This window comes from Vicugna pacos, chromosome 11, assembly GCF_048564905.1.
Source record: "Vicugna pacos chromosome 11, VicPac4, whole genome shotgun sequence".
Taxonomy (NCBI): domain Eukaryota; kingdom Metazoa; phylum Chordata; class Mammalia; order Artiodactyla; family Camelidae; genus Vicugna; species Vicugna pacos.
The window spans coordinates 17,180,564-17,252,652 of NC_132997.1; the positions used below are offsets into that span (position 1 = coordinate 17,180,564).

At 44.0% G+C, this 72,089-nt stretch overlaps 1 long non-coding RNA gene across 4 annotated transcripts; it reads left to right on the top strand.

The window, feature by feature from the left end:
• The first annotated feature begins 11,884 nt into the window (after positions 1 to 11,884).
• Positions 11,885 to 57,723, top strand: LOC140699172 (uncharacterized). Of its 4 annotated transcripts, none has more exons than XR_012077178.1 (3): positions 11,885 to 11,983; positions 55,965 to 56,219; positions 56,576 to 57,723. It is a non-coding gene; the product is annotated as an uncharacterized lncRNA (long non-coding RNA). The 4 variants fall into 4 exon arrangements; XR_012077177.1 differs by lacking the exon at positions 11,885 to 11,983 and adding an exon at positions 12,007 to 12,112; XR_012077179.1 differs by lacking the exon at positions 11,885 to 11,983 and adding an exon at positions 43,599 to 43,717.
• The last annotated feature ends 14,366 nt before the right edge of the window (positions 57,724 to 72,089 follow it).

The window sequence follows — 72,089 nt, forward strand, 5'->3', positions numbered from 1 at the left end:
ATGTCCATTAAATCTGATCCAGTAATTGTAATTGTAATAATCTATATTAAGGAAATAATCAGAAATATAGTGAAAAAAAGGCTATCAATAAGGATGTTTAACAAAATATTTCTTAAGAGCAGGGAAAATTGGAGTCTAATTTCTTACCAGAATCTAATGACTTACTAAATTACAGCACAATCATAAGATGGATAATTATCAAACCATCTTAAACAGTTCTTGAATTATAGTAAATGACATAGGAAATTCTCATGGTATAACTTTCAGTGGGAAAACATATATAAAAGTGAATAAAGATGTCCAGTCAAATGGAATGATGAATTCATAGGCTGAGCATTTCTTCTGCTGAAAACACATAGCAATGAATGGAAACATAAAAGAGAAAATCAAACCAACACAATGTGCTTTAGAAAAAACATGTTAATGTCTCTTTGGACCAGAAACAGCAGAGAAGCCTAAGTTAATAAATAATGTGGGGGTGAGATGTCACGGGATTGTGCACATGGAGGAGAAGGTAAAGATCTTGGCTTACATGGAAACTGGTGGGGAGAGAGGTCACACAGCAAGGAATGGAACTGGTCTCACCACTGGAAACCCAGAGCTGTGACGGGGCTCTAGACCCATGAAAGGAGGGTGAAAAGAGCTATGGTCCATACACAGCTGTGTGTCTAGGGCAGCAACAGTAGACAGATACAGCTTTCCAGGCATGACCTGAGCCAAGTCATTCACTAGCTTGATGACCGAATCTTGAATAACTAAACATGTCCACATGGCAGGACTCCCAGGCAGACTAAGTCAAAATAGTTGAAAAAATTAAGAGAGTGCAGATGTGTTGGGTCAGGGGACGGGAGAGAGCAAGGGACAAACAGGTTGACAGACAGTTTCTGTCAGAACTCCTCAACTCTTCAGTTGTAACACAAAAGCAATGATAGATAATTCATAAATGATTGGATGTATAAGGCTATGTTCCAATTGAATTTTATTTACAAAAAGCCTACAGGCTGTAAACTTCTGACATCTTCTGACACCTGTTTTAAATCAACATTCTAATATCTTAAAGAAAACTAATGAGTAGAAACAAAGCATACAGCTATTAACAAATTAAAGATAAACAAAAACTATAGGAAATCCAAACAGAATTTTAATATATTTTTACAAGCATCAAAGAGATAAAGGAAAGATAATATTCAAAATAAGAACAAAAAATTATTTTAAAAGTAATCATAGATATGGTAAAAAATATTATAAATCTTAATAAACAAAAAATTATTATGATTTTAAGATAATTGCGTTGAAAATATAAACATCAGTTTGGACAGAGTCATAGAGAGAGTTAATGAACTGGAAGACATTGTTGAGAAATACAAGACGGTTATAGCAAAAGGAGTAGTGTAGGTTTTAAAAATATAAAAGACAAGTTAGGAGACAGAGTGTTGGACCAAATGGCTCCAATACCCATCTAAGAGGAAATTCAGGAAAAGAGGAGAAACTGATCAATATATGAAAAGGTAATTGTCAAGAATTCTTGAAACATTAAGGTACACATCAGTCTTTAGAATAAAAGTTCTAAGTACAGGGAAAGATAATAAATAAACAAACAAACAAACAAAAAAAAACAAATAAAGTCATACTATATATATTAAAACAAAGCCAAACATGATTAAGGATGAGAAAATTACAAAAGTCAACAATAATAAAAGTCATTATCTACAAAAGCATGACAGATTGAAAACAGATTTATCAGTGATAAGAGATGGCAGAGGAAAAAAAGTATCTTCAAAATATTGATGAAAATGTGTCAATCTACAATTCTATGTCCAGCAGACTAATCATTCAAAAATAAGAAAGAAAATTTTATGCAGTCATTTCCAGACTCAGAACTTAACACCCACCAAGCCTCACTGAGCAAACAACCAAATGAGAAGGGAAAAATGGGATGCAAAAGTGATGGCAGAGTGATTAAATATGTTGGTAAATGTTATTATTTAAGGATTATAAAATATCAGCAATTTTTAAAAAGAAAAATGATAGTAGTTAAAGTCTAGAAAAACATTAGAAGAAAGAAAAAAGTAGTTAATTATTAGTCAGAATGTTCTTAAAGTTTCATCTTTTTTGGGAAGGTAAATATATTGAGTAAATTTATGGCATGTATTAAAACTATATACATTAAGAAAATATGTTCATAATTAAGATCAGCCAACAAATTAATAGTAATACTGTCTATAGCTTTCAAAATGTATTGCAGGAGTCAGGGAGAGAATGTTGACAAAATTTTAAGACAATAGAAAGCCAGAAAAAAGACATAATGCAAACATAAATATATTATCCACTTTTAGAGCAGAGAATGTAAGAATGGATTAAAATTACAAAAGCTGTATGCATCATGCTGTTGATGGAATAATTTGTGCATGTACAACATATACACACACTAGATAAATACATGCCAAAATATTAACCTTGTATTATTGGACTACAGGATGACAGATGATGGAGGAAATTTTCACATGCTGAGATATGGATAAGTCATTCTGGCTTACACATGATTTGGTTTAAAGTTTATGCTAGCTACAACAGACTGTTTTGGGGCTTTCAAACATGCACTGTACATCTGCTTTAACTATTAAAGGAAAGAATGCATTAAAGAATCAAAATGGATCAGTACCATACTGTTTTAATTACTATAGCTTTGTAGTATACTCTGAAGTCCAGGAGCATGTTTCCCTTACTACTGTTTCTATTTCTTAAGATTGTTTTGGTTATTTGGATTTGTGTTTCCACACAAATTTTAATAATTTATTCTAGGTCTGTGAAAAATGCCCTTGGTATTTTGATAGGTATTGCATTGAATCTGTAGACCACCTTGGGTAATATGTTCTTTTTAACAATACTAATTCTTCCAAACCCAGAACATGGTATACCTTTCCATCTGTTTGTGTTGTCATTATAGATACGTTCCTATATTACCAAAAACTTGAATTTTCTGCACTGTAGCAAACTCAAGGACACCACCAGTCATTCTCAGAACAATATCTGCTAGTAGTTGTTAGCTGTTACCTCATGGTCTAAAGGTCTCCCCTTGTAATGATGCAACCATTTTGGACCAATCTTTATGTAACAAACACCCTTACCCCTTGCCAGCTCCAATTCTAATTCTTGACAAACAACATATGTAATTTTGCAGTTTTTGCCTGTATAAGCCTTCCCCGTTATGTGGTTCAGCAGGATACAATCCAAGTGCTTCCTGACTCTGTCTCCCAGGCTATAATCCTCAGATTGGCTCAAATAAAACTGTTCTCTATTCCTACTGTAATTGTTTATTGATTATTTCCATTGATAAAAATAAATATATTTTCTTCTCTACATTTTTCAATGTTGTCTGATGTTCCATACTAAAATGTTACTCATTCTAAAATCATAATAAGAAGTAACTTTTAAAAAGCTGCTGGGTTGCATTTGAATTAAGTTTATAACATCATTTTTTCATTTCTCAAACAAAAATAAAATCACACATCTACAATTATTCATGTAAGTGTTCTAAACAAATATAAATCAATACAAATAAGTCTATGAGCTGATTTTTCCTGTATATGTCTGGACAGAGACATTATTTCAGCTTGAAGTTATAGGTAATGAATTTGAAATACTTTGAAGTCAGATGCTGAAGGTGGGGGAGGGCAGGAGGTTCAGAGAAGAATGTGCATAAGAACATGCTTGCCGAGTTCCAGGAACTTAGTTACTCAGTGCTCTGTTCATGCTAAGTCAGGTGGCAAGTGGAACCATTTCTACCCAAGAAAGGCACGGGAACAGAAGCCACAGTGGGGCACGATGGCATCAAGAAGAGCTGCTCACAGTCAGAAGAGGCACAAGCTGACCAGGCTGGTAAACCAACTACACGTCACTGGGTTCGGAAAGCCAGGGAGCTCCCAGGGGAGCTGGAGAAAGCGTGGGAACAATATAGATACCAAACACAGCGGATGCTCTTATAAAGTGCTAAAATGAGATTCAGTTGTCTTACTATAAGTGCCTGAGCCATAACACATTATTTCTCGGTCTTTCTTTAGAAACAAAAATTAAGTCTGGAAGCAGAAACAGTGACAGAGCCAGAAGATGGGTGACTTAGGGCTGACAGTTTATCTGTCTTCATCAAACTAATCACACTGTTTATTCTATTTTCCTTATTATAAATAGCCAATGTCTTTGAGATAGTTATTATATGGAAAATATTGGGACAGATTCTCTACATATATCATCTAATTTTCTGTCTTCTTTAAAAATGTTGCTTTTGAAAAAAAGTGGACAGACCATTGAATCTTCTGAAATGAATTATCTAATTTGGTCACTTAAAAGAGGTCATTATTAGGGTACATTTATCAACATATCTATTAATTTAAAGTAATTGTGTCCAAAATAACCTCCTATTTGACTCCTATTTAGTCAAATCAATGTATATTTTTACCCATCTCATTCCGTAAAGGGACATGAGGCAGCTTTATTCTACGCCTCGTTGATATGGAATGCTGCCTTCATGCTAGATCCTTTCTAGAAATGGAATTTAAATTCCAGATCACAAGATTTCCTTCCTTGTGTCACAAAACATCTCATTTTTATGGAAAAAAAGAGCATTTTGGAAAAGCAAAAAATAAGAGGCATAATTTGTTCCAATTTTTGTCAGTTTTTCAAAAGATCCCTCAGAGTTTGACAGCCTTGTCAACAGCCATTCAAGCTGATCTCATTTTACAAGAACAGTAACATGTAATGAGACTATTTCATGACCTAGTTTCATTTCCCCACCTTTACTGTAAGCCCCTCTGAGGCACACACCATGCTTCTGTTACTCACAGGGCAGCAGGCCTGCATTTCCTGAAGTGAGTTCCTCCGACTACAGCACCTACCAGACACACTGGGAAAAGTGCCCTATGGTCAAGTGGGCTGGGAACTGCTGCCGCCCTTTGTCCAGAAGGCCCTGGAAATGCCTTCAAGCTTATCTTAGCCCAGCAATTCTCATACTCATTTATCCATGAAATCCCCCATTTCTAGGGCACCAAATTGTAACAGCCTATGGACAAACTTGAGAAATGTGGTGCTGGGTACATGCAACAGGGACTAGTTCAGGGAACGGACCATTCAGAAAAGTTCTTCTTATCCCAATATAAAGTATAAACCCTTGGGGCTAAGATCGTCACCTTCTTAACCCTCTGAGGCACTCAGAAATTGCTAAGATGCTCCTTCAATAAGCGATCATTGCTCGAGAAGACAGACGTGCAGGAGGAAGTAGCTCTCATCAGTGCTGCCTACCCGCCCTTTCCAAATCTTTTTCCCAGTGGCTGTTAGTTCTTCCTTTTTTGTTCTGAGTCTTGAGAGTTAGAAATGTGAGCATTTTCATGACCTTTTGTAACTATAGTAAGAAAGCACGTATATATGAAAAGTAATTGAGATTACATTCCAAAGTGAAGCATCAACCAAATTAAACATAAATTGCCTGTTAATGAGCTCACCACAACACTTCTTTATAAGATCTTTTGTAAATTATGAAATCCTGCTTTGCAAGACTGAATTGGTTAAAGTGTTAAATATTCTTCAGATACCCCAGAAATGTCCAGCACTACTTCAGAGGTGACAGTGGGGGAAGAGAGAGAGAGGGAGAGAGAGAGAGGAATTTCAGAAGCAAATCATGATAACTGGCAAAATTTTGAAGTGTGATAAATACTATACATGAATAGTCTGGGTTTTATATTGCTTTAAGAAATCATACTTAAATGCATAGTAATGTAGCATTACATAAAGAAAACACAGTTTTAATTGTTTCTAAAAAACAAGGCAATCAATCCTGGACTCAGTCAATGAGCACTCATATTAGAGGCTCTAAGGTGGAGCATCTTAAAGACAAGTCTTCACCCTCCCTGGACAGTTGACTGTAACTTTGCTAGGGTTACAGGATCTGGTAGGGTTACAGGCGTCTGCTAGGTTTACAGGCATGTGCTAGGATAGACACCTAGCAGATGCCTATCCTGCATCAGGCCCATAATAAATGCTTAGTGTTTAAGAACTACAAGTAAACTATATAATGTTACTATTTTGATTTAAATCCATATAAAATCATCTGTAACTGGAATATAACAACTCCATAAATTTGATTATAGATCAATATCTTTGGATAAATACTTTAGCAGTGAGACTGAATCTCTTAAAATTTTTTATCATCCTTTTGGTTTCTGGGCAGCAGTAACCATGCCTCTTCTTCTCATCTAGTGAGACATGAAATGAAAATCTCATATAAACTTATTCACTCCCTGTCTGTACTTAAAGTTAGAAAGAGGCTTAAATAGATAGGTGAGGTGTCTCAACTCAATAACAAGAAGAAGCCTCATGAAAAGAAGATAAAAGGGATGAGTGAGAAAAGTGAAGGGAATTAAGAGGTACAAGCTGTCAGTTATAAAATAAATAAGTCACAGGGGTGTAAGGCACAACATAGGGAATATAGAAAATAATATTATAATAACTTTGTATGGTACATAATATAAAAAAATGAATCATTAAGTTGTGCACCTGAAACTAATATAATACTATAAGCCAACTGTACTTCATCAAAAGCAGAGAGGGGAGGAAAGGGATTTTATTCACCAAAAAAAAAATTATAAACAATTTGCTTTTATATATTACTCTGAATTTACAAATTCAAAGAATTTCAAACTCTCTTCAAAATGATTTGATATAAGGTTTCTCAACTAATAATAAAGCATTACACACGTGTGTGTTTTTTGACCAAATATGTGAAAGAAAATATTTTCTTCTCAGGCAAGTTCACAAGCCACTAGTTCCTCGGCAGGTGCACCAAGGGCGGGGTGGGGGGAATACTTATCTTTTAACAACGATGTGACAGAAGTCTGTCCTCTCACTGAAAAAGCATAAATATCAATCATGATTTGCTTTAAGACTTTACATTACCTCTCAGGTCTCTCTTTAGTTTTCTGAGGTCTTTTGGAAAATCTTCAAACTTCATCTGTGAGGTCTGAAGGAGGTCCTGGGGCTCAGGCAGTGGAAACACATACTGTTCCTTTCCAGCATCCTAATCAGTGAGAAGCACATGATGTTCAATTGATTGAGAAGAATACAACAGCAGCAGTGACAAAACAATGACACACACTGTCAAATCGCTATCCAGTGAAGAACAACACGACTCTCTAAAAACCATCTGACCTCATCAAAATTGCACAGATAATAGGAAACAATGTACAACAAAAGGCTTCTGCTATTGTCCTAGGCAGAAAGACCAAAGTAAGTAAGAATAGATTTTGCAAATTATTACATATACAGTGTCAAATAAAATTAATTCCAGTAAATCCACGTATTTAGATGAGAATATTTAGAATGAAAGGTGAAATTCTGTTTCATGTTACTTTAGCTTAATAGCACAGAAGACCTTCTGTTCCCCACTGTTCCAACCTAATCTCCCAGTGGAAGCACAGCGGTTTCAGGGTGGAGTCTCAACTGTGTACACTTTCCTGTTTTCACCCTCCTAGACCTGAAAATTAGCTCATTAATTTTTATGATTTATTATTACAAGTATAACTACCATCTAAACTGAAAAGGCAAAGTCTCTCCAGCATTTCTGCACAGCTGGACCAACAGTGCCACTCCCACAGTGAGTCTGACCGAGGCTTGTTAGTATGTGGATTAAGAAAATTTTTAAGTTAAGTATTATTTCAAGTAAGCTGGAGCTTTAAAAAATGCAAAGACATATTATAAATCATGTTAGCAATTGAGATGTAGAAATTAACATCCAGGTAGCTATAAATAATGCATAATGTGTGTAGTTCTAAAGAAAAAAGTAAAATTGTTTCATATCTAACAAAGAAGAAGCTGTTCACCTTCTTTCTGGCACAGTTAGAGACATTAATTTTATTTTATTGCTGAAAATCTGGATGTGTGAAACCTAATACATATTTTTAAAACACCCTCTGTAATACAAGCTTTGTTTTCTATAATATTCAATCAGCCAGGACTATCTCCCCCATGGATAAAAAGAGCAACATGGTTTTATAATCAAGTTTGACATGACATGATAATATATCTATTAGATTACCCATATAGTAATATATTCTGTACTACTAACATATCTGTATACAATATATGTACAGCTATGGTAATAAAAGTGATATATATTTAAGAAACTGGATTGTTTGTAAAATGATTTAAGCAACTTGACTTCCTTTGTCTTTCCTAACTTGCACATCAGTGAAATGATTAGCAATACCTGAATCAATTAACAAAACATGTATTAAATGCCTGCTGATAGGCACGCTGAGCAAAAATTAATTCCGAGTGATTGGAGTAACAGCTCCATCCACGTGGGTCTACCAATAGTACAAACTATATACATATATAACTATATAAATATAGTTACATGTGTTTTATAGAAAAAGAATGAAATCAGAAAGACTTTGCATAGCTGTTGTGAAAGTATACAAAAATCTTGCTTCTTGCTTCATTACTTTTTATTCAGATTACTTCTTAATTATTTAAATTAATGAAATTTAACTTATTGGAGGATTGAATAAGAGATATTTACCAATACAAAAGAATCCTTTATTCATATACAGTTATGATTCTCAGACTCTGTTTCAGATCCATTTTTATGAGTAACATTTACAAAAACTACTTGTTTCAATTCAAAAATCAGTGTTAAAAACTATTCAAGGGCTAGCATATGTTTAGAAGAAAGTTTTTGTTTTTAAAGAAATGTGATTTATCAGGTTGACAAAGTGGAGATTCGTATGAAACTGTGTATCATACAGATAAACAGCATTTGAACAAATATAACCATAAAAAATCACAAAAATTACATGCTCTTGGTGTCCTAAGCAAGGATGATGTCTTCCCCAATTTTGGGAAAGCACAGTGTGTGGCATTACATAGAAGCCCGATGTAAGCCAAGTTAAGAGGTAAAAGACAATGCACAAAACACGTTTATCCTCACATTATTCATGACACGTGTGCACAGAAGATACTGCATTTTCCAAATGGAAAGAGCCCACCCATAGCCTGGATGCCATCTACAGGGTCCTATGATGCGCTCACTGCTCAGGTTCGTCCAGAGACTTGTCATTTTCCCTGTCTGGAGGACCGGCCATGCTTTTCTATTTTTTCCAGTTCATCTGATTGTGCTCTGAGGAAAAACAAAAGCCAAGTGGTTGTTAGATAATCACGATTTTAAATACAGGAAAACTCTGTGTATTTTGGTATTTTCAGCATCTATTTGAGGTAAAGCTTGACTTAATTCATGACACATTTTAAAATGTTTAAATATGTTTAATGCAAACCAGATCATCTCCAAATCTTCTAAATGCTATTCGCTATTAGTCATGCACCAAAAAAAAAAAAAATAAATAAATATTTTTATTTATTCCAGCATGCTTTAAAACAGTACAGTTTTCCTCCCTTGTTTTTAGGTATTTATAATGCTCTCTGGAATGCAAGACTTTTATTTCAAACTGGTATTTCTCTCAGAAAGTAATCAAGTTAAATTTGTAAGTAATTTGATCCTAAAGGTGTTATAACTTTTTTAAAGAAATAAATAAGTATTTAACTATTGCAATCATTGTTTCTGCCTCTTTGTTTTGGAAAAAGAAAAGTACAATTTAATTATTAAGTCATGGAACAAAAATAGAAGATTTTGATTATTTCAAATTTTTTCATCACAAAAATGCTCCAGGCTTCTTTTCTTTCTAACTGTCCTCTTTCACCCTTTAAAACCCAAGCTAAAAATTTGTTGCTCTAAGTTTGGTTCTTTATAGGAGAGGATCGTCTGCATTTTAACATAAGGCAGAATATTTTACAGGTTTGAACAACACAAAATTTATTCTTAATACAGAATTTAGATGATTTTTATTTTCAGTCTTATCTCTATAATTCGCAAAGATGTTTCAAAACAGTCAAAATCCTACATTTTCTAAGTGCATTAAGAAGTCTGAGTCAACCACCATATCTTGGGTTTGAGTCTAGTCCTCACAAGTAAAAATCCCTTCAACATTTTCTGTTGTTTAAACATAAGGCAGCTCAGCCATAAAGTGCTGTAAATGATAGAAGCTGAGAGATTTCTAATAAAGCTATTTTGTGTTTTGTGTTCGCTGACTGATTTGAAATGCAGGCTTTTCTGTTGATGGGATTACCCAGCAAAGACTAGCTCCTCAAAGGAAGCTTCTCTCAGCAGGGAAAGAAGATTTGATGACAGATCAATAGATCTTCTGAGGGCTTGACCCATTTGGCTTTTGGAATGTAATGCAACAAAAGATACATAGAAGTAAATGAGATGGTTTGGCTTCAATATAACCTTCACTAAAAAGCCTGCCTTGCCCACCTTGATCCTCTTTATAACAAGTCTCTGTCCACAATAACACAGAACCTTATATTTGTTCTGTTCTGTGCTTACTACAATGTCTTACTGGTGCTACACATGGATGTCTACTTCTTCTACTGACTGGAGCTTATTGGCAAGAAGGACTATGTCCTGTGTATCTCTGTGGTCCTAGTGACCAGTATGATTCATGGTACAGTCAGTCCTCTTTATCCGTGGGGTCTGCATTTGTGGATTCAACCGAACACAGATCCAAAATACTCAGGGCAAAAAATTTCATAAAGTTCCAAAAAGCAAACTTGAATTTGTTGTGCTCCAGCTACAATTTACATAGCATTTATGTTGTATTAGAAATTATAAGTAATCAAGAGGTGATTTCAAGTATACAGGAGGATGTGTGTGGGTTATATGCAAACTACAAACAATTTTATTTAAGGGATTGAGCATCTGGGGATTTGAGTAGCAATTCCCTGCAGATACCAAGGGATGACTGTATGTAGTTAGAAGTCAGTAATTTTTTTAAAGACAGAAAAATTAGATCACTAATTGAATAGGAAAAAAGAAAGCCTCCATGTCCTGGGAGAAGAGAGAGGTTAAAGGAGGAAAGTTAATGACAAGACAATCAAAATAAGAAATATCGAGGACATAATGATATACAGATAATGCCAAGTGTTTACCATCATCCTAGAGTAAAATGAGGGTCCTTATGAGGTAATTTGAATCCCAAATAGATACTTAGGCATGCCTGAGACAGAGCTGGTCATGTCAAACATGAGGATACAAATAGATAGATTAAGAAATAAGAAGGCTGCGTCCAGCAAAGTTACATGTGAATTCACTCATCTATACGTTCACTCAACAAAACCTCTCGTGTGCATGTCATTCATCTCTTATGCGGGAATACATATGTGTAGGAAGTTACAAAAATAGAACTAAAACTTAATGTTAATCACGTCTGCAATATTCTGCTATTCATTGCTACAGCAAGACCAACTGTTTCTTCTTGCCTGACATCTTGGCTTTCTCCTTGCAAGACATGTGGGATCAAGCAAAAGTCAGTAATTTTCTACCTGTTAAAAACCCATTTCTCACTCTTATCAGCAACTATCAACTATGTAAAACGAGTGCTACAAATTCATGCCAGAACTTAGAGGTCATCTGGATAATTTTGGCTTTGTTTGACCTCCAAATTAAATATAGTCTCAAGTGTTCTCCTCTGGTTTTTCTTTTAAAAAAATGAATTTTAGGGATTATTTATTCATCCACCCATTCAATCAAAAGCCCCACCCCCAGACCACAGGAGCCAATCCGCGCGCTCGCTGCCAGGACAGGCCCCGCCCCAGAGCCCTCTCGGCCTCGCCCCTCCTTCCGCCTACCGGCCCGCCAGTTGGCAGGCGGCAGTTGGTGTGAGCGGCCATCGTTTCAGAAGCTCCGCGGCTCCCCTGGGGCGGCGGCGGCTGCGGCGGCGGCGGCGGCGGCGCGGTCCCTCCGGGAGGAGCGGCATGGGCCGAGCGGCGGCCGCGGAGCGGTAAGCCCAGCGCGGCGGCGGCGGCGGCGGCGGCGGCGGCGGCGGCGGCAGCGCGGTCCCTCCGGGAGGAGCGGCATGGGCCGAGCGGCGGCCGCGGAGCGGTAAGCCCAGCGCGGCGGCGGCGGCGGCGGCGGCGGCGGCGGCCGCCCCGAGCTGGTCGGCCCGCAGGTCTTAGGCGTGGGGCCGCGCTCCAGCAGTCTCATCCGCGAAGGCTCCTACCGCGTGGTGTGGTGAGTGTCCGCGCCCCGCGTGCCGGCCGCGCCCGCCCGGCCTCCCGCTCCGCCTCGTTGGCTGCGGCAGTGGCGTCGTGCCCGACCCGCGACCCCGACCCTGGCCGGACCGCAGCCGGGCTGCCCGCCGTCCGCGCGCCGGGGGTCTCGGGCGGGGCCGGGCCGCTCGGGCCGGGTCGTTATTCGCGGTGCTTCCCGGGCGGTCCTCGATGGCGCGCAGAGTAGGGGAGCGGCGCGGGGGTCGGAGGCCGGGACCCGGGACCCCCGGGACGGGAACTGCCCTCAGCCCTAGGGTACTTGACTAGCGGCCTTCCCTTGACGTCCCCATAGTGAAGCCGCGAAGTACTTAAGATGCTTGAGGAGGCGGCTGCGGTCTGGACAGCGGTTCTCAGTGGCGCGTGTGCACAACCCCGAAGTCATCGTCTTGTTTTCCCCCCTCCCCTGCCTTTTCCGTGGTCGGCTTTGGTTCAGCATCTTCCGTGGTGCCAGGAGTGCTCCCCTGCGCAGGCTTTCTAACAGGCATGAAGTGGCACCAGTGTGGGTGTGGAATGTCTCCATCTTCAAGTGTTTAAATGGGTTTGGGCATGGTACTGTTCGCGTTTCAGGAAGGGTAAGTCAGCATCGCTGTTGTGACTTATTTAAGGAGTCTCTTGGAGTTGGGCCTAATTTGACTTGTCCCCCCTTTTACCGGGCGTGAGCTCTTGTACTGGCATAAAGGTTTCCAGAGGTTTTAGCATAATGACTGTGGACTTTCCCTGTTGAAGCTTTAGTGGTCTGTGTGTGTGCCGCCCTGATGGAGTTCTTGCAGAGCCACATGCAGGCGCCCTTGTCTGGCTCGAGATCCCTCAGAAGTGTTCGTGGGATGGGGTTGATGGTGATTTTTCTTTGTTTTTTGTTGTTAGAACCAACTACCTGTGATATTTTGTGCTCATGCAGATTTGTGGTGTAGGCTTCCTTATGCCTAAACCTTCATGTGTGTCTTTTGTGTTGTGTGAAGGAAGCAGACTATTTATGATCACTTCATGTCAGGTACTGTGCTATGTACCTTATCTCATGTTACCTGAACAGCCAGCTGCAGAGAGGGAAGGGCAGTGCTAGCTCTATTTCAGATGAGAAAGTGTTTTGAGGTGAAGCCGGTTCTGAATGTCCCACAACTAAAGAGTCAGACTTCAGATTGTACCTGAGATCCTGTTTCAGTTGCCAGAGCTCTTTTCATTACTCCCTATTTTCCTTAATTAGTATTATTAATAAATTTGAAATTTTAGCATATTTTACTCTTACAAGCAAATTTATTTCAGAAACGTTCAAATTTGAACGGTAATAATTATAGAAATACACAGAGGGAATATTTTACCACGTATGTTAGCTAAGTACAAAGACTAGTTAAAATTCTTTAAAAAAATACTTGAATATTTGCATTCTCTTCAGGAGCAGAGTGCTTCACAGTACACAGCTGTGAAGATTCACGTGAACTCAGTAGGCTGGGATCCATAAGAGGAATTAAATTAGGTCAGGCCTAAAAGAAATAAGGTCCTAGAAGGTAACAGAAAGACAGTACTGCCCACAACATCACTTACCTGGAGTAGGTCTGATTGCTGTGCACCTGCTGGTATGTGTGCTAGTCACCAGGTCTCGTTGTGAGAGGCTCGGAATTGCCCGTCACATCATTGGGCCCTTAGAAAAAATTAACGCTTAAATGTGTACTGAAAAAGTCTAATTTTATGACATCTCAGTCAAAAATTTTTTTTTAATCTGATGAGAATTTTTCCTAGCTTGATGATGGTTTAGATCTGGTAACTTTCTATCTCGGCTGTGGACTTACATGACTTAAGTCTCTATTAGGTGAAATGTCAAGTCCACTTACTATATATATTTTCCTTTCTTAAGAAAGATCCAAGTACAAATAATATTGGAATTAGAATCCTGGGACCAGATTATAACTTTTTACCTTCAGGTTGATTGTATTTCATATAAGAGTTTAATTCACATTGTGCATTATTAGTATTTAGTAAATGTTGGTTAACGATGCTGGGTTTTTGAAGGATTTCTCGATTGAAATATTAATAATATTTGAAGAACTGACATTTTAAAAAGCTTAATGTTTCCAGAAGGACTTAAAATTTTAAGGAAGAATTTTTTTTTTATTTTCTGAATCTGTTCATTAGGAATTTTGCCTTTTCCATGAAAAGTCCTTCCCTAAACATTACATAGGGGATATAAAGAGTGGAGTTTGAACTGAGCCTTTCTGAGTGGTGTGATTTTGATAGAAAGATAATAGGTGTAAGGGACAATCTAAGCTATGGAATCCAATCCTGCAAAAGGACTTAGGTGGCAAATTGTGGAGGACTCTGTAGGCAGAATAGAGTTAGATTTTATGTTTGTGCAATGGAGAAGGATCAAAGTTTTTGAAAAGAGGCAGGCACATGATCAGTTTTGAAATTTTGGGAGAATCTAGATCGACACTGGTGGAAATGACAGGAGAAAATTAAGGTAGGGATTCAACTAGGCTAGTGGCCTTCTAAAGGTGAAGTGAGGTAGCGGTGTGGAGGATGGAGATGTTAGAGTCAATAATGGGCTCTTCATGGCAGGTATGGGATGCAAAGGATGATGAGGTCTTACAGGGTAAGAGTTACGGTGGTGCCGTCATTAGAGGAGGAATACTGTAGGCAGAGGTTTGTTAAGGAAAAATAGTGAGTTCTGGTTTGGACTTGTTAAGTTTATGATGCAAGTAGGTCCTTTAGGTTGTATCCACAAGGCATCCTGAAAATAAGAGGGACATAGAATCTGGAGATGGAAATTTGTGTAAGTTGTAGTCTGGTGTACAGGAGCACAGATCCTTATTTGAGATCATTGGTTAGGTGAAATCGCATACATATATTCTGTGTGTTTATCTTTTTAGTAAACAATCCATATCATTCAGTATATTTTCAAAGGGTTCATTATCCCAGCGAAGTTAAGAACCAGTGAGACAGAACAGAAAGACCAAAGAAGAAGCCTTGGCAATCAAGTAGTTCTAAGAGGTGGGAAAGGAAGAGGAAGCTTAGGACTGGTGAGATGTACAAGACCGGAGAAAAGGGGGAAAAAATGGTATGAAAGAGAGAAATTGAAGGTGTATGCTTCATTATCTAATTAAGATAACCATCTGTTTTGGGTAAATTCAGCTTGAAACATTTTCTGAGTGTAACTGAGAGGTCGTGGGATCATCTCCATAGATGATAATTGAAGGCTTGAGAGAGGACAAGATGAGAAAAAATGTGTGAGCTGAGCCGAAGGAATGCCTGACTTTAGGTGTCCTTAGTGGGCAGCTACAGAAGAGGAGGAGGAGGTGTGGTCAGAGGCCAGAGACCTGGGAGTCCACATTGTCGGAGGAGCCGGGGACATAGTGGTCACTAGGGATCGGTACAGAGGACCGTAGAGAGCAGGGTGCAGCTGGAAGACAAGCTGTTGGATTTGTTGACTTTCAGCTCTCCTGAAAAAACATAGTTTTAACAAAAATTTTGTCGTGCTCATATTCCTGATGGTGCAGTATCTGGTCCTGTTAATGTTTCTGTGATCACAGCAGGCTGGTAAGAACTACCATTTAGTCAATGTTTTCTGTTATTTTTTAATTGGCATCATTAAAGCATATATTCATTAGTCCTCTTAACCACACTGCAGGGGTGGTTCCTTTCCTTAAGTGGGAGTCTGAGACACAGCGAGGTTGCTTAATTTGCCCACAGATGCCCAACTAGGAAGTGGTAGAGCATCTGTGTCTGCTTCCTAAGTGATACTCAGCCAAAGAGTAGAGTTGAGAAAATGCATGCTTTCAGTAGCAGAAAATATCTATCGTCTACTTTTCCCATGGTTTGCTTTTTAGCCTTTTAAAAACCTTTCATGCAAGGTCATTCACTTAGAATTCATTCAGCACCAGTTCTCTGCAAGGACTTACATGGCGCCTGCCCTTCAGTAGCTGTTGTTCCAGACAATGGGGTGCAGTTGGGCGGGAACACAGAAGCCCCTGTAGAGTGCTGTGGGTGACAAAGTCCTGAGTGGCGTGTGGCTGTCCGTGTCTGGCTTCGCAAACCTTCGCGCTGGGTGTTGGTGTCTGACTGGGAGTTGGCCGTGAGACGTGCACTCCGGGTAGAGGAGAGTGCGCACGCTGAGGCACAGCAGTCTGAACAGGTCACAGCCGGTCAGGAAAAGCAGGAGTTGTCTGAGAAGTGAGGCTGTGGGTGGGTGCCTTGGGGAGAAAGCTGGAGTGGAGGCAGCTGGGATGGGTGGGGCCGAGTTCTGAAGGGCTTTGTTTTCAAAGGAGTTGGGACTTGATTTGGTCGGTGAAGGTCCCTGAAGGATGCCCTTTTTCTGCTGGTTCCTCATCCAATTTTGTGTTTCCCTCTGTCTCTCGTTGACTTTCTAATCGCTGCGCTTGTCTCTTCTGTTTACTTACTTAGGGCTACTCAGTGGGTGTGATTTTTATCCAGTCTACAGGGGCATTGAAATGTATGTGGGTTTTGTTTTACTTTTTGTTGTTGCATTGATTGGAGGTGTTATTGGCCTTTGGTGTGTATGAGGTGGAGGCCAACATGCCAAACGACCTGCATGCAGTTTGCATGCAGCACATTCAGTCCCTGCACCAGAGAAGCCTCCTGTTTAGATGCCAGTGCTGTTTCCCTCCAGCCCATCATGAAGAAGGGCTGGGTCCTAGTCAGGTCCTGCCTTCCTCTGAGATTGATCTCCTCCAACAACTTGTCCTTATTACTTTCAGCTCTAGCCCTCCCTCCATCCCTCCCTGGGACTTTGCTGGGTATTGGTACCACCTGTTTGAAAGGCAGGACCAGCAGTGGTATAAATCATGTACAGAGGTTCCAGATCAGATTCCTAGTTGTGCTGGTTTAGCTGTTAATTTGACTTTTAAAAAAGAAGTCTCTTGTCTGGTTTTCAGAGCTCAGAGATGGGACGAGACCATTTTACATAAGCAACAGAAAATCCAGAGTTTCTGAGCAGTTTTGTGTGCAAGTAAAATGCAAACAAAATTCATTTTGATATTAGTAACATCCCAAATAATGTGCTCCTGGTGATTAGCTGTAATATATATGCCATTCTGATGAATTGAATTTGTATGTTCTCAATTCTCAAGTATTAATAAAAATTCTTTAATGAAAAGCATCCTAGTTGAGTTTTCCAGGAACTATGTATAGTTTATTCCTCACCTTGCTGGCAGTAATGTACCTACTAAGTAAAAATCAAGCGATTCCCCCCAAAACATCTCAAGCTACCCCACCATCCATCCAGCCTGCTCTGCCCACCCACCTGCCTGACCCTGAGATACTGTTTCTTCCTTTTGGCTTCTCTTTTGTCTTTCACTTCTTGAGGCTCCCATACGTTGGAAAGCCAACAGGTTTGATGTTCTCCAGGGTCTCTCAGATGCGCAGTCTTAAGGCAGGCTCTGGGCTCTGAGCCCATCCGTGGCTGGTAGGAGCTGGGGGTGGGGTGTAGGCGTGAGGTCTGCAGGACTTCACCATCACCAGCTGACTAACATTACTTGCAAGCTTGCCTTAGGTGCTGTGGTTTGAAAGTCATTTTCATCCTCACCTTTGAGTTATTTTTTTTTCACTGTACAGATGAGGAAACCAGGTCTTAGGTAACATGTCCAGGGTTCACAGCCAGTAAATATCCAGCAGAACTGAGATTTGTCTAGACCTCAAAACCTGTCATTATTATTATTATTTTTTTTTACTAAACTACTGTAGACTTTCCTCTGTTGTGGTGAGTTACCTGGAAACCTTCTTCTTCCAGCCTGGGTTCCTGAATGTGTTGTCACCAAAGTATAAAATGATGATTGTCATGGCAAACTTGGGCCTGTTGTGGAGATGGAAGAAGGAGGAAGCAGAAACTTGGAAGGGGTGAGGAAGGTAGGGTCAAAGCAGCTTCATTGTTATCAGAAGGGTGTTTATCAGTGTTGATCCTTCTCCTCCTACGTACCCCCACCAGTTTCTTGATGTTCACTGATTTAGTAATGATACTGAGCATGTACCTGACCTGTGTATTAAGCAGTATGATCGAAGTGGTTTTTACTGTTTGGTGATTACAGTCTTAACAGGGAAGTAATCACATTTACTGAAAATGATGAGGTGCAGAGTGCTACCCTTTATACCCCTAAAAAGTGGAGCAAAGCTCTGAGGAGTAGTCCGGGCCAGTTTCCTGGAGGAAGTGCTGTTTAAGCTGGGACCTGGAGAATGACTTAGAGCTAGCTGAGTGAAAGATAGGGAAGGGTGCTAAAGTGTTTGAGGCACTACTTGTGGGAAATGGATGGTAAGAAGGTAGGAACTAAAAACTAGATCAAAGCATCTACTCCCCACCCTTTGTACATTTAGAAAATCTTCTTGTATCCTGCATCTCTGCATAGCTGTTTTTGTTTGTTTCTTCTCTTTTCACTTTTACCGCATCCCATGCAGTTGGCAGAAGAGAGCTGACCCTCACTCCCCAGAGATATGTGTCTTCAGAGCAGTCTGATTCCTGGGGGAGAGAATCTGATCCAGCTTGGGCTAATGTCCACCACTGGTCTGGACAGCTGAGGCCCAGGTGGAGTCATCTGATAAGGCTGAACGTCTCTAAGGTGGCGCAGTGAGGTGGGGGTGGTCATGAGATGTCTCCCGCTGACCTCTGACACTTACCATGGTAGCTCTTGGTGCTGCTTACCTACCTGTTGTGCTGGGCCGAGGCCTGCTGATGGGGGCTGGTGGGGAGGAGAAGAGGGGAGGGCAAAGTCATTTAGGCAAGAGAGGGGCTTTGGGCTGATTTTAGGGTGCTTGTGGTTTCGTCTTTGGCAGTATCGGGGTGGCAGCCAAACTGGGTGGTGTTCTTTACAATGTATTTAATATTTGATATGTATCTAACATGAGAGTTATGCAGCCTAACAATAAACACCCAAGAACCCACCACCCACTGACTGACTTCACACCAGATTGTCAGAGGCCCATGTTCTAATCTCTGGCTGGGAGTCTGTACAGTAGAGCAGGAAATAGTGTGGGCTCTGAACACCTGTATGTGAACTGAGCTTGTTTTTCTCTTCTGTAGAGAAAGGGTAGTGATACCCACCTCAGGGTTGGGAGGATTGAATGAAACACATCGGTGAGTGCTGAGCCCGTGGCCTCGGGTTAGTGCTCTAGTTGTTACTCCCTGGAAGTGAGCAGGCCTGGTGAGACCAGTGTCCTCCCTCCCCTCAGTCTCTTGGACATCATCCTGGAGTGTGAAGCAGAGTCTATGGAAGTGAGACTGTCAGACTTGGGTCACAGGGTTGTGTGGTCTCGGGCAACATCCTCTCCTGGTGAGATTTATCAGTTAGAGCATCTTCTCTGCTTGGCCCTGGTCCATGTTCCCACCCACCCTAAGGAATGCTGCAGGTGGTGTAGGAGACAGACTGATAAGGAAATAGATTACTGTGTCACTTGGTGAAAACACTGATATGAGAGAATTCTGAACAGAACCACTAACTCCTCCTGGGCTTCCCAGTTTCTAATTAATTCATCAAGTGGTGTCGGTATGCACTAGGACACGTAGTAGTTGTTCAGCTACTTCAGTGAATAAAACACCTAGTCCCCAGCAGCTCATAGATGGTGGATGCCTGGCTTAGAGTGAGCCCATTCCATAGGTTGTTGTTTGGTTTTGCTTATGTTTTCCTCTGCTGTGCAAAAGCTTGTAAGTTTAATTAGATCCCATTTGTTTGTTTTTGCTTTTATTTCTGTTTCTTGAATAGACTGCCCGAGGAGAACATTGACGAGATATATGTGAGATAATGTTTTGCCTATGTTTTCTTCTCGGATTTTTATTGTGTCTTGTCTTATGTTTAAGTCTTTAATCGATTTTGAGTTTAGTTTTGTACATGATGTGAGGGAGTATTCTTGCTTTATTGATTTACATTGCTGCTGTTCAGTTTTCCCAAAACCATTTGCTGAAGAGACTGTCTTTATTCCATTGTATGTTCTTGCCTCCTTTGTCGAAGATTAATTGACCAAAACCTTATGGGTTCATTTCTGTGCTCTCTATTCTGTTCCATTGTTCCGTAGGTCTATTTTTGTGCCAATGCCATGCTGTTTTGATGACTGTATCTCTGTAGTATTGTCTGCAGTCTGGGAGGATTATTTCTCCAGGCTCATTCTTTTTCTTCAGCAGTGCTATGGCAATTCTGGGTCTTTTGTGATTCCATATAAATGTTATTATTATTATTTGTTCTAGTTCTGTGAAATATGCCCTGGGTAATTTAATAGAGGTTACATTAAATCTGTATGTTGCCTTGGGCAGAATGACCATTTTAACAATATTGATTCTTCCAATACATGAGCATGGGATATCTTTCCATTTTGTTAAGTCTTCTTTAATTTCCTTAGTCGATGTTTTCTAGTTCTCTATGTATAAGTCTTTCACCTCCTTGGCTAGATTTATTCCTAGGTATTTTATTACTTTGGGTGGTGTTTAAAAAGGGACTGTTTCTTTACTTTCTTTTCCTATTGATTCATTGTTAGTGTAAATAAATGCAACTGATTTTTGTACATTAATCTTGTATCCTGCTAACTTGCTGAATTCTTTGATTAGTTCTGGTAGTTTTGTGTGGCACTTTTAGGTTTTTCTATCTATAGTATCATGTCATCTGCATATAGTGACAATTTTACCTCTTGTTTTCCAATTTGGATCCCTTTTATTTCTTTTTCCTTGCCTGATTGCTGTGGCTAGTACTTCAAGACTCTGTTGAATAGGAGTGGTGAGAGTGGACGACTTTGTTGGCCCGGATTTTAGTGGGAAAGTTTTTAGTTTTTCACCATTGAGTACTAAGCTGGCTATAGGTTTGTCATAAATAGTTTTTATCATGTTGATATATGTTCCCTCTATACCCACTGTGTTGAGAGTCTTTATCATAAATGGGTGTTGAATTTTATCAAATTCTTTTCCTGCATCTATTGAGATGATCATGTGTTTTTTGTCCATTCTCTCTTGATGTGGTGTATTATATTGATTGATTTGCTAATGTTGAGCCATCCTTGTGTTCCTGGAATGAGTCCAACTTGATCATGGTTTGTGAACTGTTTTATGTGCTGCTGGATTCTGTTTGCTAATATTTTGTTGAGGATTTTTGCATCTATTTTAATCAGTGATACTGGCCTATAATTCTCTGTTTTGGTAGTGTCTTTGCCTGGTTTTGGCATCAGGGTGATGATGGCTTCATAGAATGAGTTTGGGAGTACTCCCTCTTTTTCAGTCTTCTGGAAGAGTTTGAGTAGAACTAGTTTGAGTTCTTTTTGTATGGTTGGTAGAATTCCCCAGTGAAGCCATCTGGTCATGGACTTTTATCTGTAGGGAGGTTTTTTATTGCTAATTAGGTTTCATGTCTAGTGATCGGTTTGTTCAAGAGATCAGTTTCTTCTTGATTCCATCTTGGTGGACTGTATATTTCCAGAAACTTGTCCATTTCTTCTAGGTTTTTCACTTTGTTTCTATGTAGTTGTTCATAGTATCTCGTATGATATTTTGTATTTCTGTGATATTGGTGGTCCTGGATTTTTGTTTGTAGGAAGTTCCAAAATTTACTGATTCTTACTAGTTACCAGTCTGCTTTGGAGCTCTCTGGGCTTCCTGTAATTGGGTGTCTGTTTCCTTATCCAGGTTAGGAAAAGTTTCAGAGCTCGTTTCTTTGCATATATTTTCTGCCCCCTTTTCTCTTCTCCTTCTGAAGCTCCTATAATGAGAATGTTATTGTGCTTGATGTTGTGCCATTAGTCTTGTAAGCTGCCTTCACTTTTTTTTTCCCTTCCTGTCCATTTTTGCTTCTATGCTTGAGGGGGTTCCCCTCACCTGTCCTTGAGTTCACTGATTTTTTTTTTTGTGCTTCATCTGGTGTATTTTTAAGTTCAATTATTGTATTCTTTAGTTCTGTGACTTCTGTTAGGAACTTTCTTATGTTTTCTGACTCTTTGTTGAAGTTCTCACTGTCTTCATCCATTATTCTGAGTTCAGTGGGCTTTATATGAGTGAACTTTGAATTCTTCATCAGGCTAATTACTTTTCTTCATTTCATTGTTTTTTTTTCCTGGGGTTTTATCTTGTTCTCTCATTTGGAACATTGTCCACAGTTTTCTGTGTTTTCACTTCACTTGACTCTCTTTGTTGGTTTCTATGCATTAAGTAAAACAGCCACCTCTCCCAGTCTTGAAGAGTGTGTGGGAGATGAACTTTGTCAGTTAGCCCTGCCTACTCTTGGTTGTCAATGAAACTGTGATTATCCAAGCAGCTAATTTTATTTTGACAGCTCTCAGCAGTTGAGGGTGTGCCAAGACCAGTCAGTATCTCAAAGGTGAGGATCTCAACACAAAAGTTCAGACTGATTGGACTCCATACCCCCCAGTAATAGCTTTTGAAGAATATAAATATCTTGAGGCTTGGGACTGCTAATGTAGTCCCTGCTGGCCCCTAGAGCTAGGAAGTCTGGAGGTGTCCCCTGGAGAACAGTCACAAAGAACAGGGCTTCAGATAAGTATACAAGCTCCTTTCTGGGAAATGTCAGTGAGCTGCAGCAAGGCAGGCTAAGAGTGTAATGGTGGCACCCCCAGCCTACCTTCCCTGAGAGCACCTCAGTTGCCTCCTGATGTGTGCCAAACCTGAAGCCTGCCTCCAAGTCCAAAGCTCTTAGACTAGAAAAGGAGGCCTTTTTTCACAGAAAGGCTGGGGATGTGTCTCAGTCTAATGTGCAAGGCCTGAAAGTGGTAGCCTGCCAGTAAGTGTCTCTCCAACATATTACAGATCCATGGGAGTGAGACATGCAGTCGGTCCTGGCCTCCAGAGCCAGGTGGTCAAGGAGCATGCTCTGAGTGGAAGCCACAAAACCTGGGTCACCAGTGTGTAGACATTCCCTGCTTGGAGATACTCTCACTCTGCTGCCTATCAGAGGGAGAGTGCAAATATGACTGGAGTGAGGCAGTGGGAGTGCAAAGATGACACCTTCTGAATAAAGAGGAGCAGAAGAAATGGGAAAAGATGAAGTAAGAAATACAGCAAGACAGAGGGAGAGCAGGAGGATGGCACCCACCACCAGCCTCAGCCCCTGGAGAGTTTCCCAGCAGCCCCTGCCCCTCAGACCAATGCTTTAACTTTTGGAAATGAGTCTCTTTCACATAAACTGTGGGTGATTTTCAAAGGGCCACTTCTGCACTTGGCCCTGGACCAAAAGCACAGGCCCTTTAAGAGTGGTTCCTGAATTCACCACAGCCCAGTGGGTCTCACAGCCATGTGTCCTGAGGGTCTTCTAATTCAGATGCTTTGGGGGTTTCTCTCTCAGTTGTCAGTCTTCAAAGTTTGAGTCCCCAGTGCGGGGGTACAAACTGTTCACACCGCAGGTAGAAGTTCCCTGCTGTGAGTTCTCTCCTGAGTGTGTCTGTGCACACCAGGGGTGGGGTTTCTGGTGAAACTGTGTCTCAGCCTTTCCCACCTGCTTTGATGTGGTTTCGCTCTGGTTTGCCTGATGTGAAGGGGTTGCTCCACCGTTTCTCAGGCTTTTCCAGAGGAAATTGTTCCACATGTAGCTGTAGATTTGGTGTGTTTGTGGGAGGAGGTGAATTCAGGATGGTTCCATGGCGCCATCTTGAATTCAAACCTATTATATATGTTTTAAACTTTGGTTTTCAATTGCTCAGGTCACTGCTAGTGTATGGAAGTATGATTAATGCTGTGTATTCATGTTTATGTATGGATCTCATATTCTGGGATCTTTCTAAAGCTATTTATTATAATTTATTATGAGTTTTCTTACAGATTCCTTGCAGTTTCTCCATAGGCAATGATGTCATCTGTAAATAATGACAATTATATTTCTTCTTTTCTAGTCGGTGTGCCTTCATTTCCTTTCTTGCCGCACTGCACTGACTAGAACCTGTACTAAAGTTGCACACTGACAGAAGAGAGCAGACATTCTAACGTTGTTTTCAAACCAAGAAAAGCGTCCATTCTTTCACCATTATGATGTGGGATATGGGTGTTTTGCGGATGTTCTTTGTTAGGTTGAGGTAGTGCCCTTCTACTCCTAGTTTCTGAGCATTTTTTATATGAATGGGTGTTGAATTTTGTTTAATGCTTTTTCTGTATTAATTGATGTGACTGCATGGGTTCTTTTCTTTAGACTCTTCATAGGGTAGGTCACAGTGTTGATTTGTGACTATTGAACCAGGCTTGCATTCCTGGAATAAATTCCAGTTGGTGATTGTCTTATTCATGTGGATGCTTATGGCAGGTGTTCTTGTGGATTTCTTACTGTAGGCTAAATTATGTTTCCCCAAAGGGGTCCATGTCTAATCACTTCTATGACAATGTGTGAGTGTTACCTTGTATGCAAAAGGGAGTTTGTAGAAGTAACTATGTTAAAAATCTTGAGATGGGTTTATCATACATTTTCTGGCTTTACTTAATATAAAAGGAAGGACACAGGAACTGAGTCAGAGAGACCATAAGATGGTAGAAGCAGAGACTAATGTGATACACTTTGAAGATGGGCAAACTGCAAGGATGACAGGCATCCTCTGGATGCCAGAAAGGGAAAGGGAACAGAGTCTCCTGTGAGGCATCAAAAGGAATCAGCCCTGCTGACACCTTGACTGACATCAGACTACTGACCTGCAAAACATTACTATAATAAATTTGAGATATTTTAAGCTAGTAAATAGTAATTTGTAATTTAATGATACAGTTGGTAATCTGTAATACTTTATAATAATTTGTCATAACAGCCAGAGAAAATGAACACACTTACATTTTGTTGAGAATTTGGGTGTGTATCCTGGGGATATTTGTCAGAAATTTTCTTTTTTGTGCTGTCATTGTCAGGTTTTGGTGTTACGTTATGCTGGCCTTTTAAAATAAGTTGGGACATAATCACTTTGCTTCTACTTGCTGGAACAGATTTTGTGTAATTCATATTATTCTTTATAAATGTTTGTGGTTTTCAAGGAATTTACCCACTTCATGTTTCTTCTCCCTGCGTTTGTGTGTGTGTGTGTGTGTGTGTGTGTGTGTGTGTATAACTTTTTTTTTGAAGTGTAGTCGGTTTACAATGTTGTGTCAATTTCTGGTGTGCAGTATAACGCTTTAGTCATAAATGAACATACATATATTTGGTTTCATATTCTATTTCATTAAAGGTTACTGCAAGATGTTGAATCTATTTCGCTGTGCTTTACAGTATAAATCTGTTGTTTATCTATTTTATGTATTGTAGTTAGTATCTGCAAATCTCGAGCTCTCAATTTACCCGTTCCCACTCCCTTCACCTCTGATAACAATAGTTTGTTCGCTCTGTCTGTGAGTCTGTTTCTATTTTGCAGATAAGTCCATTTGCTTCTTCTCCTTTATATTCCACATTTAAGTGATATCATATGGTATTTATATTTCACTTTCTGGCTAATTTCACTTAGAATGCCCATCTCCAAGTCTACCTATGTGTTGCAAATGGCATTATTTTATTCTTGTTTATGCCTTAAGTTGTATTCCACTGTGTAAATGTACCACAACTTATTTATCCAGTCATCTGTCGTTGGACATTTAGGTGTTTCTATGTCTTGGCTATTGTAAGTAGTACTGCTGTGAACATTGGGGTGCATGTATCTTTTCAATTAGAGTTTTCTCTGGATATATGCACAAGAAGGGATTGCTGGATCATCGGGTAAGTCTTTTTAGTTGTTTGAGGAAACTCCGTACTGTTTTCCGTAATGGCTGCACCAAACTTCATTCCCACCAACAGTGTAGGGGGGGGTCCCATATAGGAGAACTGTTTCATACGCAAATACAAATCTGTTGACACCAGTCCACACATAAGTCCAGCCATGGATGGGAAGGGAACAAATAGTAATTGTGGGGCGTCTTTGCAGACTCGTTAGTCCTTAAGGCCACAGCAAGATGGGTCGTCCTCCCTCACCCGGACAAGATGCCCCTGCACAGAAATCCCACAAATCCCACAGCGATGCTGACTGTCATTCCCCTTTTACACACCTTTAACAGGCACCCCGTGAACTTCCTCTCAGCCCATTCCCCTTGTGTCCTTGGGATTAAGAGGGAGCTGCCTCCACCACTCCCCACATTGCAGTAATCCCAGGAGGCTAGAAGAGGCTCCCTCTACAATGGTGCAGAGAGGCAAAAAGCCCTGTCTCTCAGGCCAGGTCTTCCCCTCTGGTCAGGACACCCAGACAGGAAACCCTGGCCTGTCATCTTGCCGCCTCAGGGAAGCAGACTGAAGCTCCCCAAGGACAAGGGCTGTCTCCAGGCTCCATTCTAGAGAGCTGGTTAGTGTCCAGAGGGCTGAAAGGCATGGAAACAGCTCTCCATCCCTAGTTTGCTCAGAGATACAGATGATGATGTTATGCCCCACAGGCCCGTGGCCAATCAGGCAAGAAGGAAAAGGACAATGCAGGGGCCCCTAGGGGAAGTGAGAGCCGCAGGCTCCCAGGAACAGTCTGAGGACCCCGTGTCAATGTGGAGGAAGGTCTAGTCAGCCCCCTGTGGGTCTGTAGCTCCTGGGACCTCCTCAGCCTCCTTCTCAGGACCCCTCTCTGTAGAGCAGCACAGACACGAATAAGACTACAGTGTTCTGAGATCATTTCCAAACAAAACTTTCATTATTAACATTTTACGTATATCACCCCAAGGTGCTGCTCCCACCCACAGCCACGCAGACCCACCTTCCCCAGCCTCTTAACTCCCCACCAACCCACCCCACCTTGGCCCTGATGGTCCCCCCTCCTTCCCTCCCCTTCCTCCCTGCCCCCCACTTCAGCTGGGGTCAGCACTGGAGGAGTCCCTAAGGTCCCCTGGGGACCCCCTGGAGGCTGACAGTGGAGGGCTGGCCCGCTGTTCCCTACTGGGTGCAGTGCCTCTTTCTCTTCCTCCTCCTCCTCCCTGCGACATACAGGTCACACCTTGTCTGTTTTGCCTGTGAGGGGCGAGCCAGCCCCAGAGTCAAGGCAGGCCCCCCAGATCCTGAGGTCAGGCCTGGGCAGGGACAGCTTCCCAGCAGACACTGGGCCTCCACTAGAGGCTGCTTCCTTGACTTGACAGCTGGTAGAGGTGCTGGGCTGAGGCCAGTTCTTTGACGGGAAGGAGCCTGGGGAGTCCCCCGAACTCCAGGGCAGACAAATCTCAAGGGCCCTGGGGCAGAGCTCTGGGACATCCCCCAGGGCCACAGGCTGGACTGAGAGGCCAAGAGGAAGGCCAGGCTGCAGAGCTCCTCCTTGTACTCACTGGACCCATCCCTTGGCCCTGGGGCCTGCCTAGGAGGAGACATCTCTCTGAGAACTGAAGCATCACTGGGTCCCAGGCTCTGTGCAGTGCACTTTCGACCCTGGGGAGGCGAGAGGGGCTGTCCATCTCAGAATGGAGGGAAACCGTGATGTCCTGGAGAGAGAATAAAGCCTTTGGTCCTGAACAGGCCATTGTCTGCTAAGTAGTGCCTTAGAAGTTCCTCAAAATCAGTGTCTGGTGGGCTGGCTTTATCACTAACCCCTAGCTGGGGGCCTTGGTCACATGTCTGGCATCTTGGCCAACATTAGACTCACGAGTGCTTAAGTCCAAATGGGGTGCACTGTGACTGGTGGGTGCCCACACACCCAACTCCTCCTTCAGGGCCAGGAATTGTTTCTGCACCAGCTGGTAGGAGGGAGGTGGACAGTGACTGGCCCCGCATACATGAGTGAGGGGAGAAGGACTGCTGGGTAGGGGGATGATGGCATTGGGGAGCAAGAAAGGGGGCATCACCAGGACTCCAGTCAAAGTACAGACACTAGAGCACTCCTGCTGTCCTCGTGGGCCTTATTCCCAGCTGTGTGTCCTTCCTTTCTCTCTGGGCCCCCATCCTCTCCTTCCTATGGTCCTGCATCGCACCCAGTCCCTAGCAGGCCCTCCACAAGGCCAGGCCTTTCAGGCAGGGGAGGGATGAACAGAGCCAGGTGGGCCTCTTGTTCTGTGGTCCCATCCCTCTCCCGGCTGACCTGGGTCCTTGCCTCCCTTGGTTACCTGGGTGTCTCTCGCCTTCCCTCTTCTACCTGGGGTCCATCCCTCCCTTGTCTCCCTGAGTGTCCCTGCCTCCTCTGGTTCATCTCTTCAAGGGTGAGTCCTTCCTTCTGTTCCAACTGTTCAGCTAGGGCCAGGAGGTCCATCTGTGTTTCTGTGGAAAGCAGTTCTGCCAGTAATCGAGGGTGAATGACTGCCTCTCCCTAAGAAGGAAGGAAGAGGCCTGGAGTAACTTTTGAGTCATGAATACCTGGAGGGAAAGTGAAAAATAGACGCACCCCATTGTCCTCCACAAGGTAGCTTGTTTTAAACCACCGAGGCAGTCATCTAGACAGAGAGAGAGAGAGCAAGAAAGCAAGCGAGAGCACTCAGGGATAAGGATCAGAACTTAAGTCCCAAAGGCCCGGGCAGAACCCCAGTGCTGAGTGCCAATCCCTGGAATCTTGCAGCCCCCAGGCTCCAGGCCCAGCCCACCTTGGTGACGCAGGCTTCCTGGGAGCACAGCTTGTCAGTGTAGCTCAGGAGATCCGGGTCCATGTAGGTCCCGTTCTCTTCCTGCTTCAGTTCATTTCTGTCCTCTTGGAATTTGGCATCTAGCTCCCCAGTGGCTGAGGAGGCAGGCCCCACCAGCTCCTCCATGGTGTCCACATACTGTTTCACAGCCTCAGGGGGAATCTCCTTAGGTGCCATGTTCTCCCAGGGATACTGGGATCTGTGTAGCTTCCTGGGCACACACACTGGGGCAGAGCGCGAGGAGGAAATAAAGGTGAGGGGCTCCTGCATCCAGCTCCTGACCACGCAGTGCACATGCTGGTTCAGACAGTGTTTGAACAACATGGGCGTGGGTGTCGTTCGAGTCAAGGCCAACTGTATCTTCACCCACAGTGATAGGGAATGAGGAGGGAGAGTTAAGGGGGAGGTTCTAAGAGAGTCACATGTGAGGAAGCGTGGAACCTCCAATTTTCCAATTGTCTCCCCATCCAGCCTGCTTCTCAGGCAGGCTGTATGTGGTGTCCTTAGACAGGGAGGCGGGAGTTTTTAACTGACCAAATCAGTACCCTAGAGTGACAAAGGACAGCTGAGACCCCTCGATGGCTGTTGAGGCTGAAAGACCAGTAACCCTCTTGAGGGAAAAGGACTGATGTGGGGACAGTGGCTGTCCCTTACCCCTGTTACCTTTGTGTTCAGCTCCAGTGAGCACGTAGGTACCTGGCTGAGGGACCACTTTTGGGGCTGGGGTCCCCCAGGGTTCTAGCTTTGGTGGGGCTGGAGAAGGCCGGCCCTGCACCCCCTTCATCCACTGCACCTGCTGAGTCTGCATTTCCTCCTTTGCCTCAAACTCCATGAACCTGAAGGGTAAGGGAGGCACAGGCCATGCTGAGAAAAAGGCCTGGGCTCTGGAGCCCAACAAGGGAGCAGAGACAGAGGCATCAGAACAGGTTGTACTGGGGACAGTCAAGGTCTGAGAGGTACTGTCCCCAGCGGGGAACAGCTACTGGAGCAAATATCATATCTGGGGACACCCTGCTTCCCCAGCACCGGATGGTGTTCAGTAGCATACACACAGGTTGCTGAATTGAAATGGGCCTGCATGGAAGACGTAGAGAGGAGATCAGGAAGGAGTCACATGGACTGTACTGAGAGCACTACCTGGATGTGACATCTTGAGTGACAGTGACTCCTGGGAGAATAGAAGCCCTGGAGGGCAGGGCTGTTTTCTGCTGGATGCATTAAATGATGGTTGTTCCTAGGAAAGCACCTGTCCCAAGGTTGTTTCCCAAAGCACCTTCCTATTTGAGGAATGAATGAGCCCAATCAGCCCCATCACACAGATCTGAGTGGACCTGGGACCCCACTTCTCCCTCCCAGAGGTCCCTGCCCTCACTCTCCTAGGACAGGGACAGCTATTGGACCAGAAGTCCCTTTTGAAATCGGAAAACAGTTCCACCCAAGGCCAAAGCCCCAGTGACCCAGGAGGCAGAGGCTTCCTCGTGGGCAGGAGGACAATGACCAATTAGCCCAAACACATCCCTTCCAGCTGACGTTTCCAGGGGCCAGGGCCCCAGGAAACACTCCATGAAGGGCCCCCTCTGTTCCTGCCCTCCTAGGGCCTGATCCTCTCTTGACCCCAGTGTGCAGAGGGGCAAACTGAGGCTCACAGAGGTAGAGTGACAATCCCACATGTGACTGCTAGTAAGTGGCTGAGTCACCAATGTCCCATGAGAACAGAGTGCTCACCTTTGGAACAGAAGGTCCAGCACTTGCTGGGTGGTGGCGAAAGTTTATAGTTGCCCAGGAATGTGTGCAGGTAGGAGGGGTGGCCTCCCAGTACGGCAGGCACCAGGTTCACCACCAGCTTCTCCAGCCTGTGTCACTGAAGGCTCCACACCCTGTAGGTCTCATCCCTGCTCCCTGATGGTCCAGCTCCCCTCTGGGGTGGAAAGAGGAGAGACATGAGTCAGAGGCAGTACCAGGGACACCCAGGGGATTGGGGCTGGAGCTCAGACCAAATGGTTAAGCCTAAAGTTCTTGTGCCAGAGGTGGAAGAGGGAAGCCCTGAGGGGATTCAAGGTTCTCAGCATCACCAGTACAAGGGACGGAGGGCGATGATTAAATGCATTAGTGTCTGAGATCATTGTGTCAGCACAGCGGTGACAGCACCTCCCTGATGAACTACTACATCCCTGTGACTGCTGCCACAACATCCCATTCTAGAGATGAGAACATAGAGGCTGATCCCAGGGTGGGAGGGATCAGGGACCTCAGGCCAATGTGGACACATGGGGATGTAGGAGAAACAGGACGGTCTATAGAAAAATGCAGAAACTTCCTTGACTTAACATGAACTGAAATTCTGTCAAAGTCTCTGAGATTCTGACTTATATGTGGGCACTGACTTTGCATCTGGCCAAGGCAGGGCCTGGGCTGTGAGGGCGGGTGGGAGAGATGGGGAATCAGATTCCTTTGCCAGCAGGTCTCTAAGAGTGAGCCCAGGGGAGGAGCAGGGCAGCTCTGTGACCTGGGGCTTCCTGGGTGTGGAGTCTCCTCTCTCACACTCACCCTGAGCCTGTCCTGGATTCTGTTGGTGTCATGGGTCACATGCCCGTCCTGAAGGGAGATGGCATGGGGTAGTCTATGGACCAGGTCCTGTGAGGAGTCCTGCAGACACAGTGCCCAGCAGCCAGGCAGAAACCTCAGAGCCCTGTCTGGTTGTCCTGACTGGTTCTCAGACCCATAAGACAGCTCCAGTCTCGACACGCACACACCACTCTCTGCACAGACCTCCGTCAGGGACAAAAAAGCTGACAACCTGAGGGCCTTGGATTCCCACTGGCACAGAGAAGAGGCCCCTTAGGAGTCCTCTTTCCCCCCTGCCAGCCATGTCCTCAGGTGCGGCCATGACAGGACCACCAAGTTACCATGTGTTCAATGGCTGGTTCCTGCCCAGAGGGGACACCTCCCCTCAAGTCCCCCTTCCTCCACATGGAGATGAGGGGAGTGGGCCTGCCCAGGTAGGGCTCCCAGAGGAGGCTGGTCCCAGAGTGGCCTGCTCCAGGCCAGCTGGTTTTACCTTAAGTGACCGCCTCATAATAGACTGGAGGTGTTGGGGTTGAGGGTTCCACCAAAGCCTATGGCCTCTCAGAAACCTCTCACTCCAGGGTTTCCTGGAGTAGAAGCCCCGGGTGTTCATGAAACAGAAAGAACATGTTTCTCTTTGAACTGTCTCCAGCCAAGTGAGGTTGCTCTCGGGCTGTCCCTAGAATGTGGGTGCCTGGTAACCAGGTTCCATTTCTGTTGGGGTCTGTGGTAAAGGAAGTGATGTCACTTCCTGGGGTCCACTTCCTGGAACCCCCTCCTCAGACAACACCTCCACACACAGCCTTCTGGGCTGCTGCCTGCTCACCCCCTTCTCCTCAGAAACCCACCTCTTCCACAGTTACTGCAGCCTTACGGTCTCCATGGCTCCCGGGGAGGCTCTGTTTGCAGCTATGAGGAGAGGACCTGGCTTCCAGACTCAACTCCTCATTGTTACCTGTTCTACGTCTTGTATTTATCCTGGTGTTTCTCCAGGATGGTCCCCCATCTGCATAGTGGGGCTGATTCTAGTAATAATTCTAGAGATGTCCTCAGGCGCGTGTGGGATAAGACCTGAGAAGTGTAGGAGTGGTGTCACTTATACGTGATGCCTCCAACCCCATGATTTTTTGTCTTATAACCAAGCTCACATCTGTTCCTCTCCTGATCCCACCCCATAGTCCTTAATGTCACTGTGCATGTGTGTCTATGTGTTTGTGTTTCTTTTTTTTTTAACATTTTTTATTGATTTATAATCATATTAGAATGTTGTGTCAAATTCCAGTGTTCAGCACAATATTTCAGTCATTCATGTACATATACACACTCATTGTCCCATTCTTTCCTCTGTGAGTTATCATAATATTTTGTGTATATTTCCCTGTGCTATACAGTGTAATCTTGTTTATCTATTCTACAATTTTGAAATCTCAGTCTATCCCTTCCCACCCTGTACCCCCCGGCAACCACAAGTGTATTCTCTGTCTATGAGTTTATTTCTGTCCTGTATTTATGCTTTGTTTTTGTTTGCTTGTTTCTTTTTGTTTTTGTTTTTTAGATTCCACATATGAGCAGTCTCATATGGTATTTTTCTTTCTCTTTCTGGCTTACTTCACTTAGAATGACATTCTCCAGGAGCATACATGTTGCTGCAAATGGCATTATGTTGTCAGTTTTTATGGCTGAGTAGTATTCCATTGTATAAATATACCACATTTTCTTTATCCAGTCACCTGTTGATGGACATTTAGGCTGTTTCCATGTTTTGGCTATCGTAAATAGTGCTGCTATGAACATTGGGGTGCAGGTGTCTGTGTTTCTTTGTGTGTGCTTCTGCACATGTACAAGCCAGTACTCACTCTCTGTGTGGCCAGCAGAAAACTCCCCCCATGTGGGAGGGTTAGGCAAGAGCTTCCTGAGGTCTGAGGGTTTCTAATTTCCAAAGCAAACCTGCTGAAAGGGGCTCAATTCTTGGCCAGCAGGTCAGAGCCCCGTGACCACAGGCCATGCAGTGAGCAGGGGCTGGAGCTAGGGTCACAGACTCACACAATCTGATTCCACTGTCCACACTCAGAAGCACAGTGCTGAGGGCAGGCAGACTGTCCCCTTCATGGGCACACAGCCTGGCAGGGTCATCTCTGGCTGGGCACACAGTGGTCCAGGGACAGACTGGCAGTTGAAGGGTTGCTGTCACCAGAGAGATCTGATAGTCTCATTTGGTGCTGCGTCTATGTTACTGTCCTCACATGCCTCTCCCCAAGTTCCAGCCCCAGTATAAACAGATTCCTTCCCCAGGAACAATAGGATTTTTATCCGCTGGAGTAAGAAGACCCTAAGTCTCAGTGGAAATTCCCTGGTAATCTGCTTCTCCCAGTGATTTCATGAGGAAAGTATCAGATATAATATAATCTCCTAAGTGTCTGAGGTTCAGTCTTCCCCAAGCTGCCTTCTGGAACTCTCTTCCCACCCATTCCTCTGTCCATGCAACAGCGCCATTCTCCCCACCTGCTCAAACCAGAATCTGGGGCCCTGTCTGCTCCATCTGTCCTCCTCACCCTACATGGTGCCAGCTCCTCCCCTGTCCCTGGGTCCCAACTCCAAGTACATTCATCATCTCTCTGTATCTCCCTCCCCTCTCTGTCCAGGCCACCACTGACACTGTCCTGGATTCATGCTCTTTGCTTCCCTTTCTCACTCCCTCTGAGCCAAGGGAGGGATGGTTAAAAGACAGATCTGTTCCTGTCACTCTGCTAACACACAGGGAACCACTCAGAGTCACTTTGGGGAAAAGCCCCAGTCCTCAGCCAGACCTGAAGGCCCTCCTCCTGCCAGCAGCCCACCTGGCCTTGCTGCCCCCAGTCCAGCCACTCTGGCCTCTGTCTGTTCTTCCAAGAACCACCCCCTGCCCTGCCTTCAAAAGCCCCAGGCTGGGAGCCCATTGAGCCCTTTACCTGGTGACTCCTCCAGGTTTACCTCAAATGCTGGATGTTGGCCTGCCCTGGGCTCTCAGCTCCTCCCCCAGGGCTCTTTCCACAAACCAGGGAGTCGTTATTGTAGTCTGCTGGGCCCCAGGGTTGGTTTGGGGAAATTTCAGGAACTTGAGATCCTGGGCAACCTCCCAGTGCCTAGCCCTGTGACTCCTCCTGCCACTCGCTTGCAGGTGACCCAGAGGGCTTTGTCACCCCGTGTGAACCTGGGAGAAAAGGCCCTGCAGCCCTCCAGAGCCCCTCCTCCCTGCTGGGATTCCAAGGGGAATTAAAAGGAGGAGAAAGCCAGAGCAGTGGGAGGGGCTTTCAGATCCTGACCTGCCCATCACAAGCCCAGCTCTTCTTTAGTTTCCTAGGTTGGTCTTCCAGGGCTCAGGGTTCCTAGTCACCTGGGTGCAATCCTCTCTTCTTTTGTTTTACTATGTGGCTGGTACAACTTGCCTGGCACTATTCCAGGCACTGGTAATACTGCAGTGAATGAAACCTACAAAGCCTGCCTGCTTGGAGCTTACAGTCCAGCGAGGGCAGAGTGATCATTAATATGTTTACATCTCTGTTGGATCTGACCCCTGCCCCCTCCCTCCAGCTGCTCCCCCATCTCTCCTTCCCTTTAAAGCAGACACTGTCAGAGGTTTGTCTAGACTCTACTCTGACTGCTCTGATGGAATTATCTGTCTGTGAGAAGAGCATTCTGAGTGGAGCAAACAGCAAGCCACAGGGGTGTTCAAGGGATTCAAATAGTCCAGGGTGCTCGGGTGGGTGGCAGGGCATCAGGGATGAGGCCTGGGAGGGAACCCTAGAGAGAGGTTTGCTTCTGCTCTGCAAGAGGGGGAGGCAGGAGGGCTCTTTGCCCAGGAGTGACAGGATAGACACCCAGTAACTGAGTCCCTGTGGCTGCTATAGCTGAGAACAGACTGCAGGGGACAAGAGGGGAGTCCTGCAGGGGTGATTGTGTTGTCAGGAGACCAGGGTGGTACTGGTGGATGGGTGAGAAGAGGTTGGATTCCAGATCTCAGTTGAAGCTAGAGACATTAGAGTTTGCTGTTGGATTGGGTGTGGGGTTTGAGGGAAACTCACAAGTTTTAGCACATCAGAAAAGCTGGAACTGTCTGGGTGGGGGCAGGCTATTGGAGAAGCAGGCTTGGGGATGGAGAATGGAGCTCACATTTGGACAAGTCCAGTTAGAGCTGAACACAAGAACTCTAGTGCTGATGCCTGTTAGGTGCTGACAATAAAGCAGAGGAATTCAAAGGAAGTCTGGGCTGGAAATCAAGGTTTGTGGGTCAGGGAGAGACAGCACTTAAAGCCTTGGAACTAGGTGAGATCATTGAAAGACCAAATGTGAAAAGGAAAGAGCAAAACGTGTGTGTGTTGCGGTGGTGGGAATTGGAGTAGACTGAGCAGGAGAAGCCACAGAGGTAAGAATCAGGAAGCTGTAGGGCAGGAAGAGTAGGGCCAGGTGAAGGGACTGTTCCATGCAGAAGGGGATGTCAGCTGTACCAAATGGTGATGGGGCAAGATGAGAACTGAGGGGTGACAACTGGATTCAGCAACATGGAGGCCACAAGTGACCTTGACAGGGTGATTGGGTAAATGTTGGGTGTGAGGCTTGGAGTAGGTTCTAGAAAGTAGTGGCAGAGCATTTGGAGGGGAGTTTGGACAAGCCTCTGACAGTGTCTGCTTTAAAGGGAAGGAGGGATAGGGCAGCAGCTGATGGAGATATGAGGGTCCAGGTCCCATAGAGAGGTGAACACACTGATGCAGGAGAGGAGGGAGTTACTAGAGTGATGTCCTCTGGTGGAGAGCTTGACTTTCCAGGAGCAGGTGCGTCTCCTTCACAGAAACAGAGAACAGACTGTGCATATGTGCATCTGGGTGGGGAGCTGCAAGGCTTCTGATCTAATCGTGTATGTTCCAGACATGTCTATTCATCAAGCAAGTCTGTGAGGCCAACCCAGATTTAAGGGAAGGGAAATTAGAGTCCACCCTCCAGTGAGAGGACCAGCAAGCAATTTGTAGTCATTGTTCATCTCCTGCTCTTGTCCAGTTTTTCCTTATTGATTTACAGAATTTCCTTATGGAATCTTTGTGAATCTAATGTCAGTTGCATGGTTTGGAATGACCTCTCCCAGCGTGGCTTTCTTTCACTTCCTTTATGTCTTTCCCCCCTTAGTGACTAGTGCTTTTTGAGTCTTGTTGAAGAGAGTTTTCTCACCCTCAAGGTCATGAAAATATTCTCTTAAAAACTTCTAGTATTTTAAGCCTCTGGGTCTGTGGCAGCCCCGTTAGCCTCGCTCAGGGAGCGGAGAGCGAGGGGAGGCGGAGACGGAGGAGGGTCCGAGGAGCAGCTGTGGTCCCCGCTGCGCCGCCACCGCAGGCGGAAGGCAGTAGGACTCCCGTGGCGGGAGGAGCCTGATCCCCCGAGGTGGCGGGGCGCTCCTTACCCTTTTCGGAGCTGCTCCTGCTCCCTCTTCGGAGCCAAACTTCATTGTAGGCGCGCCTCCCTGGAGCAGCCCGGAGGCCTGGGGTGAGGATCGGTTGGTGCCGGCCGGGGGCTCCGGGGTCTAGCCCGGGGGACAGAGGGCGGCGACCGGGCTCGGGTTCCTGTCGCGCCACTCTTCGTGGTCCCTGGGGGCTTGGCTTGTGGGGAGGGAGTGCTACGATGGCGCGTCAGGGAGCTGGGCTGGCGGGCAGGGTGTTGGGGAGGGGGGTCCTGTGGTTTCTGTCCTGGGCTGCTGCGGCTGAGTCTGAGGGAGGGACACTGCCTCGGGATGCGCCAGCCTCCGCAGGCGGTTGGGGTTAGGGCACTGGGCCTGGGACGCCACCCCAGGTCCTGTCTGCCATGGGGATGGGGCCAGTGGACTTTCCCACCAGGTTCCCTCCTTCCTTCTTAAGGACAAATTGTTAGAATTGTTATTATCTGTTTTAATGTTCTGCCTATGTGAGTTTGGCACTGGCACTTGTCTAACTCCCAGCAACTTTAAATTTTGGAGGATCCAAACTTCTAGTACAGATGGTGCGATGTGCCAGGAAGGTTTGCACGTATAAAATCCGTATCTTGTATGTATATTTTCTTGCACAGTGCAGGTGAGTGAAAGCGGCGTGCAAGGTCCTAGAGTTTTGGATTCCCGGCGGTATTAGACCCTAGTAAAAATTAGGGTGAGGACGACTGGCTTACTAGCCCTTATCAACTGACCTGCGAGCTCTGACTACTTGGAGAATGCTGTTCATAGGGATTATTTATTCGGATAGTTTTGTGTCGGCTAAACTTGATTTTTAGAGCATTTTTCAGTGGAGTGATTTTTATCTCTCTTGCTGTGAAATTGCCCAAATGAGATTCCGGTGTTGCAACTCCTGGGCGTGTTTTGTCTGGGGAGACTGGGAACATAGACTCTGGAAGTTCAGTCCTCACAGCCCGCTTCTGAATCCGCTCACCTTGAAAGCTTTGGCTGTAGGGTGTAGTGTGTCCTTTGTTTCCTGTTCCCTCTGGGAGGGAGCATTGTCTCCTACTTTGTATCTTCCAGACATCTGTGGCCTCCCCCACCCCGCCCCCCAGTTTGTGAGCAGTGAATGAAGAGAGGCTGGCCTGCTGGTATGCAGAGGATGGCAAAAGGAAATCCAGGAGTGGTTTTAGTGAAATGAGAGCTTTGTCTCATGAATAGCGGTGGCTCAGAATAGACAGCAACTTGAAGAGATGGCTGTCCTTTGATAAAGCCTGGGCTGATGTTTTTCAGATTGCTGAGTTATAAAGTATTTTGTCTGGAACCTGGGAAGCCATTTCATTATTGCCATTTGGTGTACGTTCAGTACCTTCCAGTATCACTGATGTTAACTTGTCTTCATCCTAAAAAATATTAGTCACAGCTTGAAGTGTTATTTACATAGTGCTGCTGCTTGGTTATCTGCTGATTTCGTGCTGCAAACTTCTTCAAACTTCTACTTTGGAGGCTTTTTTTCTCCTGGTCTGAACTAAGGCAGCTGCTACATTTATTTTACTTTTAGATTTAAACCCACAAAAATCTCTGGATTAAAAAAAAAAAGTACCTTTAAGGTTTGAGAATCTCCTTTCACAAAATTTGATTACTTTGCACCCAATATTCATTACTTTGACCTTGTCTTTGTTCTGAAGGCCACATACAAGGCACTAAAGTAATCACAATAGTAACTTAAAAAACATGGGAGAGACAATTCTATAGGATTAAAGGAATGCTGAGACTATTCAAGTCTGAAGTCCTTGAAGGAGAAATAAAAAACTGCACTAGGAAGTTTAGTGCAGCCTGTATCTAGAGTCCTTGTGGGGCTCTGGGCCTGAGATTCTCCTAGAGGCTAGAAGAGTCACTTAAAATAGCTGTCAGGAAATACCAATTTTTAAAAGTAAGGTGGCAAAAACCAACCAAACAAAAAAACCCAACATTTACCAGTGTTCAGGTGTCAATAAGCAAGAGTTTACTTTCTTTTGAAGTGTCATTTGACTACTTTCTTTACCAAGATAATTGTGTAGAAAAATGTGGATTCCAATATTAAAATTTAAACTGAATTGAGCTTCCTACTCTTAATAGTGATGACTGGAATAAAAATTATCCATATTAAAAAAAATTTCTAGTTTTTTAAACTTCTAAATGCCTTCTAGCTTCTTTCCTATTTAGGTCTTTAGTCTGCCTGGAATTTACTTTGGTGTGTGGTGTGAAGCAGTAGTCTCTTTCCCATGTGAATATTTAAGTACCGTTTATAAAGAATGCTGTTTCCCTACTGACCTGCTGTGGCATTTCTGCCAGATATTAAGTGTTGGTATACATAAGAGTCCTTTCTGGGCTCTCTGTTCTGTTCCATTCTGTCTTTATATACTTAGATCAACAGCATGCTGTCTGAATGTCTATTGCCTTATAACAGGTGTTATTGTCTAGTAGACTAGGTTTTCCCATCTCATTCTTTAAGAGTGTCTTGGCAATCTTGGCACTACACTCCCTACAAATTTTAGAATCTTTTGACATCTTCTACCAAAATCTCTGCTAGGATTTTGACTGGGATTGAAATCTATTGTATACTTACTTTTCCAGTGTTTATTCATCACATATCTTTCCATCTACTTAGGTCTTCTTTGATACTTGTCAATAAAGGCTAATGTAAGGTTTTCTTCCTGCACAGTTTCAATCCATATAGTCCATACATTGTTCATAGTTTTTGACACCAGTGTAAATGCTATTTCTTTTTCTCTTTCAGTCCATTACAATGCGATGAAAATCACTGATTGACTTTCCAGTGTTAAACTACTTTTGTCCCTAGAATAGACTGGTTTGCTCACAATGTATTATCCTCTTTATATATTGTTGGATTTGTTTGGCTGCTGTTATGGTTACAGTTTTGGTGTTTACTTCCTTGAAGGCCATTGGCCTGTAATTTTTATTTCTCTGTCTCTGTGAAGTTTCAGTATTAAGGCTGCGCTGGCTTTGTGACCACGCTGGGGTTTGCTTCCTCTTTTTCTGCTCTCCTAGGAGTTCCTGTACTAGTGACATTATTTCTTCCTTAAATGTTTGGTAGACTTCATCAGTGAAGCCACTGGATCTGGAAGATGTATATTTCTTTAATGATTATAGGACTATTTAGATTTTACATTTCTTTTGGTATAAATTTTGGTAATTGTATTTTTGAAAGAAATATATCCATGTCATGTGAATTTTTAAATATTGTTCATAGTATTTTCTCATTATTTTTCATATCTGTAGGATTCTTAATTAATTTCTCTTTTTACAATCTTGGTTGTTTTTTGTTTTCTTTCTCTGTTTCTCAGTTTCTGATCACTCTTGCCAGCCAAGGATTTTCAACTTTATTAGTCATTTCAAAGAACCTTGCTTTTTCTTTTCTTTTGATCTCTCGATTTTATATGTTGCATTTTTTTATATGTTATTAATTTCCACTCATATTATTTTATTTATTCTATGGTTTTGGGTTATTTTACTTTTTTTCCCTAATGTCTAAAATGGATGCTTTCTCATTAGTTTGCTGCATTTCTTACTTCAAGAGTAAAAATCTACTTAGAAGCAGAAATTTTGACATGTAACATTGAAATTTTCTTTATTGACAGATAGTTGATTTATAATGTTTCATGTATGTAGCAAAGTGACTCAGTTATACATATATAAACATATTTTAGATACTTTTTCATTATAGGTTATTACAAGTCATTGAATTTAGTTCCTCGTGCTATACAGTAGGTTCCTATTATTTATCTATTTTATATATAGTAGTGTGTATCTATTAATCCAAAATTCCAGTTTCATCCCTCCTCACTCCTCTTTCCTCTTTGGTGACTTTAATTTTGTCTTCTATGTCTGTGGGTCTATTTCTGTTTTATAAATACATTCACTTGTGTCACTTTTTTAGATTCCACATGTAAGTGATATCACATGATATTACCTTTCCTCTGGCTTACTTCACGTAGGATAATCATCTCTAGGTCCATCCATGTAGCTTCAAATGGCATTAATTCATACAGTATTCCACCTAAATACCACATCTTCTTTATACATTTATATGTCGATGGACATTTAGGTTGCTACCATGTCTTGGCTGTTGTAAACAGTGCTGCTGTATGTGTCTTTCTGAGTGAGAGTTTTCTCTAGATACATGCCCAGGAGTGGGATTCCTTGATCATATGGTAACTCTATTTTTAGTTTTTAAAAGAAGCTTCATACTGTTCTCCATAGTGGCTGCACCAATTTTATTTGTGGAATTTTTGTTATTATTATGTTCCAAAGAGTTACTAAGTTCCATTTGGTATTTCCTTTTTGTCCACTGTGTTGTTTAAGAATGTATTTCTCCATTTTGAAATATATAGGGATTTTCTCATTATCTTTTCATCATGTCTTGCCATTATTGATTTGCATTGTTGTAAATCATGTTTACTACTCTTTCAATTAAGCATGGTCTTTTTGTAAATGTTTCAAATAGACTGTGTAATCTGTTCTCACTGGGTGTGAGTTGTAGGTGTGTCATTAGATTATATGTGTTAATAGCTATATTGATCAAATTGTCTTTTTCTTCACTGAATTTAACTGCTTTTGACTGCTTTTTCTGGCTATTCCTGAGAGACTTGTGTTAAATCCTTCCAATGATATTTTGGTTTTTCTATATCTGTAGTTTTGAGTTTTACATATTTTGAGATTCCTTTTTTAAGTACTTATCCACCTTAAATTGTTACATCTCCTTGGTAAGTTGAACTTAGTATTACCATGTAATAACCCTCTTAATCTCTAGGAATACTTTTTTACTTTAAAATCTATTTTGTCTGATATTAACATAGCCACACTAGCTCTTTTTGGATTAGTGTTCACACAGCGTATTTCTTTTATTTCTTTTTACTTACAGTCTTTCTGTATCTTTATGTTTTAGATGTGACCTTTGTAAAGATATAGTTGAATTTTTAAAAGTCCTATTTACAACTATTTGCCATTTAACCAAAGCATTTAATTATCTTACATTTGATATAGTTATCAATGTATTCATGTTAAAAATAACATTTTGTTCTTTTCTATTCATCATCCTCTTCTATCTTTCTTTTTCTTTCCTTTACTTTCTTGCTTCCTTCGGTTTGTTATCTGTCTCTCCACTTTCCCCCTTGATTTTCGTCTCTGCCCCTCTTTGTTTGTGTCTGTTATTTTCCCCTAAATTAAAATCTGCGTTCTTAATTTACCAATTCTACCGTTAACCAGTATTTTTACTATTTTCCTGGACAACACATCTGCTGACTTGTATTTTCATTCTTTTATTTTTGCTTTACTCCACAGACATCACTGTTGTGGACAGTGCTCATTTATATCTACCAACCTATTAAATGCCCTTTCCTTTCCATTCCTTCTTGTGTCTCAGTCCTTCCTCCTGGGATCACTTTCCTTTTGCATGAAATACCTCCTTTAGCATTTCCTTTAGTGCAAACTGCTTCTCAGTAAACTCTTGCAGTTTTGTTTGCTTTAAAATCAATATTTCACCCTCTTTCTTGAAAGCTATTTTTCCCCCAGTCTGGAATTCTAGGTCAGAAATGTTCTTTAGTACATCAGAGTTTCATACCACTATTTTCTGCCCTGTGTGTGTGTGTGCACACTTTTGAGAAGCCCACTGTCAGTCTAAGGAGTCTGTTATTTTCTCTCCTGCTTTAAAGAATTTTCTCTGTCTTAGTTTTCTGTTGTACTTTACATTATATCAACATGTGGGCTTTTTATTGACTATGTGATTAACCAGAAGTTCCAAGTGCTTAGTGAAGTGTTTTTGCAGTTGAGAGGCCTGGGGGATACGATGAGACACAGAGATGCTTAGAATTTGTAGGAATTTGGACTGGGATTTCCACATCTTTGAGCCTCAGTTGTTGGTTCTATGAAAGAGGTTTGGTGATATTTACTTGGAATTTAAGTATTTATTCTGTAAACTCAGGGCACCCACTAGGTGCCAGATCCTAACCTGGGGAGTGTGAACACAAAGATGAGCCTCTGCTTCTGAGACTCTTCCAGCAAGTTGGGTTCCAGTAGACTTAACAGACATGTGCAGAGAGAGGGGAGCATTACAGCCAAAGGCAGTACCAGATGGTGGGTTGTATGTGCCATCCGGGGTGTGGGTCACAAAGACTTCCTGGTTGATGGGGCTTGAATTTATCTTAGAGGTTCAGTAAATTTTCACTGGACAACTCAGGAGAGAAGGTATTTGTAGGAGAGAAAAGAGCATGAGCCAGGGCTGAAAGGTGGGAAAGAGCATGGCTCTTTAGTGGTACTGAATTCTTTGGATGGGGAGGGGAAGCATTCGGAAAGGGTGCTGATTGGCTTAGTTTGGATGAGTGGCCATCTCTAGACCAATCGTGTGTAGCCTGGGGCAGGCTCTTGCAAGACCTCCACTACTGTTGCAGCCCTGAGTGTTGGTGTAGTTCCCAGGGGAGGAGGTGTTACTGGGTGCCAGTCCGAAAGGTGTTCATTGCAGCTTGAGCAGTCTGAAATTTTTAGCAGTCAGAGAAGCCAGTAAAGGATTCATTTTATTTAATTAATTGTAATTAAATTTTTAATTGTGATAAAATACACATAACATAAAATTTGTCATTTTAACCATCTTAAAGTGAACGACTCAACGGCCCTTAAGCATAGTCACACAGATGTTCAACCATCCATCTCCAGAGCTGTAAAAGCAAGTTGCTATTTGACTCATTTGTGGTAAATGATAAAAGTTACTCAGCATGATTTTTGTATTGTTTATCAATTCTTCCACTTTATTTAGTTACACACCCTCTGCACCAGTTTGTGCATTTGGATATTTTCTATTACAAGTTATATGGTAGAATTTTGACTTTCAAGCTTCTTAGGAAATTACATAAAAGTAAAAGAACAGATCTTGAATCAACAGCTAATTTATCATTTTTGTCAATCTCTGAGGGAATTCCCAGGGAATATATAATGATGGACTAGACTAAGAACTTGCTGTGTTGCTTATGAATACAGAGAGAGCTAACTACTCATGGAAAACATCTGGAAGGCCATCTGTGCCCTGAAAGGTACAAAACTGGTAAAATTGGTATTTATCTGGCATGTATAATTTTCATGGCTTGATTAATTAGTAATAAAATACACACTGGTTCAGTGAATAATGTTGCTGTCACTTTCAACCTTAGTTGTACAATTACTTAATCTAATAATACATAGTGTTTTCCCATGAAGAGATAAAGCAAGGTAAGTGCAGTCCTTTTATCTGTATTCTAACTGGTATTCCAGGAGGCCATCAGCATGAGTTTTAATTCAAAGCATCTGTGTTACCTAAATATACTAGATACTGAAATACTATTTAGATGATTCTGTTAGATGTTTCATATTTATACACATTAAACAGCATTTTATATAATTAAATGTAAAAAAGTTAAGCAAAATTAATTTTTGAACAAATTTTGAATAAAACAGACATTACAGAATTGTACATTGACCCAGAGCTTTTATAATCTCCCTTAACTGATGCTCTGTACCCATTAAACCACCACACCCCATTTTCCCTCCTCTCCCAGCCCTAGCTCTTTACAGCCTCCATTCTACCTTCCGTCCCTATGACTCTGACTACTCTAGGGACTGCATACGCATGGACTCATAGAGTGTTTATCATTTTGTGACCGATTTATCCTGGAAGCCTTATGTCCTCAAGATTCATCCGTGTTGTAGCACGTTAGAATTTCCTTCCATTATGAGGTCAGATTGTACATATATACCACATTTTGTTTGTCTGTTCATCTTACTAATGGACGTTTGGGTAGCTTCTGCCTTTTGGCTATTGTGAATGTTGTGAACATGGGTGTACTAATATTTCTTTGAGATCCTGCTTTCAGTTATATTGGGCATATACCCAGAGGTGGAATTGCTAGATCATATGTAATTTTTAGTTTGTATATTGCTAGTTTTTTTTATTGTGATAGAATTGAAAATAGCATTATATTAGTTTCAGGTGTAAATCATCATGATTCAGTATCTGTATACATTGTGAGATGATCACAATAATAAGTGTATTTAACATTCACCACCATAGGTAGTTACACAATTTAATCTTTTGGTAATACTATTTTTAGTTTCTTGAGGAATTGATATGCTGTTTTCCATAGCATCTGCACCATTGTATATTCCTACCAACAGTACACAAAAGTTCGTTTTTTCACATATTTACCAAGACTTGTGTTAAAAATTTTTTTTTTAGATCCTAATAGGTGTAGGTGTTATCTCACATGATGGTTTTAATTTGCATTTCCCTAATAACTAAAGATGCTGAGTTTCTATTTTTTTTTTTTTTGGCTATTTTTGTATCTTTTTTGGAGAAATATCTTTTAAAATCCTTCACCCATTTGTTTTAATTGAAGATTAGTTAATTTGCAATGTTGTGTTCTGGTGTACAGCATAGTGATTCAATTATACGTACATATAAATATATATTCTTTTTCATTATTTTTAGGTGTTTCGAGATACTGAATGCAGTTCCCTATGCTCTACAGTAGAAACTTGTTTATTTTATATATAGTTGTCTTTATCTATGAATCCCAAACTCCTAAATTATCCCTCTTCCCCTTTCCCTTTGGTAACTCTACACTGGTTTTCCATGTCTATGAGTCTCTTTCTTTGTTGTTTTAATTTTAAAGATCCCACATATAAGTGAAATCATATATTTATCTTTCTCTGCTTGACTTACTACACTTAGTATGATTACCTCTAGACGCATCCATGTTGCTGCAAATGCCAACATTTCATTCTCGTTCTATGGCTGAGTAGTATTCCATTGTATATACGTACCACACCTTCATCCATTCATCTTTTGATGGAAATTTGAGTTGCTTTCATGTCCTGGTTATTGTAAATAGTGCTACTGTGAACATTGGGGTGCCTGTGTCTTTTGGAGTTAGAGTTTTCTCTGGATGTATGCCCAGGAGTGGGATTGCTGGGTCGTATTCTTCATCCATTTTTTATTTACTTATTTTGTTGTTGTTGAGTTGTAGTAAAGACTTAAGCAGGATGTTCTCATTTGACCTATGGTTTGGAGAGGACTGAGCTTGAAACTTTTGCAGTAACCAGGGCAAGAGTAGAGGGGGACCAGAGCTGTCTGCAGCTGAGAGGATGCACACTGTGCATACAGGTGTTCTACACAAAGACCCACCTGGCTGTCCTCTTGATGTTGGGTGGCCTTGGACAAGGAAGACCTAGGCCATTCCCTTAAAGTCTGGGCTCTGCCAAGATCCTCGCCTTGTTAACTCCCATGAAAGGCTCAAAGTAGTCCCAGGCCCATGTGAAATCCAGGGTTTTGGTCCTTCCAAGTGACCCAGGCAGAGAATGGTTTATAGTCAGGGCTATTGGATGTCTGCTCTTCTGCAGCAGTTGCCGGGGGGTGAGGTAGGCTCTAGAAACCACAGAAAGTGACACCATGTTGGGACACATAAAAGCAGACTCTCCTATTGCTGTTTTTGATGAGCAGATAGTTTAAAGGGTTGTAGAGTCAGATTGCCTGGGGTCAAATTGTACTTGGTCTCTTAGTAGATGGGCAACTTACATAACCTTCTAGTGCCTCAGTTTCCTCCTCTTTCTAATGAGAAAAATTAGCATGCTTCCCCTATTAAGAATTAAGAGTAAATGAGTTAATAATGTATGTAAAGCATTAGAGCCATGCCTAGTTCATGGAAAATTATGGCAAGTATTGCCATTTTCACTGAGATCAGGGCCTACCCAGCTTCTGATCGAACTACTGCCCAGCTTCCCACAGCAGTCCCCACCCAGGTCAAGGTGCCTGTATCCTCCAACCGGGTCCTGTCTCCTGAGATTCTCATGCCCATCATAATCAGGCCTGATCCCAGGCTGCCAGCATAGGGCAGCATTGCAGCATGCTGTCCCTGCTCAGAGCAGCAGGTCCAGCCTGGGAAGTCTGGGTATGTGTCCCTGGTGCGATCCCTTCTGGCCATGCTGGGCATGGGTGTCTGGAGACTGTTGTCTCTGCCAGCACAGCTCCTGGCATCCTCCTTCAGGAGGCTCCCAACACTTTGGGGCTCCTGTAGCTCTTTCTCTGTCCTTTGTGCAGCCTGGAGGCACTAGAAAATGGTCTTGACTTGGTGCACAATCTCCTCATCTGTAAAATGGGAACAACTGTGCTGTGTTGCAGGGCTTGGCTTAGGGTTGTAGGGTGGGGGCAGGAGATATTTAAACAACTTCCACCATGGCCTTCTTTAGGAAGAGGGCTGGCCTGGGAGGTGATGTCATCTGGTGGGGTTTGGGGGGGTGTTAAGGGAGTGGGCAAATGCAGTGTGAGGGGTTGTGTTTCTGGACTTGTAACCTGCTGATGTAGAGTGTGGCCATGAGGATTTGCACCGGGGTCTCTGCTCCAAGCTGTGGCTGGCTGTGTGGTCCTGAAGACAGGGCTGATCTGGGCATGACCGCACCTCATTCTTGAAGAGGCTCAGTGCCTTTTCCTCTGTGTCCTGGAATGGCCCTCCCTTTCTCCTTCATCATCTTCTAACCCTGCTTGGGCTTCTCAGAAGTTCTTAACAGCCTTCTAGGTAGCTCAAGGCCTGACATCAACTTCCCCTGGCCCATGCCAGCCCCCAACAGCAGTCTTAGCCCCATCTGGGGCTACCCAAATTCCTGCCATCACACCTGAACCTCACACCAGAACAAGTGTCTGTCCCAACATGGCCCTTAGCAAGGGACTAGGGAAGTGGTCCAGCTTCCAGTAAAGAAGAGTCCCAGCTCAATGGTTCTAGTCCTGGAATCTCAGGGGCTTCAGGGGTCTAGCTCTTGGCTTCCTCCCCTACAATTCCTTGAGGGCCTTGAACACTGGCCAACCCTACTTTAACCATCTGTGGTCACACACCTCCAATAGACCATGGCAGATGCAGGTCCCGCACCCCCCTTAGAAGCTTAGGACCTGAAAAGCCCTGCAAAAGAGCCACAGACTGGCAAAAGAACACTCTGTGACTCCAGTGATCTGGAAATGCACATTAAAACAACTTTGAGATATAATTGTTCACTTACCAAAATGAAAAACTTTAGAAATTATTAACACCTAATGTTGGTGGAGATGCAGAGAAACAGTCATGATTTTCTCTTGGAAATGTAAATTGGTTCTAAAAACTGTTTTCAAAGACAATTTTGGATATATGTATTAAAATATTTAAATCATGTATTCCTCTCTAATCATTTATCATAAAAATAATTGCATAAGACCCAAAATGCACATATGACTACTTTTATAGTGGCATAAAAAAAGTCCATCAGCAAGTGACTGGTTAAATAATGACATGTGCATGGGAGAGAACTGTCATCAGGGGAAAAAAATTAAGATAACAGAAAATAAATTCACAGCCAGGGAAGGGCTCACATTAAAATGTTCATTTACTTACTAATTAATTCATTGGTTTAACTTTAACTAACATTTATTGAACATTGAGACATGTTAGGCATTGTTCTGGACACAGGAAATAAAATCATAAATGAGATATACCCTATCTTTCTTTTCATGAGTCTTACCACTCTATGGGGAGACAGATAATAAACAAATGAAAATAAAATAATTTCATGTATGATCCTTTTGTCAGCTTGTATGTAAAAATTATAAGTGAACAGAGAAAATGACAGGAAGAGAAACATCGTAAGATAAATAGTCGTTTCATGTTGGTGGTTAACAGTTAGCATTTCTGTTACTAATAGCTGAAAATTTTACTTCAGGAGCTGAGCAAGTCAGTGGTTGAACTGTCTCATTTGTCCTGTGTCCAGGGCTGAGAAAGCCAACCGCTGTCATCTGGCAGCACTGCCATCTGGGGTGAGGCTGTCAGTCTCTGCTTGGCTCCTCAAGGTCACATAGCAGCCTCTTCTGGATCTGCTGTCCACATTCCATGTTTGAAGGAAGAACGGGGAAGGCAGAAAGGAAAAGTCTTTCTCCTGGGGTCTTTACCTTTTTATCATCCAGGATCAGAGCTTCAGCCAATGTATTTGTTCAGAGAGGGCCACATGGCAGCTTTTAGCTGCAGGAGGGTGGGGGAGAACATGGAGGTGGTGTCAGAAGTGATCATTATTTTCTTCTCCATGTTTTGTGGCATTTTCTAAATCAGTCAAGGCATTAAAAAGAGGTTTTATGTAGAGGAAACCAAGAGCTTTCTACATTTTAAGAAATAGGGGAGGGGTGGTGTATTGCATTCTTTTAAGGCCTGGCAGGTTGACAGAATCTGGCAGACAGAAAAAAGTCACAGAGCCCTGGGTGACACTGATGTGCCTCTTTTATGGAGAGCAGTACATAGGCTTCAGTGGTGGCAGTAGAAAGTCTCAGCCGAGCAGTAGCCCAGCCTCTCTTAGGTTATGACCCTGAATCATCTTCAAGTGGAGCTAAACCTCCTGAGATTTGCCCCTTTCCTCATGAGACTAAGTCCTCTGTACAGGCGAGAAAATTCCCTTTGGCCAGCCTGAGAATAAAATATTTTCTTTACTGTCTGTATAGCATCGTTTCTCAGGTGGGCAGTAGACCAGCCTCTCAAAGATGATTTCCAGTAATCCCGATCAGGTGGAGCCAAATCTCACAAGGTTTGTCCCTCTTCTCTTGAGACTAAGTCCCCTGTACAGAGGAGAGTAATCCCTCTGGCACTCCTGAAGTTAAAACCTTTTCTTTACTGTCTGCATGGCGTCCCTCCTCAAGCAAAAAGCAGCCCAGCATCTCACAGGTGATCACCCCTAATCTTGATCAGGTGGAGCAAAATTGTGTGAGTTTTTCCACTTTTCTCTCAAGACTGAGTCTTCTGTTCAGAAGAGAGAAACCTTTTTGAGCCACTGAGAATAAGAGCTTTACTTCACTGTCTGTATGACTTCCTTTCTCAGGCCAGAATTAGCCTCTCAGATGATCACCGAGAATAACCTTTAGGTGGAGCCAAACCTCGTGAGATTTGCCCCTTGTTCTCCTGAGGCTGTGTCCCCTGATCAGGGGAGAGAATCCCTTCTGCCCTTTTGAGAATAATAGCATTTCTTTACATTCTGTATGGCTGGCCCTCTCAGGCGAGCAGTAGCCCAGTCTGTGACAGGTGATCCCCAATAATCCTAATCACGTGGAGCCAGATCTTGAGAGAGGCCCCAGTTTTCTCAAGAGAGTAAGTCTCCAGATCATGGGAGATAACTCCCTTTGGCACTCCTTAGGATGAAAGCTTTTCTTTACTGTCTGTATGTCTTACCTACTCGGGCAAGGAGTAGCCCAGCCTCTCTCAGGTTATCACCAAGAATCCTCTCCATGTGGGGCCAAGTCTCATGAGAGTTGCCACTTTTCACATGGATTCTTGCTGCTCCTATATGGGAAAGTCATGTCCCTTATTGGAAATGAGGCCTGTCCTTTATTTGAAGGGAGGAATGGACTCCATCTTCAGATGGTGCCCTGTTTCACTCCTGAGACCAAATCCTATCCTCTACGACTTTTGCACTCAGAGGAGTGTGAATCCAGCTTCCCTTGGCTCAGTAAACACATATTGTCTCACAGAAGCCTCAGCAATTTCATGAGATTTGCACCTTTTCTCACTATACTTAGTCCCCTGTTCAGGGGGGAGTAATCCCTCAGCTCTCCGGAGAATAAAAGCTTTCCTTTACTGTCTGTGCATCTTCCCTTCTCAGGCGAGCTGTAGTCCAGCCTCTCTCAGGTGGTCATCCTGAAACCTTTTAAGGTCTCATGAGATTTGCTCCTCTTCTTGCTGAATTCAGGCCTCTCCTCTGGTGTAAAATCATTCCCCTTATTGGAAATCAGGTCGGTTCTTTTTCTGAAGGGATGAAAGGGCTCCATCGCCAGATGGTGTTATTCATAGCTCCGGAGACAACACCTATCTTGAAAGGACGCATTTTCTTCTCACATGATCGTGAATGCAGTCTAACTCATCTCAGTGAGCACACATCCTCTCATGGAAGCCCCAGCTGTCTCAGGAGAGCTGCCCCTTTTCTCGAGAGCCTGAGTCCCCTATTCAAGCAAGAGGAATCCCTTTGTCTCTCCTGAGTTTTAAAGCTTTACTTTCCTGTCTGTGTGCCTTCATTTATTTCTCTGGCCAGCTGTAGCCCAGTTTCTCTCAGGTGATCACCCTGAATCCTCTTAGCTGGAGTCAAATCTTGCAAGATTTGCACCTTTTCTCACAAGACTTAAGTCCCTAATTCAGGGGAGAAAAATTCCTATGGCATCCCTGAGAATAAAAGCTGTTCTTTACTGTCTGTGTGGCTTCCCTTCTCAGGCCAGCAGTCGCCCAGGCTGCCACAGGTGATCACCCCTTATCCTAATCAGGTGGTGTGAAATCACATGATTTGTCCCTCTTCTCACAAGTCTAATTCCTGTTCAGTGGAGAAGAGTCCTTTTAGCACTCCTGAGAAACAATCATATGGATCAATGGAACAGAATAGAGAGCCCAGAAATGAACCCACAAACTTTTGGTCAATTAATCTTTGACAAAGGAGGCAATGGAATAAAGACAGTCTCTTCAGCAAATGGTGTTGGGAAAACTGGGAAGCAGAATGTAAATCAATGAAGTTAGAACACTCCCTCACACTATACACAAAAATAAACTCAAAATGGGTTAAAGACTTAAACATAAGACAAGACAAAATAAAACTCCTCGAAGAAAACACAGGCAAAACATTATCTCACATATATCTCAGCAATGTTCTCCTAGGGCAGTCTACCCAAGCAATAGAAATAAAAGCAAAAATAAGCACATGGGACCTAATTAAACTTACAAGCTTTTGCACAGCAAAGGAAAACATAAGCAAAACAAAATGATAACCTTCGGAATGGGAGAAAATATTTGCAAAGGATAAAACTACAAGGACTTGATCTCCAGAATATATAAAAAGTTCATATGACTTAATAAGAAAAAAAAAAACCCAATCCAAAAATGGGCAGAAGACCTAGACAAGCAATTCTCCAATGAAGACATATGAATGATCAAGAGGCACATGAAAAAATGATCAATATCACTAATTATCAGAGAAACGCAAATCAAAACTAGAATTAGATATGACCTCACACCAGTCAGGATGGCCGTCATTCAAAAGTCCGCAAATGATGAATGCTGGAGAATGTGTGAAGAAAAGAGTACCCTCCTACAATATTGGTGGGAATGCAGTTTGGTGCAGCAACTGGAAAACAGTATGGGGATTCCTCAAAAGACTAGGAATAAACTTACCATATGACCCAGCAAACCCACTTCTGGGCATATATCCAGATGGAACCCTAATTCAAAAAGACACCTGCAACCCCATGTTCACAGCAGCACTATTTACAATAGCCAAGACATGGAAACAGCCTAAATGTCCACTTACAGATGACTGGACAAAGAAGATGTAGTATATTTATACAATGGAATACTATTCAGTCCTAAAAATGACAACATAATACCATTTGCTGTAATATGGTTTCCCTGGAGAATGTCATTCTAAGTGAAGTAAGCCACCAGATAGAGAAAGAAAAATATCATATGATATGTGGAATCTAAAAAAAAAAAAAAGAAGACGACGACAAGTAAACTTAAATACAAAAACAGATGCAGACTCACAGACATAGAACACAAACTTGTGGTTGCCTTGGGGGAAGGGTGTGGGAGGGATAGACTGGGAGTCTGAGATGCGTAGATACTGAGAGGTATATATAAAATAGATAAACAAGCTTATACTGTATAGTACAGGGAAATATATTCAAGATCTAGTAGCTCTTGGTGAAACAGAACATGAAAATGGATATATGTATATTAATTTATGACTGAAAAATTGTGCTGTATACCAGAAATTGACACAGCATTGTAAACTGACTATAACTCAATAGAAAGAAAAAAAATTCAAAAAGCCTCTTTTTTCCCCCCCTTTCAGGTTCTGTTAATTAAGCCAAGTGTGTAGTCTTAGGTGATGAGGGCTGTGTATACATTTCTAGGACATGATAATAGCTATAACTTGAATTTTTCTCCTAGGAATAGTTTTCTTCTCTCAGGGTCAGCATTTTGAAAAGATGTCTGATCAAGTCAGCTTTCTCTACAGTTTTGGAATGTCGAAAGAGGTCCATCCTGGCATTTCAGTGTTGAGTTCTTTCCAGCATTGGCAAGAGAAGAAGCCAGTCAGAGATCCATCAAGTGGCTGCCTCTCCAGGAGCCGTTCAGCTTTTGAGCTACAGTTTCTCATCATTAATTTGGTGTCCTAAATCAGCTATGATCTGAAAAACTTTCTGAGGGCCTAGTGATGGATCCAAAGTGTGCTGCTTCTGAGTCTAGCTCCCTAAGGAGTTCTTCTTGGGTCTGTTGGACTCTCTAATCTGTCCCTCTCCAGCAGGAACTGCTGGGGGGATTTGGAGCACTAGGTGATCAGCCTTACGGTGCCCACTGTCCAGCAGAATTGACATAATTGCTATGATGGGATCCCCTGCAGAAACACTACCCATCAAGAGGACAGACCCACAGACATTCCACTGGGTTCTCAGTTGCCAGAGAATGCCTTGTGGCCAGAAAAAGCAGATTCCTTTTCTTCAGAGATGAGCATACTCAGTCGCTCATGTTACCAGCAAAGAGTTTGTTCAGACCATATGTACATAATCTTCCCAGTTTAAGCCTAATATTGAAAAAGGACAGCCAACCCACTTCCTTCCAAATTTTCCCCTAGGTCCCTGCATAGGAAATGTACCAATACCCTCCCAGGACTCCAAGTCCCAACAAAAACAGCTCCAGTACAATTCAGGACATTATTTAAAGCAATGACATCCAGATATCAGGAGACTCACCAAAGCACCTAGAAAGACCAAGAAGCAGGTGGCATTAGAAAGACCTGTGCTGGTACCACGCTGCATTCTGGGGTAGGCTCCATCTGTCCCCTGGTGGTATTTCTAGACTATCTGAAGAATAATACTTTTCTCTCTGAATAAGAACACAGAATTCTAGAAAACACACCATCTGCAATCAAAGAGAGGAATCATTTCTCCTACAGTCATCTCCCCTGTACCCAGGACTGGGGAGACAGTGCTGACCTTCCCAAGGCCAGGATGAGCTGGCTAACACACCCTGTCTCTCTCCAGCTTCCTCTCACTGTCAACCCTGGCAGTTTCCTTCCTGGCCTTTTTGTCTTGATCTCTGAGTCTCTCTTTGTCTCTTTTGCTCCCTGTCAGTCTGTCTTTGTCACAGTGTCTCTCTGTTTCTCTCACTCCCCTTTCTCTCACTTGCTCTTCTTGCCTCATCTTTGCTGTGGTCGATGCTTGATGAACATGCCTCTGCCTCTCCCAGGTCCCCACAGGCAGGGCTGTTTCATAAAACACAATCACTGGCAAGTGCCTCTGTCAAAAATTCACTAAACCCAGATGACAGTAATTAAAATCCCATGCTGCCTGGGAAAGACTCATTGACTGGGAGTGGCCTCTTGGTGGATACAGGCCACAGCCACTTCTAGGTCAGGAGCCTCTTCTGTACTCCATCCCCATCTTTCAGTCACAGGTCGTTGTCTTCAACAGTGAGATGATGTGCTGGCTGCCTCACTATCAGAGACAAAGGGTAGTAGGTTTTTTTGTTCATTTGTTTGTTTGTTTAAGTCATTTCTGAGTGTTTTGTGTGGAAAATTTGGTGCATCAGGAAAAAATTTTAATAGAGAAAGACAATATCTTACAAAGCATTGTAAATTACAGTGATCCCTTGTTTTAACTATCTTCTATTATGATTTGAAGACTGCTAACGAGGCATGTTTGTACCAAAAAAAAAAAAAAGCACATAAAAATCCCGAGGACAAACAAAGTATTCTCAAAGAGCATATGCCTTTGCTGGAGCCAATCTGAGATTCACCTGCAATTACATATTCAAAATTGAAACAGTGCATAGCAGAATGTCATGAAATAAGCATTTCTCCTTCTTCCGTCAACTTCCCTTCCTAGTGCAAAATTTATCACAGGACCCCGCCAAAACAAAAAGCCACCAAGCCTTTTAATGATTAGAATTTTCAAATATTTGAGTGTCTATGGTAACTGCTCAAAATGAATTTTTAAATGCTCATTGAACTGAGAGTAACCTTGCTTCTCTAAAAGACGGCCTGTTGCTGGAAAAGAGTACCACCAACAGGAAACACACACTGTTCAGAAGGCCCTCGAGGTGCAAAAATGTCAAAAGGTGGCAATGTCTTTCTAATTTTGAATAGATGTTAGTATGTCACAACTTGCTCTCCAGGGGGCGCTCTGAGAGTTAGTAATTGTCATTTCTGTCAATAAAGTATTGAAATGCTCAAAGGTAACCTGGAGCCTTTTGGATCTGATCCTACCCCTTATGTCTTTTAAGAAGTGCTATCTGAATATGCTCTCCAGGCAGCTGGTGGTCCAGGGACATCATGCGGTTTCCTCACCCACCATCTATGCGCAACCAGAGCCCAAAGGCAACATCACAGCTCTGGACACATCGAGGGGAGACTTGAGCCCCGCGGCCCCGACTTTGTGGCTCCTCTCAGGCGGCCGCCCGGTCCAGAGCCCGCGAGCCTCGGGGCAAGTGGCCGAGTCCGGGTCCCGCAGCCCCAGGCCAGGTCCCTCCCCGCCCCCACCGCCACTGCAGGCGCCCGAGGGGACGGCCCCGCTGCCCTGTGGGCCCGGGGCGCGCGCAGGAGGGACGCCCTCCACGCAACGCCTGCCTTCGTGGCCCGAGCCCAACGGCCTTACGCTGCCGACAGCGGAGCGGCTGCGACTGGTAGCGGCGGCCCCGGAGCCGAGGACCCGGGTAGGATCGCGGCCTGGCAGCTGGAGACCCGGGGCCCTTGCTGGCGCGCAGGCGGGCGGGGAGGAGCGACAGGCAGGGCTGCACTTACCAGCCTCTGTGCTTCTCCCCGGCCGCCGGGAGGGTCACATAGTCAGTGACCCACTCAGTCTTCAACTTCCTTGTCACGACCCAGGGCCTCCCAGGAACCCACCCAGTTCAGGGCTGAATCCCCTTCCCCGCAGCCCTCACACCTGCCTCTGCTCAGGCCTGCACACTGGCTCCTGGGGGGGTGGGATGGGGGGCTGGGGCGGCTCCCAGTCTCAGGACTGACTCAGGGATAGCCATGTTTATTTTTCATTTACTGAAAGTATTTCACTTGGGATCAAATGTAAAAGAAATACGTGGTAAGATTTCTTGTCCAAAACATAATTTAATGACTACAGAATCTGCCTTTGTAAGATTGGATTATTGGATGTGAACTATTTTTACTAATAATCACCCTGATGTCTTATGTACCTCTAGACTGAAAGTGTGGGTGTCCAATAGGCCTAATTTTTGATGACAGATTTTTTTTTTTTGGCAGATCTCAATTTTTGATCCAGCGATTTGGACATACTGCTTCACCAAGTTCCCACCCTCCACCTCTGCCCACCTCATTAGAGAACAGAGGAGGATCTTCTCTGAGCTGCTTCCAAGGAATAGGCAGATGAAGGCCCCACTGTGATTCCAGCTGCCTGCCTGGGAAATGAAAGCATCTTTGCCTCTAGAAAATCCTGGTTAGAATCTGCATGTCTAATTCCCCTGGGAATGAAGAAACACCAAGCAGAGGGCCTCTATGGTGGGTAAACGAAACCCAACTCATCTGAAAATCACTCCATCTCCTCCCCTTCTTCTTGGTGTTTAGTGTAGGCAAACAGCCCAGGTCATCACCACATGGCTTTCATTTTTTGTTTTTTTTGTTTTTTTTTTACTTAAGAAGAGAAAAATGGTCTAAATGAGGACAGAAATTCTCCATATAAATGGTTGACTTCCTAAGGTCTCTGGTAGCTGAAAGTGGCCAGATCAACTTCAGGCAGATTAGAAGTGAGCAATAGTTTTGTGTGGACTGTGTGGGTTTGAGGGAGGCTGTTTAGATAGAGTAGATGCAGCTGAGTTGGCCCTTTGACCCTTCCTCTTTCCTCCTTCCTGCCTCAGAGGTGAACGCATGGTGGCAGATCAAGTCCCGTGCTCCAGCAGCCATTTTGGAACAAGAGACTGCCTTGAGGATGGACACCAGCTAAAAATACTGAAAGGGGCAGAAAGATGGATAATGGCTGACTACCGTGGTGTGCTGTTAACATTATGAACTCTCTACACTTGTAATTATTTTCCATGAGAGAGGAAAAACCTTACCACTCTACGCCTGTGGTATTCTGGGTTTCTGCTCTATTAGGGAAATATCGGCATCCAAGGAGAGTGGTCCCCTCCTGCCAAGTCAGACAACCTGAGCTGCCCTGACTCTGTGGACACCCCATCCCCTATCATTCTCTCTACTTAAGAGCTACACATCTCAACCTTCTACAGGATCTAAGGTAGAAAAGGGATGTTTGAGGATCTGTACTGAATGTGTTTTCTGGGGGCAAATTTGGTTTTACATAGAGACTCTGCAATGATGATTCTTAGTAACATCCTACAAACCAACACTCAGCCTGTGCTCCTAAGCATCAGTGCAGAGCCTCAGCCCAAGCAGGCCTTCCCCTGGGCCCTTGGATCTCTGCTTCATCTTCTCCCAATTTAAACAGGGGCTTCTGTTTTTCCCCTCCTGGGAAAGCTTGGAATTTCCTTTTTGTGAGGACATATGTTCTCTGCACCGGGGGCTCCAACTCTGGGTAGAGAGAAGGGAGGTCACTGACCATCATCTCACTCACTAACTCAAAACATGGGACCCCCTTGACCTTACATTGATGGACATATTGGCCCCCCTTCCTCCCCATTTGTGGTTTAGGGCAAAAGGCAGAGTCCCTTCCCCTGCAGAAGCTGAATGACAGGATGTTAGCCACAGGATGTCTGGACCAGGGATGAGGCAGGGAGTCACTGCTGGGGGAGCCTGAGGGGTGGAAGGGCCTGTGCTCATCTCTGAAGCTCTTGACCTGAAGCTCTGACCTTCCTGCAGTTTCCTTGAGCACCTGATATGTTTTGTCACAACTCTTTCTGCTCATATGATCTCAAGTGGGAGCCGCTGCTGCAGCTAGGGAATTCTGCTGGAGGGAACACATCCAAGGCCTTGCCTTTAATTTCGTGACATGGCATATTTTTAATATTTAAAATTTATATTTAAAGCAAAATAAACCCCATGATAATCAGTCTCCTCATACATTACTCAGACAGACACAAGAGACTACTATAACATGATATCACCAATAAGAATACCCAGGGGTTGTAAATTCACAGACACATCAGGCACAGCGGGTGCCCCAGCACTGAAGGGGAGGGGAGGCAGCAGAGCCTGACTGGTACATACTGTACTTTCCTTTGATGAGAATGTTCTGGAATAGACGTTAAAAGGGGTTATTGTAACATTGTCAATGTACTTAATGCCAAGTACATTTACAATTTAATCAAAAAATTTAACTTTAAAGTCACTATGTCATAGAATAAATAATTTAGTGTATGTAATATAACAAATTTATTTTTTTTTTAAAGAAGGAATTACAGAGAAGGGGAAGGACATCTCCAGTGCAGCTGCTGGCACCCGGGGCAGCTCAGCCCGTGGCCCTGAAGGCACTGTGCATGCTGGTGTTCCTTGCTGATCCGGTAGCAGCTCTAGGTGTATCCGGGGAGGACCTGGCTCTAGCACCTGAGTAACTAGAAGAACTAGGTGTGTTCTGGTCTCTGATCTAGAACTGGATAACCCTGTGGGGTCACAGCTGGGCCAAAGCACTGTGGTGCCCCAGGGCCAGTGGGGGAGCTCTGGCTGAGGTTGGCTGAGGCTCTGGATGTGAGGCAGGGCAGGCGGCTGGCTGAGGTGGTAGAGGAAGTGCTAGAGCAGCTGTTCCTGATGTTTCAGGATCTGAGATGGAGGACAGCTGATGCCTGAACCTCCTGTGGAATTGGCGCCTGTGCGGGTGCTTTTCCTGGCTTTGAACTTAAATGAGAGCTGGGGCGGGAGCAGGCTCTGGCTCTGGTTTTGGAGTTGGTATATCCCTTCATCTGGCCCTTGAACTTGAGCAAGGGCTGTGGCTTGAGCTTGCTCTGGCTCTGGAGCTGTCCTGGGCAGGAGAGGTGCAGCAGGCTTTAGGTCTCCAGGTGCTTCCAGAGCTTGCTCTGAGCTGCCGCTGTAGCTCCAAGAAGGGAAACTCTCATCAATATGACTGCTTTTCCACATGTCTCCCCAAAATAGGAAAGGCCTCACTGCCAGTCAGTGAAGCCTCAGTCCAAGATCCCATGCCCAAGAAGCATTCTCAGATGCAGTCCAGGGCAAATGATATGAGGCTCCCCATTGCTCCTGGTCCAGTTCCAGCCTCAGAAGGCTCTCCTCTGTGTGGTCCAGTGCTTTCCCCTCCTGACTCAGCCCATCACCGACCCTGCATCCTCCCCATCATCACCCTCTGCCTCTGGGAGCCCCAGCTCTGCCAGAAGATGGGCCTGGTGCTCCAGGTCTGAGCCAGGCATGCTCAGCTCTGCATAAGCCAGTACCATCTTCAGGCAGGGAAATTCTGGGGGCTGGTGGAAATCCTCTGGGTACGGGCGCAGCCAGGTGCCCAGGACGGAGGACATGGCCCTGGGGGTAGTAGTGGGGAAGCAGAGTGACAGACCTGGCCTTGCCTTCCATGCTGTGCTTTCATGGCAGCCCTGCAGGGACATGGGCCACTCTGCCCTTGGCTTCTGCCCATCCAGAGGCCAGTTTTGCTCCATGTCCCATCTCACCTGGCAGTCTGTGCAGAGGAGGGCCTGGACTCAGAGGAGGGGCTGCTACAAGCCTTCTGAAGGGAAATCCCTTTGCAGTTTGACCACTTCTCCCCTTTTCAGGGATATCTGACACACTGCTCTGTCCCCCCAGCCCCCCCCACTGGGTGGCACCTCTGTGAGGACAGGCAGGCTGTCTGCTCTCGGCACTGCCATTTTGGGGATACAGGAGCTGCTCTATGAGTGTCTGACCCAGGAGGAAATAGACAGGCTGTGTCTGCCACCCAGGCTGCCCACGGGCCTCCTCACACCTCAGATTTTAGCTCCTGTCCCTGCCTTTTGCCTAATCCTCCAGGGACCCTGCCTGGGTCTCCTCCTGTCCCTGCCACTCACCTCCCACAGGGTGGACTCAGCTGTCCCCTGAGGCTCACTGGGTCCCCTGAGCACCAGCTGAGTCCCCACCATTAAGGCTTCACCAGAGTGTGGGCAGGATGCTCTCCACCCATTATGTTCTGGGTCCCACGAAGCAGGTGGGGACAGGTCTGGGATGAAGAGGGGATGGCTGTGGGTTCACTTATGGGCTGACTCAAGAAGCCCTAAAACTTCTACTCTCAAGCCAAAATCATAGGATGTGTGGGATTCAGGGTTTGCCCCCCCAACTTATCAACACAGTCCACAGCTCCACACTTATTTAGGCAAGGGAGACCCTCTCTTCAATCAAAGAAACTCCCCATTTCAGCTCATACATGGGTCCATCCTCATCAGTGTAAGGGAGGATGTAAGGGAGGATGTAAGGGAGGATGTAAGCCAGGACTGTGTCACATGGGCTGTCCTGAGAACACGACCTGGATGTGATGTCTAGTGTGACAGTGTGATTCCTGGGAGTATGGAAGCCCTGGAGGGCAGGGCTGTTGTCTGCTCAGTGCATTAAATGGTTGTTATTCCTATAAATGTGCCTGTCCCTGGTGGACTTCCTGTATACTTGAGGAATGAATGAGCCCAACCAACCCCACCACACAGAGCTGAGTGGGCCTAGGACCCCACTTCTCCCACCCAGGGATCCCTGCTCTCACTGACCTAGGACAGGGGCAGCTAATGGAATCACAAATTACACTTGAAATAGGAAAACAAGGGCAGGAGGAGATGACCAGTTAGCACAACCACAGCCCCTCCTGCTGACCTTTCCATGGGCCAGGGCCCCAGAAAGCACTTTCCATGAAGGGCCCTCTCTGTTCTTAGTATCATCCTAGGGCCCGATGCTCTCTCACCCGAGGGTGCAGAGCAGCAAACGAGGTTCACATTGGTGGAGTGACATTCCCACATCTCACCACTAGTATGTGGCTGCATCACCGATGTCCCATGAGGGCAGAGTGCTCACCTTTGGAATAGAAGGTTCAGCACCTTGTAGGCAGTGGCCAAAGTTCTGTAGGTGCCCAGGAGTGTATGTAGGTAGGAGGGGTTGCTTCCCAGGACAGCAGGCACCAGATTTGCCACAAGCATCTCCAGTCTGTCTGGATGCTCCACACCATGCAGTCCTCATTCCTGCTCCCTGTTGACACATCTTCCCCCTGGGGTGGAACAGAGGAGAGACATGAATCAGACGCAACACCGTAGACCACCAGGGGATTTAGGGCTGGAACTCAGATTCAATCTACAAGCCTCAGGGACTTGTGACAAGAGATGGGACAAGAGAGTTCTCGGCAGAATAAAGGTTCTCAGTATCAGCAGGAAAAGTGTCAGTGGGTGATGACTAAGTGCACCAGTTTCTCAGATCATTGTGTCAGTCCAGTATTGACAGCACCTCCCTCTATTAACTACATCATCCCCTTGACTGCTATCAAAGCATCTCATTTTAGAGATGAGAACCCAGAGGCTGATCCCGGACTGTGTGGGATCAGGATTTTCGGGCCAACATGGACACATGGGGATGGAAGGAAAACATGAAAATCTGTACAAAAATACAGAAACACCCTTGACATAACATGAACTGAAATTCTATCAAAGACTCTTTCAGAGATTCTGTCTCATATGTGGACATTGACTTTGCATCTGGCCAGGGCAGAGCCTGGACTGTGAGGGTGGGTGGGAGAGATAAGGAATCAAATTCCTTTGCCAGCAGGTCTCAAGAGGGAGACCAGGAGAGGTGGAGGGCAGTTCTTGGACCCAGGGCTTCCAGGGTGTAGAGTCTCCTTACTTGCACTCACCCTGAGCCCGTCCTGGGTTCTGTTGGTGTCTTGGGACTGCTGCCACTCTTACAAGGAGATGGAGCAGGGGACTCCATGAACAAGGTCCTGTGTGATCTCCTGTGTGGAGTCCTGCAAACACAGTCCCCAGCAGCCAGGTAGAAACGTCAGAGCCCTTTCTGAATGTCTCGGCTGGTTCTCAGATCCACAGGACATCTCCACCCCAGACTCACACATACCACTCTGCGCAGATCTACATTAGTGACAAAAAAGCTGACAACCTGAAGCCCTTGGATTCCCACTGGCCCATGTAAGATGTCCCTCAGGAGTCCTCTTTCTCCCCAGCCAGACCTGACCTTGGGTGTGGCCATGATAGGACCACCAGGTTACCACATGTTCAATGACTGGTTCCTGCCCAGAGGGGACACCTCCCCTCAAGTCCCTCTTCCCCCACACGGAGACGAGGTGAAGTGGGCCTGCCCAGGGAGGGCTCCCAGAGGAGGCTGGGCCCAGATTGGCCTGTTCCATGCCACATTTTTTACCTTAGGTGACCTCCTGGTTAAAGTCCAGAGTTGGCCTGGTTGCTGGCAGAACCCAAACCTAAACCTTGAGACACCTCTCATGCCAGGTTTTCCTGAAGGTGAAGCCCAGGAGTTCAGGACGCAGAAGGAGAACATATTTCTCTGTGAACTGTCTCCAGCCAAGTGAGCTGGCTCAGGCGCCATCACTAGAATGTGGGTGTCTGGTTACTGGGTTCCAATTCTGTTGGGGTCTGTTATCAAGGAAGTGATGTCACTTCCTGGGGTCCACTTCCTGGAACCCCCTCCTCAGACAACACCTCCACACACAGCCCTGTGGGCTGCTGCCTGCTCACGCCCTTCTCCACGTAGACCCATCTCTTCCAATTACAGCAGCCATGCCCTCTCCACGGCTCCTGGGGGGGCTCTGCATGCAGCTGTGAGGGGACGCCCTGTCTTCCAGACACAGTTCCTCCTTCTTACCTGTTCTCCATCCTGGATAAGTCCTGGTGTCTGTCCAGGCCTGTGTGTCTCCCCACCCGCACAGTGGGTGTGATTCTACACGGTACTTCTAGGGACGTCCTCAAGCACTTGTCAAATAAGACCTGAGAAGTGTAGGAGTGGTCTCACATTTAGATGATGACTCCAGTACCATTTCTTCCTCTTATTTCCTCCTCAGTGTCTGTTTTTCTCTTGATCCCACCCCATGGACCATATTTAATGTCAATCCTCGTGTCTGTGTGTCTGTGTGTCTTTGTGTCTCTGTGTGTGCGTGTTTTCAGGCTTATAACCCAGTGCTCACTCTCTGTGTGGCCAGCAGAAAACTGCCCACACATGGGAGGGTTGGGCAAGAGCATCCTGAGGCCTGAGGGTTTCTAATTTCCAAAGAAAAGGTGATGAAAGGGGTTGAGGTTTTGGATAGCAGGTCAGAGCACCATGACTCAGGCCATACAGGTAGCAGGGGCTGGAGATGGGATCACAGACTCATAGACAGTCTGGCTCAACTGCCCACACTCAGTACCACAGTGCTGGGGGCAGGAGACTGTCCCTTCATGAGGCACCCAGAATGGCAGGCTGGGCTTTGCTGGCTGGATGCACAGTGGCTCAGGGACAGACAGACAGGTGATGGGTGCCATCACCAGACAGGCTTGTCAGTCTCATTTGCTGCTTCCTTTATGTTCATGTCCTTAAGTCACTCTCCCCAAGCGTCAGGCTGGCTGTCAGGTTTTATCCAAACCCAGTATTAACAGAGTCCAGGTCAACAGGTACAGAGTCTTTCTTTGTCACCAGCAGTACTGCATCTTGCTTGAAATCCCCAGGAAGCAGTTTCTCCCAGTGACTTCATTATAAAATGGAATCACTTTTACCTTTGTTTAGATTCCTCATCTTAATTATATCATATAATATTTCTCTTTGTCTGACTTACTTCATGTAGTATAATAATCTCTAGACTTCCCAGACATACAGCTCAATATTCACATCAGCTCTGTTTACGACAGCCAAGAGGTGGAAGCGCAGTCAGTGTCTATCTGCAGTGAGTGGGTAACGAAGACGTGGTATAAGCACACCTTGGAATACTAGGTAGTCACTACAGGGGGTGAAAGAATGTTGTTTCCAACTAAATGGAATGGACACAGAGATTAGCATACTAAGTGAAGTAAGTCAGACAGAGAAACATAAATCTATAACTTATATGTGGAATCTAAAAAAAAAAGATACAAGTAACCTTATTGACAAAACAGAATCGGACTCACAGACATAGATAACAATCTGTGGTTACCGGGGGGAAAGTGGTGTTGGGGAGGGAGCAATCAGGAGTGTGGCATTACAGATACATAGTAGTATAGACAAAATTGATAAAAAAAAAAAAAAGGACCTGCTGCAGAGCACAGGAAACTATATCCAGTAACTTGTAATAACCTATAATGGAGAAGAATGTGAGAAAGAACATATGTACATGTATAACTGAATCAATATGTTGTACACCACGAACTAATACAACACTGTAAATCAAATATGCGTCAATGTAAAAATAAAGTGTATCAGAATTGATCTAATCTCATAAGTGTCCAAGGTTATGTGCCTTTTGGAACTCTCTTCCCACCCTTCCCCCATCCATGCAGTAGCTTCATCTCCCCACCTGCTCAAACCAGACCCTGGGGCCCTGTCTGCTCCCTCTTTATTCCTCATCCCCACATGCAGCCAGCTCCTCCCCTGTCCATGGGTCCCAACGCCAAGTGCATTCATCACCCCTCTGTATCTCCCTCCTCTCCCTGTCCAGGCAACCACTGACACTGTCCTGGATTCATGCTCTTTGCTTCCCTTTCTCAGTCCCTCTGACCCAAGGGAGGGATGGTTAAAAGAAAAATCTGTTACTGTCACACAGGAAATCTCAAAGAGGCACTTTGGGGAAAAGCCACGATCCTCAGCCAGACGTGAAGGCCCTCCTCCTGCCAGCAGCCCACCTGGCCTTGCTGCCTTCAGTCCAGCCACTCTGGCCTCTGTCTGTTCTTCCAAGGACCACCTCCTTCCCTGCCTTCAAAAGCCCTAGGCTGGGAACCCATTGAGCTCTTTACCTGGGTGACTCCTTCAGGTTTACCTCAAATGCTGGAGGTTGCTCTGTCCTGGGCCCTCGGTTCCTCCCCCAGGGCTCTTTCCATAGTCCAGGGAGATGTCAGTCTGGTTTTATGGGTCCCAGGACTTGCCTGGGAAGTGGCAGGAAGCTGGGGCTCTAGAAAACCTCAGGTCCCCAGTCCCATGACTCATCCTGCAACTGCCTAGCAGGTAGCCCAGTGGGCTCTACAGACCTGGGTGACCCCAGGATAAAAGGCCCTGCACTGCTCAGGAGCCCTGGCCCCTGCTGGTTTTCCACATGTAATTTAGAGAAGGAGAAAGCAAGCCACAAGTGTAGTGACATGAACAGTATGGTACCAGCATAAAAACAGGCACTTAGACTAATGGAATAGACTACAGAGCCCAGAAGTAAATCCATACGTGTGTGGTCAAGAAATTTACAGCAATGTAGCCTCAAATGCGGAGTCGGGGAAAGGACAATCTGTGCAATAAACAGCGTGGGGACCACTGGGCGGTCACAGGCAGGAGACGCCAACTGGGCTTCTCTCTCACGTCATCCACAGAACGGGAGTCAGAATGGATTAAAGCCTTGAATAGAAGGCCTGAAACCATGTAACAGCAAGAAAGACTAGGTAGTGAGCTCCTTAACATCAGATTTGGTTTTTAATTGTTGGCTCTGACTACAAAAAGTAGAAGAAATAAAAGTAAAAATTAACAACTGAGGCTACATCTAATTGAAAAGCTTCTGCACAGCCAAGGAAACCATGCACACACTGAAAAGCTGAGGTATGAAATGGGAGAAAATATCTGCAGTTCAGATCTGATTAGGGGTAATATCCAAAATATATAAAAACTGACACAATTCAATAGCACACAAAGTCTCATTGAAAAATGGGTACAAATACTAAGTAGCCATTTTTCCAAAGATGACATACAGATAGTCCACAGGCACATGTAAGATGCTCAACATCATTAATCATCTGAGAAATGAACATCAAAACCTCAATAAGATCTCATCTCACACTTGCCAAACAGGCCGTCACCAAAAAGTTCGCAAGTAACAGATGTTCACGAGGAAGTGGAGAAAAGGGAAACCTTGTACACCATTGGTGGGAATGTAAATTTTGCAGCCATTTTGGAAAAAACATGGAGCTTCCTCAAAGCCTAAATATAAAACTCATATGATCCAGAAATTCCACACCTGGATATATATTTGAAGAAAAGAAATACTCCAATTCAAAAAGATACTTGCACCTCAATATATATAACAGAATTATTTACAATAGCCAAAAAATGGAAGCAATGTAAGTGTCCAACAATAGATGAATGAATGAATGAATACATAAGTAATATATAATTAATTTTATTTGCATTTATACATATAGGATGGACTACTACTCAGTCATAAAAATGAATGACATTTTTCCCATTTGAAATGACATGGAATTATCTGGAGGATATTGTGCTTAGAGGAATAGGTCAGACAGAGAAGACAAATACTGGATGTTATCAATTATATGTGGAATCTGAAATATAAAACAAGTGAACATGTATAATAACACACAAAGAGTCTCACAGGTATAGAGAACAAACTAGTTATTACAGGTGGTGAGAGGGAAGGAAGAAGGGACAAGATGGGGTAAAGGATTAAGAGACACAAAGTACTACATATAAAACAAATAAGCTCTGTGTCTATAGGAATGTTTACTTGTGTGTTTTAAACTTAAACAAGCCCCAGTATCATCCTGAGGAAGCTGGTGGATGCTGGGGTGGGGAGAAGCTACCTTTGTAAAATAGTTGCTAAGTTTTCCAACAACTCAAAGGCATCAGCTCCTCAGGCCACCCGAGGTGGATGTGACCAGCTTCTCCATTTCTTTTAATAAAGTGGTCTGTCTGAAGTTTCTGTCCTTTTGAAATTCAATTTTGGATCCATGAATTTTATTTATGGGGGGGAGATAATTAGGTTTATTCACTTGATTTTATTTTTAGAGGAGGTACTGGGGATTGGACCCAGGACTTCGTGCATCCTAAACATGCATTCTATCACTTGAGCTGTCTCCTCCCCTCGAGACTCAATTTTGTAACTTTCGTTTCCAGAAAATTATTCATGTAGCCTAACATGGCCAGTATATAGGTATGTAGTTATTCCTTATCTTTTTATGATACATTTTTGTAAAGTATTTCTTTGTCTTCATAATTGACTTATTTTTTATTGGCTTGACAGGGTTCACCTATTTCCAAATAGAAAACAATACTTTCCTTTTGCAAAAACCAACATTTATTTGTATCCATCAAGCAGAGTGGTTGGCTTCTAATTGGTTATTTTAGATTTTTGATACTAATTTCTCTTCCTTTTTCACTGAAAAATACTGTAAGATATCTCTCATATATGAAATCTAAAAAAAAAGAATACAAATGAACTTATATATAAAACAGAAACAGACACACAGACCTAGAATACAGACTTGTGGTTGCCGGGGGGAGTGGGGTGGGAAGGGATAAACTGGGAGGTGGAGATTTGCAGATATTGACAGGTATATATAAAATAGATAAACAAGTTTATACTGTACAGCACAGGGAAACATAGTCAATATCTCATAGTAGCTCAGTTAAAAAGAATATGATAATGAATATATGTATATTCATGTATGACAAGAATTGTGCTTTATACCAAAAATTGGCACAACATTAAAACTGACTATAACTCAATAAACAAAAATGAAGGCAAAAAAATAAAATAAAAATGGGAAAAAATATTTTTTTAGGAACAGGTCTTACCAGTTGGAGTCCCATGAATTATATCACGAGAGCCATTTCTCAGATAATTGATAAATGATTATAAAATTGACAAATTCTCATAAGGGAAAGAAAGGTGGAAGGATGAGCGAGATGGCCCAAGGGCATGGTTTGGGGACAGCCAGCCCAAAGGTGCAGTGCTGCACGGAACTGAGCGATTTTGAATTTTGAATTTCAGATTCTTGGCTGCAAATGCCTCACTTTAGAGCCCCTCTGATTCAAACCTGACCTAAGACATAGGCTCTTTTTCTATGATTACTGAACCCTTCAATGTTGGTGCTCAAATATCATTTGCTGAATGAATCCTCACAGATACTTCAACATCACACATTTTTCTGAAGCTGAACCTGAATAAAGAGATCTCCATGTCAGGATAGGGTCCCTGCTCTGTTTTCAAAGGGGACAAATGATGAATTTCTCTCTTTGTCAAAGTAGTTGTCTATTTTTTGAATGCTAGTTTGTTTCCCCATGTTTTTGATAAAACTGAATTGATTGCAAAGGTAAAATAAGAACTTCTTCCCCCAGGGCTATATTCATTCTTCCAAACTGAGCTGGAAAACACTGTTGTTAGTTTTAGTAGCATTTTAAAGAACTTCTTCCCCATATATTGCTTCTAGAGGACATTCTTTAGCCTGGGTAACCAGTAGGAAAGATTTGGAAAGAATCAGGTGTAATGAGAAAGTCTGAAAGCATTTCTCTTGAGCAAACTAGCCTATTTCCAATAGTGCCATTATTTTTATTTACATTATTTTTGATTTATAGAATAAACTTGTACAATAGCAATCTCCTCTCCCTGGGGCCTTAGAAATAATATCCACCATCTGTGGAGAATTTATTACATTCTGGTCACTCAGCACATACTAATTTGATCCTCACAATAATCCTATGAGGAAGGCCATACGATCAGAGAAATTCAATACTTTCATCACACCTTCCTACCAGGGTCTGGAGCAGGGTTTAAACTCAGGGCAGAAGGAGGCTAAAGCTGATTTTTCCACCTTGCTGTGCTGCTTCCCTAGGACACCAGGAAGCTGCTTTGTATCCAACATGAAGCTGAACTCAGTTAAAAACAAGCACATGGGCCAAAGACCTACCTCCCACAGGGAAGATGGCTTGGTGCCATTCAGAAAACGTCAGTTTAACACCCTGAGATTAGTTAGCCTTGCATCTCTCATCCACGAAGGTCTGTTTAATTCAAGTCACGTGTGGGCATTTTCACTCCAAGTACAACATCAGTTCAAACCGGGTGGTATGTCACAGAGGCACACGCCAAAACCCAGGAAGGAACCTGAGCTGTTACTGTTCCCAAGCAGAAGCTTCCTCGGAAGTTTACCTGAACAGAAGGACTATCTGAAACCCTGGAGGTTTGCCCAGCCTTGGTTTCCTGTCTAACTGAAAGCAGAGAGACACAGACACGGAGCCAAGGGGGTTGTGCTTGTGGGATCAGCAACCTCAGTTTGAGGATTTGGACCAGCAAGGCCGCATGCAGGCTGCAGCCAGGGCCCTGCCAGCACCACCAGTCCGGGGGCCCAGCAGCACTGTGAGAAACCGGAGGAAGAAGGTGAGCGTTACCAGCATAACGATACAACGGGGTAATCCGACTTCCCACCTGGCGGAGAAGGGGAGACATATCCCCTGGGGTTATTTTTATAGATTATCCAGGAGGGATCTTTTGCTGTCTGCAATACTGCCGGTAGCTAATGCGTGCTGAGCACTTGCCCTGCTCCTGATACTATACTTAGCACCTTACGCATAGTATGCCAGTGGTGAGTAATTATAATGAGTGGCTGAAAAGGCAAGTGTGCGGCTTTAAGGTTTCCTACAGAGGCTGTTGTTTTGGCCATAGTCTTTGCTAGAAAGAGCTGCCTCCGTTTCTAGAGCTGCACCACCTCCCCTGCCTGCACCGTTTCCTACACCCCAGCGCAAGGTCGCCTTGAGTCAAGGTGCTGTGTTGTTGCCGTGCCGCAGCCAGGACTGTAACAACCCCATCGCCTGCTTTGGGAAGCAGGGCTGCAGATGCACCCACAGCCCTCCAGCAGTTATTTCCCGCCATCTCCCCATCTCCGCATATCCCCGTGATGCTTCCTGCTCTGGTTAAACTTAACCCCAGGCAAACTGTATCTCTTCCCTCCTGAAAACCCTCCCTTTGCTTAGGGAAGATGGGGCAACATGTGTGGGGGAAAGGGGAAACTTTCTTCAAGGGTTGTTTTCTAAGGAAGGAGAGCGATTTCTAGGTATTCCACAGCAAAGCAGCTGTCTCACTGGCCAGAATATTTTGGTCAAGTACCCATTTCTAAATCTAACTTTTGCAGAAATGAGGCTGCTGTGATTATCTTACACTCACCGGGATCGTCCCCTAGAGATGGGGGTGGGGTTGGCTTCCCCAGAATTATGTGAGCAGAGGTAGACACCCGAATAGACGGAGGTTAGGAAGGGAGAGCCGGGGGAGTGGACACTGGGTAGCAGCCCTCAGTGTCCTCTGCAGGCTGGGAAAGTCCTTCCTACCTCTGACTCAGACAAAGGCTTACTTTCCCACAAACATCACTGCTCCAGGACTGGGTCCTGCTATTAAGGAAAAGAAATTCTTTCCTCTTTATGTCTCCATGCCACTCTATACCAGCCTCTATTATAGCTCCTACATCTTCTTTTTTTTTAAACAGACATCTTCTTTTTATGCATATCTTTTCCAGGTGGGTTAGGAGCTCTCAGATCAAAAAGGCCTGCATTATTCAATGTTGTATTTTCAGCACCCAGCTGAAACATAGGTGCTCCGTAAATGTTGAATTGAAATGATTTCTGAATTTCTTTTATGAAGGTCTATTTCATCATTACCTATAATGGAGGGTGGGGTGCATGTTTGGTTTAAAATGTGGGAGAGACCATAGGATGGTTCTGTTGTTGGTTGGTTGGTTGATTGGAATTAATTTTTATCCTGCCTAATTTAAAACAGAAGGGTGTAAGGGAGTAGGGGCACCGGGTGTGTTGTACTATGCTGAGCGTCACTCTTCCTGTAATCCCCACCGCACACAGGACAGAGGGATGCAGTGATTCAGACCTCATCCACCTGTGCTCCAAATCAAAGACTGACATATTTCCCAACTTGCCCAAGGCTCTGGTAAGGAAAACTCAGGTCCCCAAACCCAGGTCATTCAAGTGTAGCAGTAACCAGCTGGGTTTTCAGCAACTTGGATGGAGCCATCTGTTTTCCCAGCCCACATAGAAATATGCACAACAAAGGTGCAAGTCATCAAATCTACAGCTCCCAGGGGACCCAGCTGGGCTGTGCCCTCCCTTTGGGGACCACTGAAAGGTAAATCTGGCCCTGGAAGACAGAGGGCCAGCAGCAAGGCTAAGGGGCTAAGCAAACCCAGACTCTCTCATCACTTTCCTGCCTTTGCCTAGAACAGAGTCCACCTGGCTCCCTGGCCACGTGGCCATGTGCCTGCATCAGGGGCACCACAGGGCATGCTGAGTGCCCAGAAAATTACCAGCAGCCTCATGTGGTTTGCACCAGGCCACCAGGAACTGGCCACATAAGAACTCCCTTCTCTGACACTCCTGGGTCCTCAGACTGTCTGGTCAACACCCACATTCTCACAGAATAAGCATGATGAGCCCAGGTGGTCAGGAACAGAGGGAGCTTTGTGTCCTGGTCTTAGAGAAGAGAACCCCTTAGGTTTTCCCACATACCCACCTTCTGTGACCGCAGCTTCTCCTTCGCTACCACACCACATCACAGAAGGGAATTTAGAGGCATCTTGGCTCTCCTGCAAAGACAGAGGACAATGGATCCCACATGAAAAATGGAATAAAATGGGGGTGCTCTTAGTCAGCCACCTAGGTGCAGGTGGCATTTGGCAACCCAGGATGGGGTGGTGATTTAGAGGGATATTTCTCAAAGTCATTACAGTTAATTATCACAGAATTACAGACTCATCAGTAGGCAAAGAGCCAGCTCCAGATCCCCAGGGAATTTCAGATGGCTTAATAAGCAAAGTGGCATGCATGTAAGGCAGCTGATTCTCTATAAAGAAATGATTTAATTATTTCTTTATTCCTCACTCCTGGATTCCGTACCTATTATATACTCACCACATCTTGGAAGGCATCTGTCCAACAGGGCTCTGGGTCGGGGAAATTACTGTGTTCCTTGTTTTTAATTTAGCAGCACACTTTCACCACGGGACCAGTGCATTTTTTCACAACTCCTGATTCACCTCAGAAAGGTGCATTTCAACCTGGTCATCTTCTAGACTCTGTGGTATTCACAATTGAACCAAAATTCTGCAGAGACACTGATGCAGTCTTAACAATTATAGAATGAATGACATCACCACCATTTACATATAGAAAGCCCTTGCACATCTGGGAGCCAGAGCAGGAGCTTAATGGGCATCATGCACAGAAACAGGGGATCTGTTCACTAGAGCTGGTGCTGAACAAAAAAGAAATGTACTGGGCTTTGAACATTACTTCCTCTTCCAGTTTCTTTTTCTTTGATTTTTGTGCTAAGGTCTCTATCAGTATTCCTGAGAAGCAGGAACCATCTGAGAAAGTATCCTGCTCTTTGGCAGAAACCCCTGCTGACTCATCCTGCCCCACAAACCCTGCTAGTCCAGTGTAGAGGAAGAGGGCTGTGTGTCTGCTCAAAGCCACTCTCCCACAAATATGGGTGCCTGGATTCCCTTTTCTTTGCTGCTTGTGAATTTTCATTTCCTCCAAGCCTTCTCTCCTCATGTAGCCCCAAGGAGC